At 38.3% G+C, this 71,079-nt stretch overlaps 9 protein-coding genes, 1 long non-coding RNA gene and 1 pseudogene across 10 annotated transcripts in view; 3 read left to right on the forward strand and 8 right to left on the reverse strand.

The window, feature by feature from the left end:
• Positions 1–1,552, reverse strand: part of LOC113680289 (uncharacterized) — a 3,048-nt gene extending 1,496 nt beyond the window's left edge. Inside the window, exon 1 of the mRNA XM_027197302.2 lies at positions 1–1,552. This exon is cut by the window's left edge and continues 1,496 nt beyond it. Coding sequence (XP_027053103.2) covers positions 211–1,239 — 1,029 coding nt within the window. The 5' untranslated portion in view covers positions 1,240–1,552 and the 3' untranslated portion in view covers positions 1–210.
• Positions 1,553–4,552: 3,000 nt separating this feature from the next.
• Positions 4,553–6,708, reverse strand: LOC149039079 (uncharacterized). Its single transcript, XM_089183625.1, has one exon. The coding sequence runs from the start codon at positions 6,608–6,610 to the stop codon at positions 5,582–5,584; it is 1,029 nt and encodes a 342-aa protein (XP_089039751.1). The 5' UTR covers positions 6,611–6,708; the 3' UTR covers positions 4,553–5,581.
• A 682-nt stretch (positions 6,709–7,390) lies between these two features.
• Positions 7,391–9,421, reverse strand: LOC149039080 (uncharacterized). Its single transcript, XM_089183626.1, has one exon. The coding sequence runs from the start codon at positions 9,303–9,305 to the stop codon at positions 8,298–8,300; it is 1,008 nt and encodes a 335-aa protein (XP_089039752.1). The 5' UTR covers positions 9,306–9,421; the 3' UTR covers positions 7,391–8,297.
• Positions 9,422–17,943: 8,522 nt separating this feature from the next.
• On the reverse strand, positions 17,944–20,072 carry LOC149039081 (uncharacterized). The gene has a single exon (XM_089184475.1). The coding sequence runs from the start codon at positions 19,401–19,403 to the stop codon at positions 18,375–18,377; it is 1,029 nt and encodes a 342-aa protein (XP_089040601.1). The 5' UTR covers positions 19,404–20,072; the 3' UTR covers positions 17,944–18,374.
• Positions 20,073–21,874: 1,802 nt separating this feature from the next.
• LOC149039082 (uncharacterized) lies at positions 21,875–22,856 on the reverse strand. Its single transcript, XM_089185745.1, has 3 exons — positions 22,813–22,856; positions 22,304–22,484; positions 21,875–22,222 (listed from the first exon to the last, which is right to left on the reverse strand). Exons 1-3 carry the CDS (start codon positions 22,854–22,856, stop codon positions 21,944–21,946), a joined length of 504 nt encoding a protein of 167 aa, XP_089041871.1. The 3' UTR covers positions 21,875–21,943.
• A 2,127-nt stretch (positions 22,857–24,983) lies between these two features.
• Positions 24,984–31,445, reverse strand: LOC149039083 (uncharacterized). Its single transcript, XM_089184476.1, has 6 exons — positions 31,140–31,445; positions 29,832–29,967; positions 29,044–29,234; positions 28,685–28,829; positions 28,414–28,473; positions 24,984–27,893 (listed from the first exon to the last, which is right to left on the reverse strand). Exons 1-6 carry the CDS (start codon positions 31,314–31,316, stop codon positions 27,130–27,132), a joined length of 1,473 nt encoding a protein of 490 aa, XP_089040602.1. The 5' UTR covers positions 31,317–31,445; the 3' UTR covers positions 24,984–27,129.
• A 12,747-nt stretch (positions 31,446–44,192) lies between these two features.
• On the reverse strand, positions 44,193–45,454 carry LOC149039084 (G2/M phase-specific E3 ubiquitin-protein ligase-like; annotated as a pseudogene).
• A 17,508-nt stretch (positions 45,455–62,962) lies between these two features.
• LOC149039085 (uncharacterized) lies at positions 62,963–67,601 on the forward strand. Its single transcript, XM_089184477.1, has 2 exons — positions 62,963–64,430; positions 66,153–67,601. The coding sequence occupies exon 1, from the start codon at positions 63,069–63,071 to the stop codon at positions 64,395–64,397; it is 1,329 nt and encodes a 442-aa protein (XP_089040603.1). The 5' UTR covers positions 62,963–63,068; the 3' UTR covers positions 64,398–64,430; positions 66,153–67,601.
• On the forward strand, positions 64,393–67,601 carry LOC149039086 (uncharacterized). Its single transcript, XM_089184481.1, is given in 2 exon segments — positions 64,393–66,151; positions 66,154–67,601. Coding segments are annotated over 2 exon segments (1,125 nt in total). The 5' UTR covers positions 64,393–66,057; the 3' UTR covers positions 67,185–67,601.
• Positions 67,602–70,296: 2,695 nt separating this feature from the next.
• The window catches only part of LOC149039087 (uncharacterized), a 1,302-nt gene continuing 519 nt past the window's right edge, over positions 70,297–71,079 (reverse strand). The window contains exon 2 of the long non-coding RNA XR_016180327.1: positions 70,297–70,965. This is a non-coding gene — a long non-coding RNA (uncharacterized LOC149039087). The remainder of the gene's footprint in view (positions 70,966–71,079) is intronic.
• Positions 70,959–71,079, forward strand: part of LOC149039088 (uncharacterized) — a 5,517-nt gene continuing 5,396 nt past the window's right edge. Inside the window, exon 1 of the transcript XR_016180326.1 lies at positions 70,959–71,079. This exon is cut by the window's right edge and continues 180 nt beyond it. The gene's annotated coding sequence lies outside the window, so the exon portion shown is untranslated.

Raw genomic sequence — 71,079 nt, forward strand, 5'->3', positions numbered from 1 at the left:
TAAAATAAAGAAACAAAACATCGTGACTTTGTAAATGTTCGTCTCCATATTTCACCGTGTGAAACATAGTTCCCTTTAGCTGTAGCTCAGTTCCATGGATAATAACTATAAATATAGTCACATCTTTCTATTATCCTTCCTTGGTAATAAAGCAGCTAAATTTGAGTTTTAAACTATTTCAGCGATACCAATAAAGCACAAACATATGACTCACTCCATTGTCTGAACGTTTTTCCACATAGTTATCAACTCATTCACTCGTTTCAAAGACAGCCAACCTTTCAGGTTACCTTTGGACTCCATGACTTCTGCGGCTCTTACAAGACCTTCCTCCGTTAAAGGGGTTGGATGGGCATCCACATTTCGGCTTTCCTGGAGTGCTTTCATGGCATCTTCGTAACATTCATCCCATTTCAACTTTTGCTTTACTTCGTCCCACTTTTTCCTTGATCGCTGCTTTTCCTCTTCCAGTTGAGGCAGTCTATCCAAATCGCGCCAAATATTCTTCATCTTGTAATTCCTGTTTGACAGAAACGAATTTGGGAATATTATCTTATACAACTTGTTCTGGAACTGTCGGCACAGCTCTCCCAAAGTAAGCGAGGCATGCAGTTCCCAATCGGCTCTCTGAAGGTGCCTTGGTAATGGAGGAGTAAGCATTTGACGTCCTCCTGCTCTTGGGGTTACTATTGCTGGCGGCAGCGCCTCTTTGTGTTGTGATTCTCGAATCTCTTTTATCTCTTTCTTCAATACTTGGTTTCTACTCTCTAACTTGCCTGTGACCTTGTCAAAATTTTCTTGTAGTTCCATGTTTTTCTCTTCTTGGGCGGTCTTTGCTTCGTTCAGTTCTCTGATATCCTTTTCCATTCGGCTAACCTTGACTATAACAGACTTCAGCTCGTCTTCCAAGTCCTTTTTATCAGTCTCGAGTCGACCGATTCTCGTCTTGAGGGCTTTAATCTCCTCGTTTCTAGACTTAAGCGCCACGCTTAACTCTTGATTCTGCTCCACCAGACTGTCCATTGATTTACGTAGCTCATCGATTTCTTTGTTCTTCTCATCAATCTGCTTTTTGAGAGACTCGATATCCTCAGTGTGCTGAACAACAACCATTTCGTTGATTCTTGCACGCTCTTGATACAGTTCCCTTCTTACAGTGACATTCATCCCGAGTAAAGCCGCCATTGGATCAAAGTCTTCGCTCGGTGCAATCTGCCGGAGTTGTTCATCCATGATCATGATTGTGGGCAGGATGTAAACGGCGATCTTCGTAGCCGAAACGGTACGAAAAATTCGGCTCGTCCCTTTCTTACCAAGTCAGAGTTATGGGCATCAACGTGACGGTGGGCAGGTAGTCGCTTTTCATAATTTATGACGCGGCATTTTCTCCGACCAATCAAATGTTTTGTAACAAGACCAACGAGACGAGGCTGATTTGTTTGCGTTAAAACTGCTTATATCCAAGGATGGAAATGTTTTATTTTTTACCTGTATTATAACCTTAGGTCGCCACAGTAAGTATTTTTTCTTACTTGGCATCATTAACCAAAAATATATTAAATGTAAGCGTTGGATCGACTTATCCGCAGTTATTTCTTGTGAGATATTCAACCATGCGGAAACGGAAGTTCATAATCGATTTCTAAGAAACTGATTGACTGATGGTGTTCGTGTTATTTTTCAATACTATATCCGTTTTGTTCTTTGAGTGGATGTGATCGATTTGTACATCGTACTGCGATTTAAAGACCTTGAAGTAAAATATTCCGTTCGAAGACTGAATGCTCTCTAAAGTTAGAATTGCTTGGCTGAGCGCATTCTTTAGCGCCTGCGTTATTTTGGGGTGTCACTGCCGGACTAATCAAAACAAATCGTGCATGTCACTATTTAAATAACAGGAAGTTGTGGAAAATACATTGGAAACGTTAAATTTCTGAGAAACGGGTGCTTTGAATGCCTTTATTCGGGAAGAGAGAAAACCATGACTATGTTGTTTGTGCCATCGACGAATGAATGTATTATTTTGCGATTATAGACTACAATACACATAAAGAAAATGTAATGGAAGAGGCATTAAAAAACCGACCAAATCAATACACTTTAAGCGCATAAGAGATCTATAGCGAAACCATGCATATACATCCATAGAATCTAACGATTGGCTTTCTTTATCGACCATTGCAAAACAGAGTCTGAGTAATAATAATTTTTAGACACCATAACAAATTGAGAGAAAAGTGAATCCAATTTCGTTTCAATACATCTCCATCTAATAGTTTCTTATTGCCAGAGAATCCCTCGCGAAGAGAATATAAACATACGAGAGTATATAAGGGTTACCCTATATCAAGTTTGCTCGAGACTATTTCTGTAAATTTCTCGTGATAAGTTTACCCTACAAATTTATATCAATTGCAACCTAATCAAACTAATTTTGAAAAAGGGAAAACTGTAACCTAAAGAGATTTAGTCAGCCTTTGTTTCAGTACTACATCACGCGTGCTAAGATGAACATAATCCTAACTGACTGTATAGTTACCAATCGAACTTAGAACCATTAAGTTGAATTGGTGAAATACAGTTTGTTGGCCCACAGATGTGTTAACCAATCCAACACTTCACTTCCCTTAAGAACTAACCCAAATTTGCATACAAAGTCTAAATATCTAAGAAATCGAAACAGGAGTTGGCTAAAGTTGAAGTGTGTTGCAACCATAGTTAGTAGAGGAGACTCTACCAACTATGTTGCAACGAAACATTAATTGCAAACAATAACATCGAGTTACAAAGCGAAAGCGTCCGTGTGTCGACATACTTTTGTGATTTTAATTCCGATTAGTATAGAGAAAAAAAATAAGAACAGTATTGATACAAGTCATCCTTATACTTAGCTCCAACATCGTAGTCGTAGCTATGAAACGACAAATTCTCACCTAATACAAACTACGAAATCAATTCAGTCTACTTTAGCTTGGAACATCACCTACATGACTTGTATAACTATCGAAGCCTGTACGCTCACTTCAAGAAGACGTAATCTCTTCCAATCACACCATTTCTTTTACATAAAGTAATGTTTTACTGAGACAGAACAGTCTCCCAGATATTATTTTCAAGTACTGGTGTAAATCGAGCTTATATCAGTCAGTCGGTCAAGCTTATATCATATCATGTAAGGTCTACGCATGAGCAGTGAACCTTCCTCCGTAGAATTCCGAGAAATTGCTCCACAGGGGGTTATTTTTAAATTTCTATATTTAGAATTAACATGGGAGTAACAGGTGGGGTTTTTCAAGCTCAAAATATTCGTTGATGGCGTTAAACGAAAATGAAACTTGGTCGCATCAGTCAATCTCCCAGGGAGCATTTTCATAATGCAATTGCTTGGAACTTTTGTTTTCACCCAACGATCAAGAATTTGGAAATAGATATTTCGGTTGTTGGTGTCGAAGAGAACCCCTCTTACCCATCGTACTCGAGAAATTGTTCCCAGATATATCTCTCGATAAAAAGAGATAAATTATTTGATTTCAATGGGAAAAAATTATTGCCATATGCACTCGCGTTGGTTTTTCTCAGTAAACATCATTTAGCAATTCTTTTGCTTCATTTTAGAATTATATTTGTCAATCCACCCCAAGTTTTAACTTATTGCAGTGGGCTGCTTTTTTTCAAAAAGCTGCGTAGGCAGATTGGGAATGGAAAAGAAAATGTGGGTACAAGTGACGTTACTAAATCTCCCACAGTTCAATACGAGTAGCTGAAGTCGCGCATGATCACTTCAACAGCTTTTCAGGAAAACTACTCAACGACCTTCTGTTTACGTAAGAGGTATATTTCTGAGAAAAAATGTAAATATATTCATAGTTATTGTGCTTATTTTAGCTCCAGCATGGGGGGATTATATTCTGAACGAGAAGAAACTTCGTGACTTCGTCGAATGATTTCATATTTATATGTCAAAGACAAAGACTTTAGGCGACTTAACACAGAGACTGGTCGGTTCGTAAACGATTGAAAAAGAACGTTAAAGAAGAACACATATATTGACCCAGTTGCGTGTTGTACTTGTTGATTTTTACTCCCTGTTATGTTGTTACAAGAAGTCTTTCCGTGTCTTCCCCTAGAATCACGTCAACACGGGGTCAGTCGGACTTGTAAATTGATTATTGCACAATTTAAAATGAAGTCGATTTCGCGGAGAGCGTTGTGTCCATTTCCGTTTACGGAAACAGGATCCGAAAGCAAACAACGTAGGTCACACTCTTGTAAGGTATAGACATGCACGTGTATTCATTGGGTTTTTTTCCGCAGCATTTAAAATGGAGGATTTCAACGAATAGGTGAGGAGTTGAATGAGGTCTCAAATTTTAACTTTTAGCAGCGGGTTGTTTCTGAGGAAGAAAGTATAGGGTTTTCATACTGGATGTTTAGTAATTAAAACAAGACTGGACAGAGCGCCGCTTGGTTGTCGGAAAAATGCAAAGAAAATACGGTAACGATTCCACTGCTTTGAACGCTTCCATTTACTTGAGAACATTCATAGCAAAAGTATACAAAACAGCATTTTTATTTCTTTTAAATAGGAGGGTATCGGGGTTACTGCAAATAATAAAGGAATGACAAACCTCGTATCATTTTCTTTAGATTCCACAATTCTGATGACTCGTATCAACGCGAGTGGCACCTACCTTTTATTTTGACTTAAAAATGCTTTTTTTGTTTTACTTTAACGGAAGATTATCAAGCTAAGCAGGCTTCAGTTTGCTGTAACATATAATTTTCTTTCTCTGTCTCCATTGACCAAAAATAGTTTTACATGTAAGTATTACCTCGAATATTTTATTAGATAACGACAAACGGAAGTTCATGGCAAATTTCTGAGAACCAGATATCCTTGTGATGATCCTATCGATTTCATAGAATTTCGTTGTTTATCAGCCGGATCTAAAAAAATTATGCCTCTACAATGGCATTTCAAAGCAACCGCAAATCTGTAGAAAATGGGCTTCGAATTTGTTATCAGTAAAGCAGCAGTGAGGCGTATATATTTAAAAGATTAGCTCTAGAAAAGGTTTAACTGGTGGAAACATTGGAAAGGAGCTGGTCATTCGAGCAAAACTTTTAATCATACTTATAGCACAACATTTATGTAAATGCTACGGCTTTCTTTCCTTTGATTTTATCAGATTATTTTTTTATCATTTAGGAGCTAATTTCCCCATGAATAGAAATGTAACTAGAAAACTTGCATTAAGTCTCGCTAAAAAATCAGTTTCTAACGGTTTTGTGGATATAAATTGGCAATTTTTCAAACCGCCTATTGTAGATAATTATCCGACAAGAAACTACTTACTCTCCAGGAGATTACAGTTCCATCAAAGATAAACACAAGTGCATACGCGAAACCTTAGAAAGGGTCTCCTGTATTATCGGCTGTGTGAGAATTACCCTGATGTTTTGGTCTCATATAAGCCAAACCCGTATAAGCTGAATATCTCTAATATTATAATAATAGCAACGTAATTATGTGGTAAGGTTATGCTCAAAATTGCTTGCTTTTGATTTAAGTTCCTTAGGTCTACTTCGATTGTGCCAGTTGCTTCCACATTGCTATCAGTTCATTGACAATTGGTAACGAGTGCCAGTCTTCCAGCTTTCCTGCCTCATTCATGATTCTCACCGAGGTATCCACGAGGACTTCATCAATCACGGGATGGGCCGTCACATTTCGGCCATCTTGGATAGACTTCATAGCTCTTATGTGTTGCCTTTTACATTTGACCTTTTCTTTTAACTCACTCCATATCTTCTTCGCTTCTTTTCTTTGCTGCTCGTCTTCAAGATCATCGATATCTTGCTCAATGTGTTTCATCTTGTAACTCTTCTTAGAGTCATAAGAGTTTGGAAACACATGTTGGTACATCATTCCTTGAATTTGCCAGCATAACTCACCCAGGACCAAAGACGCACTAATCAGTGGATCAGCCGAGGGGATGAATGGTAAAGCCATTCGCTCGGGAACCATTTCCAGACTCTCTCGTAGATCATCAACTTCCTTCTTTAGAGACCTATTTTCGCTTATGCTTTCTTCAAGATCTTCAGTCATGCCATCCACCTTTTTTGACAATTTCTCGACAGTTAACTCTAGTGTTGAATTTTTCTCTTCAAGATTCGACTTTTCTCTCATACTTTCGTCGAGATCTTTGGTGACTTCATCCACTCTTGTCGACAATTTGGCAACATCCGTCTTCAGTGTTGTATTTTTATCCTTCATCTCGGCGACCTCGTTTTTCACTGCATCCAGTTCGACTTGAACAGCTCTTAGATTCATTTCTAATGTCTTCTTCTCACTTTCCAGTTTCTGAATCTTCTCCCTCAGAGTTTTTATTTCTTTATCCTTCGACTTCACAGTAATCTGTAGGTTATCGTTTTGCTCTCTTAGATCTCGCAAATCTTTGTTTAGCTTCAGTATTGCTTCAACCTTTTTATCGATTTCTTTCTTGAGCGAGTCAATTTGCCTCAAAATTTCGGGATCGTGAGTCAGCCCTCTTCCTACAATGTTCAAATGTAAAGCAGAATTTGCCACTATTTCTCTTCTTCCCTCCATTCTTCCCGACTGAATTTCGATAACTTCGTTTAAACTAACAATGGCGGTGGCGATGTTACCGAGAGAACAGAAATACGAGCACCAAACAGGGAGACTCAATCACTGACGTCACAGTTCCATATATGGTGTAGGTGTACCAAAAAACTTGATTCATCTAATTACGTCTAGCTTTCTCCTTTGCTCATTGAATAACAAGGGGAAAAAAAGGAAAAGAAAGGAGAAAGGAATTCTAGAAATGGGAGGGTGACAATGAACAGGGAGGTTTCTGAAAATAGAATTTCCTTGACTAAGCTCTTTGTTTTGTGCGGCGTCATCATGGGATACGATTGCTGGATAAATCACAACCGTTGCTGGTGGTTACTGTTTTACCTAACAGGTGATATTTTCAAATGTGTTCGTGTCATCCAAATTTCTAGGAAACAACATCCAATATCTTAGAAGTAGAGAAAAACATAACTTCGTTGTTATACTGTAAAAATACAAATGAAACTTTCCTTTTGTGATAACAGGCTGAAATAAATGTAAGAACAAGCTTAAAGGAACTGTATTAGAAAAGACACCCACACGCAATAAATTCATACCCAAGCATAGCTAGAAGATCTGTCGCGAAACCATTAAGATTCCTAGAATTGCATATCAAGCATTCATAATCAAGTTCAGTAACACTAGTTTTTTAGTTATTAGGGCGAATTACAGAGAAATAAATACTGCCATTCTTACGCATCCACATACATCAGTCTGCTGTAGCCCAAAAAAATCATACAGAGAATCAAACTATAATTCCAGTTATTTATATCATTTATTCACCAGGAGTGCTGGTATTCACCAGGAGTGCTCGACTGAACACAACCCTGATATAATTCAAAGTTTTTCAAACGATGATGCTGCTGTAATAGTTTTTAGACACCATAACAAATCGACAGAAAAGTGAATCCAATTTCGTTTCAATACGTCTCCATTTATTAGTTTCCAGAGAATCCCTCTCACAGAGAATATAAACATGCGTGTGTAGTTTATTCTACACTCTGTTAATTTTTCTCGATAAGTCTACCCTAAGAATTTAAATCAATCGAAACCTAATTTTGAAGAAAATGATAATGATAAACTAAAGAGGATTAGTTCGCCTTTGTTTCAGTACTACATCACGCGTGTTAAGATGAACGTAATCTTAGCTGACTGTATAGTTCAATCAAACTTAGCACTATTAAGTTGAATTAGTGGAATGCAGTTTGTTGGCCCACTGATCAGTGTGCTAGCTAATCCAACACTTCACTTTCCTTAAGAACTGACCCAAATTAGCAGACAAAGTCTAAATTTCTAAGAAATCGAAACAGGAATTGGCCTAAGTTGAAGTTTTGCAACGAAACATTTATTCCAAACAATAGCATCGAAGTACAAAGCGAAAGCGTCCTTGTGTCGACAGACCTTTGTGATTTTAACTTCATTAAGTGTAAAGGAGAAAAATAAGTAAAGCATTGATAATAGTCATCCTGATGCTCAGCTCCATTATCGTAGACTTAACCATGAAACGACCAATTCCGACCTAATACAAACTACGAAATCAATTCAGTTTACATTAGCTTGGAAAATCACCTACATGACTTGCATAACTATCGAGGCCGGTGTGCTCATCTCAAGGAGACGTAATTTCTTCCGATCACACAATTCTTTTACATAAAGTAATGTTTTACTGGGACAGATCAGTCTCCCAGATTTTAAGCAGTTCGTGTAAGAGCTTCGTTGACAGCCAGTTGTCTTCCAAGTTGTTTGACTGAGCGGTTATGCTTATGGCACGTTGAAGCGAATCCTTGGAGATCTCAGGATGGGCTTCAATGTTTCTTGTCTCTTGTAGTAAGGTGATTGCCTCTTGGTGAGTCTCATCCCAGTGAAACCTCTCCTGAATCGACTCCCATTTCCTCTGAGCATTGGGGTTTGGGAACTTGCTTAAATGGCGGTGAATGGCATCAACTTTATAATTGACATCTTTAACACTTCTGGGAAATACAAACCGATAAAGCTTGGTTTGTATTTGACGACACATTTCGCCTAAGTGTAGCAATGCTTCTCCGCTGGTTTTCGCTATTGCTGGCAGGGGCTTATTTGGAAGCGCTCTGGCACCACTCATTAAAGGAAGAAGTCCTTTGAGTTGCGATTCTTTGATGTTCCTCAGTTCCTTCTTAAGTTCTTCGCTCTCCTTTCTCTTCTTCTCCCGATCTTCCTTCACTGTTTCCAAGGTTCTCCGGAACCCTTCGAGATCTTGCTTCAATTTCAAATTAGTTTGCTCCTGGCTTGACTTCGCCTTTCTCAACTTATCAACTTCCTTTTGCACAAGGCTGAGATCGGTTTTCACCGATCCTAACTCCCTTTGCAACTCCGTCTTCTCGTCCTCCAGCTCGTCGATTCTCGATTTTAGGGTACCAATCTCTTCGTCTTTTGTGTCAAGCGCGCTTTTAAGCTCGTCATTTTGCTCCTGAAGAGTCTGTAGAGCTTTCTGAAGGGCAACGATTTCATAATCCTTCTTTTTGATCTCCTTCTCTAGGCTATCGATCTTTTCGCCATGCTCGCGGATTGTTATGGCTTTTGGTGTGTTTCTCTCACCGACTAGCTGTCCTCTCATAACAGTTGCTATAGTTCCTATGTTGAGATCACTTGGAAGGAACTGCGGGAATTCATCATCAGTCCTACCTGACTCCATGATAGTCGAACTGCAATTGTCGTGGATCTTGTTATATATATTAACTGGCAAAAAGGGACGGTTATTCGAAGGTTATTCGAAGGAAGGTTATTCTGCTGTCAACACAATCCGTTTTCTCTTTCATGAAAGATTCTCTCTGCGCATGTGTCGTCATGGGATACCATTGCCGGACAAATCACAACCGTTCTTGGTGTTTAGAGTTTTATTTCACAGGTGGTATTTTTCAAATGTGTTCGCGTCATCCAAATTTCTAGGAAATGGGTAAACCACCATCCAATATCTTGGAAGTAGAGAAAACATAGATTCGTTGTTATGTTATAAAAATCCAAATGGAACTTCCGCTATGTCATAATAGGCAAAAATGAATTAAAGAAAAAGCTTAACAGAACTGTGTTAGAAAAGACACCCAAACATATACAATAGATTCGTACCCATGCAAAGAGCATGGGATCTGTCGAAAAACCATTGAGATTCCTAGAATTTGTTAATAAGCATTCGTAATCAATCGAGTCAAAGCAAAGTTTGAGTAGCACTAGCTTTTTGATATTAGAGCGAATTACAGAAAAATGAATTCTGTCATTCTGACACAACCACATGCATCAGTCCGCTGTGGCCAATAAAATCATAGCGAGAATAAAACTATATTTTCAGGTATTTATGCCATTTATGCCCCAAGCGTGCTCGATTGAACACAACCCTGACTTGCCACGCGTTTTCAAACGAACTCTGGACCACTAAGTTAAACTGCTGGAATACAGCTTATTAGAAAGAGGGCGCTTAATTTATTGAGCTGCTTATTATTCATCTGTACTGATATCGCTGTAGCTGAAGCTTAAAAATTTATGTATAAAGTGGAAATGGAAACAGGATTTTAATGCATCCCTGCTACTTAAGCAAGTTAGAGAGGAAGGGGCGCTTATGCTTATACGAGAAGGACGCTCATTTGAAATTATGGCCAATGATGCGGGGGGGGGGGAGGGGGGGGAGAAGGCGCTTATTCGGGGTAGGATGCCTTTTTAGAGAATAGGTGTTATTCGAGGAAATACTGTATATTGAAACGTTACATTGAAAGATTAATTCCAGACAATGGAATCGACTGAAAGAGAGGAATTGTCCTTTTATCGATTTACGTAAGAGATTCCAGTTTCGATACGTGGTAAACAACTGAGAAAGAGGGACATCATTCGTGATGGTTGGACTGCTTTGATTATTGGAAATAATTGTAACTTTTATTTCCTGAGTCTTGGTCAAAGCCATCACTCAACAAAGTTCCTTACCCAACTTAAAGGCTACGAACAAGAACTTGGTACATCAACCATAAATTTCGAAGTCTCTTGATACAGTTCTCTTCTTACAGTTACATTCACCTCGAGTAAAGCCGCCATTGGATCAAAGTCTTCGCTCGGTGCAATCTGCCGGAATTGTTCATCCATGATCATGATTGTGGGCAGGATGCAAACGGCGATCTTCGTTACTGAAACGGTACGAAAAAATCGGCTTGTCCCCTTCTTACTGAGTCAGAGTTATGGGCATCAGTGTGACGATAGGCAGCTACTCGCTCCTCATAATTAATGACGCGGCATTTTCTCCGACCAATTTATTGTTTTGCAACGAGATCAACGAGACGAGGCTGATTTGTTTGTGTTAAAACTACACATATCCAAGGATGAAAATGTTTTCTGTTTTACCCGCATTATGACCTTAGGTCGGCACAACAAGTATTTTTTTCTTTCTTGGCATCAGTAACCAAAGATTACTAAATGTAAGCATTAGATCGATTTTATCCGGAGTTATGTCTTGTGAGATGTTCAACCATGCGCAAACGGAAGTTTATAATCGATTTCTAAGAAACTGATGTCTGCCATTACTAGACCAATCAGAACCAATCTTTTTTTAATGAAGCATGGTGTTTCCATGGCGTGTTGGGTATGAACCAATCACAACCAAAGTCACCTCGTAATGCAAGCGTGGATCAATTATTGATGTTTCCGAGAATTAGAGGGCGACTTCCTGTCCATAATTCAATTCAACTGAGAAATATCATGTGTTAACTTCCAATCCTTCCATCACACACGTCGTAGATAGTACAAATAATTTGCTTTTCCAGTTGGAATTAAAAATAAATAACTGAGACAATTATGATGGATAGTTCGCGCCATTTCTCAATTCAAAGCGGTTGACCATCTTTATGAGTACCAGCAATTGGCGACCACTATCAATATTATGTGGCAATGAATTTAATTTGAGTGAAACGGCACGAATCGAGCAGTCTTTGACGATTTGCGGTCGTAACATTCCGATTTCATACCTATAGAATGAGGCGAAGTTTATATGTAGTAACAGAGAGGCGATACTTGTTTACAAATCAGTTGAGTTCTCACCCTGAAAAAAACAAGAGGGGAAGGTAGTTAACAGTATCTCGAGGTGTTGATAGAATTTCTACGTTTGAATAAACCTTCTTCTTGTGTGTTATTCTTATTGTCTTTTTTTCCATAATGCGTTACAAGAAGTCTTTCCATATCTTCCCCAGTATTATGTCAGCACGAAGTGAGTCAGTCGTCAATCAAAAAATTGATTATTGCGCAATTAAGGTTGAAGTCGATTTCGTGGAAAGCGTGGTGTACGTCCGTAGGGATCAGAAGAGCAAGATAATTGCGGCCGCGTGGTTAATTTTTTCCTCGAATTCTCATAAGTGTTTCCCATATTTTCCACCTTTGAATAAAATATGCTTCTTTACTCTGACACTGAAGCGCTTGATACAATAATCAAGTATCTTGCAAAAGTAATTCCTGATATTTTTGCATTAGGACGGAAATGAACAGGACGGTGATCTGTTGCGTTATGCAATTCAACAAGAGTTCAATTTCTCGGAAATCCACTTACTCTTAGAATTAACTCAGATGAAAGCATAATTTTCGAAGCTGAACAGATAAATAAGCTTCGTTTTGGGATGTACACAGAACCAATGAAGAAAAGCTGTTATTACTTTTATAGTCTTTAACTATGTATGGTTTTCTTTACCCATGTGAGTTATTTGTGCGCGATTCGAGGGAAATAAGATGGATAACAGCAATGAATATGGTTTCAGGTCAAGTTTGTCTTTTACTTCTGTGAATTCCCGTATATAGTGGATTAATTGGCCTTGCGGAATTTGTGATTTTGAGCTAACATGGTTTTATCTTTCTCAATCCTGAAACAGAAGAATACTTGAAAGAAAGTGAAAGTTGAAATACCCCTAGAGCAGAATTATTTCTGTCTACCGGAAAACAGAAGTCCAGCATTAGTATTTAAATCTGTACTAAATATTAAAACCAGAAGAAGTAGAATCGTCTACTTTACGACGAGGCTCAGCACTAAGTAAAAGCAGTGATATTTTATGGAATTTTCGATTTCCCCTATTTCTCCGCGAACACAACCTTGATTTGCTACACAGTTTTCAAACGAACTCCGGACCACTTAGTTAAACCACAGGAATACAGGTTATTGGAAAGAAGGCACTTATCATTCATCTATACTGATGCCGCTGTAGTTGAAGCTTGAAAATTTATAAATAAAGTGGAAATAGAAACAGATTTTTCTTGTATCCCTGCTGTTTTAAGCAAGTTAGAGGGGAAGGGGCGCTTATTTGATATTCGAGGGAGGATGCCCTTTAAGAGCGTGAGCACTTATTCGAGGAAATACTGTCTATTGAAACGTTGCATTGAAAGATTAATTTCAAACAATGGGATCGAGTGAAGGAGCGAAAGAGTCCATATGTCGACTTACGTCAATGATTCCAGTTTCGATATGTTCTAAACAAGTGCGCAGGAGGAATATCATTCGTGATGGTTGGACTGCTTTGATTATTGGAAATAATTGTAATGTTTATCTTCTTAATCCTGGTCAAAGCCATCACTCGGCAAAGTTCCTTACCCAATTAAACGGCTACGAAATAAATTAAGCCTACGTGAACTTGGTGCGTCAACTATAAACTTCGAAGCCTGTGTGCTTGGTTCAGCAAGAGGCTCTTTTCACTGAACTCACTTCAACATATACACAAAGTAAAACCGTCCGTGGGCACACTAGTCTCCAAGATATTCAATAGCTTCAATTACGGCAAGTTGTTTTAGAAATCAGAAAATGATCCAAAACGTAAATTTATCAGGGTCGGCCAGGGGGGGTAGTGGAATACCAATATACCCGAAAAAAAATCGACAAAATACCCCAAAATACCCCAAATTCCTCCAAATATACCCAAAAATAATCGAAGCTTTGAATACTTTATACCTGAAATTCAAAGAAAGTGATATACTGAATACCCATATTTAAGCTGCAATATACCGTATACCCGATTTAAAACACCCCTGAATACCGAATACCCAAAAACCCTGGCCGACCCTGATTTATGGATTACAAAGGAACTTAATCAAAAACTGTTACGATCCATGACCTTGGTACTTGAAAGCTCCTACGAACGATAGCAAACAATCCTCTTTTGTCCTTGCAAGTATTTCATAATTTAACTGTTCACGATCTTGCTAGACCTATGTATTAATCGAGAACTGCAACACAATAAAAAATATCGTAAAAAATGTATCACTTTTCCGGCCTCGGACATGACTTCCCTGACCCCTCTCTAGTCGTCTCTCACTTGGCCAGTCGCATCGCGGAAGGTCTGTGAATTGGAGTGAATTTTTTTGGAAAATTCACGATATGGAAATGATATCTTAGCCCAAAATTATCCAGAAACAACTAAAGATACTTTTAAGAAACGACTAAGGCGCGGTTTGGTTTTCAGCGCTCGCATTCTTAGCATTATTTCGACTCTGTTATACAATTGAAACAAATCTCCAAGGTCTCAGATCAATCTTATGTTATGTTTTAGAATGAGCCGTCCCTTACTTGGGTCATCAGAGCTATGCACATATGGTTGATGTGTTTATTTTTTTTTTTGATGAAGCATAGTGTTTTAATGACGTGTTGGGGTGTGAACCAATAACAACCAAGGTCACCTCGTGATGCAAGCGTGGACCAGTAATTGATGTTTCTGAGAATTGGGCGGATGACTTCCTTTCTATAATTTCTGAGAAATATCATGTGTTACCCTTCAATTCTTCCACAAAACACTTCGTAGGTCATACAAATAATTGTTCTTTTTGGTTAGAATTGAAAATAAATAACAGAGAAAAAAACTGTGACGAGTAGTTTCTGACCATTTCACATTTCAAAGCGGTTGACCATCCTTCTGAGTATCAGAAATTGCAATTGTTCAAAGGAATAGCAAATATTTTTCATCTATATGCTAATCAGCAGTCATACTCGGTTTACATGTGGGAAGGATAATTGCGGTCGTGCGGTTAATTTTTTACCTCGAATTACCATGAGTGTTTCCCATATTTTCCACCTTTGAATAAAATATGCCTCTTAACTCTGACAGAGAAGCGCTTGATAAAATAATCAAGTATCTTGCCATAGTAATTCCTGATATTTTTGCGTTATGACGGAAATGAACAAAACAGTGACCTGTTGCGTTATGCAATTCAACAAGAGTTCAATTTCTCGGAAATCCACTTACTCTTGGAATTAACTAGATAAAAGCATAATTTTCGAAGCTGTACAGATAAATAAGCTTCGTTTTGGAATGTACACAGAACCAATGAAGAAAAACTCGTTACTTTTATAGTCCTGAACTATTTATGGTTTTCTTTATCGATGTGACTTCTTTGCGCGCGATCCGAGGGAAATAAGATGGATAAAAGTAATGAATATTTTTGTTCAAGGTCACTTGCTACTCAGGGAGGGTTGGTCAAGACATAGCATGTCGCAACTGAGAGACTGACAAAGAGTGATGAAACCAAATGAAATTTGTGTGAATGGTCACGAATGAAACTTGTTTGAATTAAACTCATTCTGTGAAACTGAAAAAATCGCATCACCATCGCAAGCAAAAAAATCGCAGGTGTAACCGCGGCTTTAGAACAGGGTCTTGGTTTGCGTTTGTTGCGCACTGACATTGACGAAGTTTTTCATCCTCTGGAAAAAAGAACAAACAAAAAACAAAAACCGAGATGAACTTGAATCCTTTGAGAGATGAGTGACTGAACGCCGCTGAAGATTTTATGTACCGTGAAGATGGCATCTGATTTTCCAGACGGCAAGATTTGTGAGACAAGATAAGAAGTCTATTGTCTTTTCACTCTCTTGATCTCAAACGACATTTTCCACCGACGATCTTTATTACATTACGGCTTATTCTCGAATACATGTCGGAACATAAGGATGCTCGTTACTCACATTTATCCCCATCGATATCGACACACTGGTTTCAGCAATGAAGAATTTTGAAAGGAAACCCAAAAAGAAACCATCTAATGACAACGCAAATGCTTACAAAGTATTTAAACCGCGGGCGAATTAGTTATTTAATGGCATATGCTCTTAGCGCAAAAAAGCAGCAATATTCCTTGATATCGATCAATTCTCATGATACACGCGGCCGCTTCCTGAGAAACGATTAAAACAATAGGTGGTTATTTTCTCACCTTCCTGATAAAAATGATCCATTGTCAAGTTTCAAGCGATCTCAGTTCGCACTTGCCTCTCTAATTGCTTCAATTGCATTGTATTAAAAGCAATCGCTTTGTTTAAGTTATCCATGAATGAACACATGGCATAAAATGATGGTAACTAAAAACCTCCGGGTGTAATGAGGACTGATACTCGCTCAGTAATGTTGTCGAAATTTAAGGTTAAGTCCGTCGGCGGTGGGAGTTTTCAAACTCATTTTTATCACAATCGAGAACAGAGTTGCGCGCTGGTACAAACACAGCCATCTCTTATAGAAGTTTATGAGGCCGAGATCAGACGTCTTCGGGAAGAGAATCGCAATTTGAAAATTCAGCACAACACCATGGCAAATCAGCTGAATGAAGTCTTAGCTCAGCTTCAACAAGCAAATGCTGAAAAACTACTGCAAAAGCAGAGAATTATTGAGACTAAAAATGTTTTTTATAATACCAAAAAGGACTTCTGGCAATTAACTCCGGCAGCCAGAAATAACAAGAAAAGAAAAGTCGTAGTACTTCGACATTTTTTTCGCAATAACGAGATCTAACTTTGACAAAGCTCACTTAATGATCACTGAAAAATAGCTGTCTTTATGACCACGCACTGAAAGAACATAAAATTATCATACGGCAACAATAGTAACGTTAATTATGCGATGTTCCATTGTCGACAAAAAGGAAGGCAGAGCAGTTTAAAACTATCACCTCTTTGTTAAATGCCGCGCATGCCGCCAGAGTTTTCACTGGAGGACTAAAGTAGAACGACAACCCGCAAATATCACTGATTTTTTTAGTCCAGCGATTTAACTCGGCGTTATTCTTAATTCCTAAGAAGTATTTTCCCAAACGCCAATTCTTTCTTCTATTTTGTTTTACGTTACGACTAAAACTAGATAGTTTTAAAACTATCACCTCTTTGTTAAAAGCCGCGCGCGCCGCCAGTGTTTTCACTGCAAGACTAAATTAGAACATTAACCTTTAAAGATCATTTTAAATCCAATCACTTAAGTTGAGCGTATTTTAATTCCTAAGTGGTATTTTCCCCAACACAAAATTTTCTTCTCTTTTCTTTACGTTACGAGAGTGAAAGCGTGATAGTATGAAGACTAGCGCTTAAGTCAGCGCTTCTTTGATAAGAGAAGCAAAACTCTTGACCAAGTGAAACCATCGATAAAAGCTTCATCGTTTTGCGGCGTTGTGCTGCGCGCTATTATCAACTGATCCAAAGTACAGTATAAAGAATTTAGCATTTCCAGGTATCTTGTTTGGGGTTAATAACAATAGTGAATTGTTGCTTTTTTTCCTCTCGTCCTCTTGCCGAGTATAGTTCGTGAATGTTGTTAACAACAAAGCATCCTTATTGTGTTAATAAATTTATAATCAACTGGTTCGCTGATAAAAAAAATATACTGAGAGACCAAGCATAGTGAAGGGCATTTTCTCCCTTGGGTACCCCTGTGTGAACAGCACGCTTATGAGCAACTTTTCCAACCCCTCTCCCCAAGTGCCGCTAATTTGACACGCCGACAATTTTGCGACGATTTGAAATTCATCTTCGTCGAGTCTCGGCACAATTCCCTCAGCGCAACAAACAACAAAAGGCTTTTGTTTGAACTTGTGAAGTCGAATTTAACCCACAACAATGGCTCATTTCTTGATACGAGGTCAGGTTTGTTTTTACTTCAATGAATTCCTGTGTATAGTGGATTAATTGGCCTCGCGGAATTTGCGATTTTGAGCTGACGTTGTTTTTTCTTTCTCAATCCTGAAATAGAAGAATACTTGAAAGAAAGTGAAAGTTGAAATACCCCTAGAACAGAATTATGTCTGTCTACCGGCTTACAGAAGTCTAGCATGAGTATTTAAATCTGTACTAAGTATTAACATTAGAAGAAGAGGAATCGCCTAATTTACAGACGAGGCTCAGCACTGAGTAAAAGCAGTGATATTTTGTGGAATTTTCGGTGTTCGCATTAAAATTCGTCACCTATTTCTCCGCGCATCAGTTGTGACCGAGGTTCTGATGCTAGCCACGGTATAACTACAATCAGCCATTCTGTCAGCGCGCGAGGCAAACTGGTTTCGCATTTTAACCTCGATAAGGCGACAGTTTTATTCTGTTATGAGCATTTTGGTTCAACTTTTTTCACATTTCAATCCTTAGGCAAAAAGGATGTTTGCGACCACACAATTAGGCTAAATTTAAACTTCAAATCTGTTGATGATTTACATCGAGAATCGAAACGGTTTTTCTTACTCCCAAGTGAAACATTTGATATAATGTTCAAATAGTTATCCCTAATAGAATCTAGTTTAGAATAAAGAAACAAAACATCGTGACTTTGTAAATGTTCGTCTCCATATTTTAGCGTGTGAAACATAGTTCCCTTTAGCTGTAGCTCAATCGCATGGATAGTAACTTAGAATGAAGTCACAAGTTTCTATTATCCTTCCTTGGTAATAAAGCAGCTAAATTTGATTTTAAAACTATTTCAGCGATACCAATAAAGCACAAGCAAATGACTCACTCCATTGTCTGAACGTTTTTCCACATAGTTATCAACTCATTCACTCGTTTCAAAGACAGCCAACCTTTCAGGTTACCTTTGGAATCCATGAGTTCTGCGGCTCTTGCAAGACCTTCCTCCGTTAAAGGGGCTGGATGGGCATCCACATTTCGGCTTTCCTGGAGTGCTTTCATGGCATCTTCGTAACATTCATCCCATTTCAACTTTTGCTTTACTTCGTCCCACTTTTTCCTTGATCGCTGCTTTTCCTCTTCCAGTTGAGGCAGTCTATCCAAATCGCGCCAAATATTCTTCATCTTGTAATTCCTGTTTGACTGAAACGAATTCGGGAATATTATCTTATACAACTTGTTCTGGAACTGTCGGCACAGCTCTCTTAAAGTGAGCGAGGCATGCAGTTCCCAATCGGCTCTCTGAAGGTGCCTTGGTAATGGAGGAGTAAGCATTTGACGTCCTCCTGCTCTTGGGGTTACTATTGATGGCGGCAGCGCCTCTTTGTGTTGTGATTCTCGAATCTCCTTTATCTCTTTCTTCAATACTTGGTTTCTACTCTCTAACTTGCCCGTGACCTTGTCAAAATTTTCTTGTAGTTCCATGTTTTTCTCTTCTTGGGCGATCTTTGCTTCGTTCAGTTCTCTGATATCCTTTTCCATTCGGCTAACCTTGACTGTAACAGACTTCAGCTCGTCTTCCAAGTCCTTTTTATCAGTCTCGAGTCGACCGATTCTCGTCTTGAGGGCTTTAATCTCCTCGTTTCTAGACTTAAGCGCCACGCTTAACTCTTGATTCTGCTCCACCAGACTGTCCATTGATTTACGTAGCTCATCGATTTCTTTGTTCTTCTCATCAATCTGCTTTTTGAGAGACTCGATATCCTCAGTGTGCTGAACAACAACCATTTCGTTGATTCTTGCACGCTCTTGATACAGTTCCCTTCTTACAGTGACATTCATCCCGAGTAAAGCCGCCATTGGATCAAAGTCTTCGCTCGGTGCAATCTGCCGGAGTTGTTCATCCATGATCATGATTGTGGGCAGGATGTAAACGGCGATCTTCGTAGCCGAAACGGTACGAAAAATTCGGCTCGTCCCTTTCTTACCAAGTCAGAGTTATGGGCATCAACGTGACGGTGGGCAGGTAGTCGCTCGTCATAATTTATGACGCGGCATTTTCTCCGACCAATCAAATGTTTTGCAACACATTACAGAATCGCGCCCATTGAAAAACGTCGCACGGGAAAATGCAAATAAGCTAGAAAAGAGAAAGAGAGCATGCGTAACTTCACGCAGGCCTGTCAATCCGACTGTCAATCATGTAATCCCCCGTGTACGCAGTGTTCGAAAGTATTGTTTCTTGTGCAGACAACCGAAACGTAGCGCTTTTCATCGAAGAAGAATAGACGTAATTAGTGGCGTTATCTTGATTAGGTTATATTGTTTAAAAATCGGTCAGATGTAAAATTAAATTACCTTTCAAATGCCGGGTTTTTAATTTGTGTGAAGACTCAAATGCGGCAGATTTGCGAGGTTCGACCATCAATTTCGCCAAGAAAGCAAAACATCACAGAAATATTCCTTTTAGTAAAATTTCCGTACTGCCCCATACTATCGTAAAACAAATCTGTTTTCCCAATGGTAAAGTATTGTTTTTGTCACTCTATCCAAGAACTGAACGTATAATGTAGTGTGGGGCAGTGTGGAATTTTACCTTCCTTTTTGGCCCGTTATTGCCGTCAGTTTCAGACAACACGTCGGTAGTCTAATTACTTTTCGAAAAGCTTAAGTATACGTTGTAGATTCCCGCTCCACGTAGGTGCACGCTCACTTCCAACTCAGCTTTACCATAGTAACACTTCGTTTGCACACGTGACCAAAACAAGCCAATGAGCAACCTCGTTCCGGGATCCTTTACAATCGTTGTTTGGTAGCCATAGCGACAGATAAACAAGTAGAAATCTTGGTTCGTTTATTTATCTCGCTCATTAATCGCGTGTACACGACGACGTAAACTATGGCTTATGAAATCGGAAAAAAATACGAAGGTCTTCATGACGGTCGATGGTATATATGCACCATCTTAAGTCAAAAAGGCGACAGGTACAAGGTTACCTTCGATGGTTGGAGCCGACAGTTTGACACAGTTCTCAGCAACGACTGTCTTCGCCCCTGTACACTGATTGACGTTCGCTCCAGAAAGCGTTGGAGACCCAGCGTGAATTTCAACAAGTTGCTGCCAGGCGACGAAGTTTTCATCAGCATCGAGGGCATCAGAAAACCGGCCACGGTCAGAGTGGTGGATCCTTTTCTAGAACTCGTTACAGTGGAGTGCGGGAACGAAGAAATCATTGCTTCTTTCCGCGATGTACTACCACCGCCAGAACCCACTCCTGATACTGTCAAGAGGAGAAGACCAGCAGCCTTGCCCCAAGCAGCACCAGCAACATCACCACCACCTCCCGTATCGGCGCCTGTCAGTGTCCAGTCAGCCATAGCCCCGCAGTTCGCGACGATCGTTCGCCTTGATGGTATCAAAATTAGCTGCGGAGATCTCGTGAGCCTCACCCCGAACAGTGCAGACGTCGTCTTCATTGTCCTGGAGCTCTACCAAGACGAGTCCGGCTTAGAGGTTCTTATTAATGCTCAGAAGTGCCAGCTGTCAGATGGTGTCGCCGTTCGCCCGCTAGCAAACTTCAGGTTGACCTGCCCGGCATCCGCGGTACACACACTTCAGGACACTAAACTTTCGTCTCAGTTAAAGAAAGTGGTCTTAGAAGTCCGACAAGGAGCCATCCTGCGGCTGTCCCAGTCCCTGCAGCTACACATGGCCAACCGCGCCTATCAGCTTCAAGTTCGGCGGTACGACTTGGCAGCCAAGCTTCGCTGCGAGATCTACAGAGGAATGTCTTCAAAGGCAGCTCGCACCTTCGTCATCAAAATGGGCCCAGCTGATCTCCGCCACGATCTTGAATTACTTGGGTTAGCGGTTGAAAACAATTTCAAGGTGGAGAAATCGAATAATCGACTCGACGATCTCGATCCCCTGCTTGGTGAAAAATGGGACGTTAAGCTTAAACAAGACGACCGCTACTTCTACGCAACCTTCGCAGAGTTTGCCCTGGACCTGCCGTCGCGATCCCTCCTCGTGAAGATTAAGTTCGCAGAGTCCACCAGTTCGTTTCGCCAACACAGCTACCGCCAAGACACTGCTGCTGACTGTTGCTGATTGATGAGCAATTGGTAAATTATCTTAGTTTGCCTCACAAACGGCTTTTTTAAAAGCCACCAAATGCAATAAAAGTCATGACCAACCGAACAAAACATTTACCCTCTCCCTAAAATGCCAACATCATCGCCAATCAAAAAAGCAAAACAGAACACGCTTGATAATTTCCATTTCTCCAAAGTCCGTGACTGACTGTACGAAGCATATTAGTTTGTTCGTATTACGAGGAATTGCAATCAATGTCCGCAATGTTGTTTAACTTATTGACACAACCTTTGAACAAAAAAAAAATGTTTATTATTTTTCTTACATCTCCAACCATCGTTTTGCTTTTTGTGACGATTTAAGCTGTCCTATTTACAGTTCGGTTATCATTAATTCTCATACTAGCGAAAGTTTTATATGCCTTTTCCCTGAGCTGTTCTCTCTGGCGATTCTCTTTTGTTTCCTCGCGAATTTGATGCCTCGCTTCTTTCCTTGACAAATGGAGGTCAATGGCTTTCTGTTTATAGTCTCTCTTCTCCAGGTCAGAAAGTTGTCTCCAGTCCTCTGCCATACTTTGAATCGATTTGAGGAACGTCATCCTTTCTGTTCGTCTAGGACTCTGATTATTTTGCACTCTCTACAAGCAATTAAAGTAAAAGCATCAGACATTATTTCAGCTTATCAGTCGAAATTTACATAAAAAGTTAATTCAACTAACCTCTTTTAATTTCTCATTGAGAAATGCTGTCCAACCATTTGGTGGCTTTTTGGGGGAAAACATTACGTCTTTTTTCTTCTTGTGAACTCTAATCTGAGATTTGTTACCACTCTCATCAACTGGGCCCTTTTCCACTTCTCTTATTGTTCTCTTCAGGGCAGCAAAACCAGAAATCTCTTTACTGAAACAGTGCAATCAAATGTCAGAAATTTTTTCTCTGTTCTCAAGATATATATGACATTAGACATTAGACTGTGATCATGACCTGTATGCTATGAACAGATGTCGGACCATGAGTCACCGTTATCAATTTTGAGAGGTCCACCATTGTCGAACAAAAACATTAGTCATCTTTGTCCATCTGTACCAAAAGGAATGATAGATAAATAGATATTAGCAAGTATGGGGTGGGTGCCTCGAATATCTTTATAAACTCCGTATTATAATTATCGCACATATAAGGCACTTTATAACTTAGGTTTGAATACTCTAATTGATAAGCCAAATACTGAATTTGGTCGTTGTTCTTCTGTACATTGTCAATTCGGACCATCCTTACTGAACTGAGGTGACGCTTTTTGAGCGTTGCATGCTTAACCATCACCCGTCCAACAAAAATGGCCATGCAGATATACCCATGTACCACCTTTCATTCTTAGATGGCAATGGATCTCATTGTGTAACCTTACTATACAGTGCCTCTTATGAACGCAGTCACATTAACTGAGCATATATATATATACATGTTCCTAACAAATCTGTCTTGAAAGTGTTTAGGCAATACATATCTTGCTGGCATCCATGAAATAGTGAATATGAGCCACATAATTTCAAATTTCTGTTTTGTATGATATCAAGTAAAAAATATATCAGTATACGTCCTTCGTGAGGCCATAACGAAATTGACACACCCGTAACGGAATTAGCACGTGCTGGAATTACTGAGAAAAAGTTATAAGTTGTAATTATTTCAGGCGATTTAACGGATTGTGTTGTTGAAATGGTAAACAGGCAGTCAGTGCTACTCTGCAAAAGTGTCCTGCATATTGCGCAGTGGTTTAACGCATTTAATTGCTAACTCTAGATCTTCGCTTTATTCGTTAAGTTGTGTTGTACTGTCACTGTACGTCAAGTAGCAAATGAACCACAAGTCACACACGCGACGTCGATCGTCGTCCAACCTCGATGATACTAAAATATTTCTTAAAATATCATTATCCTGACGAAATTAATGTTAAGTAATAGTTTTATCGACCAGTTTCTTCCTAAAATTGTTCTAAAGGTCTTTTTTTTGTCCTTTTCTAGATAGTTCAGTAGTCAGGTTTAGCACATGATTTCGTTATAGCATTAAGCTACCGTATTCCTCATCAGTGTTTACAATTGTGTGTACGGACGGATATTTTTAAAGATTATTTTTGAAGGTGAATTCATGTTTCTGCCAAAAGATATTATAACAGCCAAAAGATATCATAACAGCTATTTACTGTGGGTTGGCTAACCATGTGAAGTTTTTCTAAATTCTTTTAACGAAATTAGCACAGTCAGTGCTGATGTCCTTGCGCCATGATAATATGAAACTTCTCCATTACATCGAGGAGAAGCCATGTTTTTCCGTCGATCAAAGTACCAAACGTAGAAACATTTTGTCTAGGTAGGGTCGGGGGGGGGGGGAAGTTAAGGTGTGAGACGTGGGAGGCGGGAGAAGGGGGAGGCGAGGAAAAAGAGACGGGATGGTGACGCACTGAGACACTGAGACACTGCGATTTTTAATCCATTGCAACTGGAAAAAAAAACGCAAAACGTGTTGTGCGTGGCATATCTGTAAACTGCATTTCCGAACTGAAAGATTCGGATCGAAGGCTGAGGAATGCTAGAGCAGTTTACCTCTAACATCAATGGACTGGGAACCAGACCCCCAGACAAGCCACACGGAGCGAGGTCACGAACTGAAGCTGCTCTTTACGCCCTTTGAAATGTATTTCCATTTTGAAAACGGATACGACCCAAGTGATCTTGTTGTTCAAATTCGTCAAGAAAAGAAAGTGGCAAAGGATATTGGATTAACGCAAAGAAGCCACTTTCTCGGTTTAATGGAAAACCTTGTTTTCCATTTCCATGAGATCCGAAACGTGGAGTCGACAACCTCAATTCGTACAGGAATGTCAATGGAATTGATAAAGATGAAGATGTCCAACGAGGCCGAAAGCATTTTAAGTCATTTGAATGATCATAACCCGCCAAAGCCACCACAGCGGAAGAAACGACTGAGGAAAAAACTTTATAAATATCCCTGCAGTGTGAGTATGCAGCTTTCAATGTTATGCACTAGACGGGGTCAGGAGGAGGGGTTAAGCAAGGTTTGGGGATTTTGATATTTTCTGTCCAAATAATTTTCAAATATGCCACCCCAGTCTGGACACCGAAATTGGTAAAAAATATCAAAATCCCTACACTGGGGTAAGTGAGTGTGGTCATTTATAACGAAGTGCCAAAATTCCCTATGCACCCCGGGGACATTACAAAAAATCAAAATACCTACTTTGGGGACTGCCCTCATAGTCAAATTTCCATGGCTAGCCAGACACCCCTCTTCTTCTTGGGCTTTATGTTGAAAGGTGCATTGAGAAAATGCCAATTAACTGAGAGAGGATGAGCTAAGCTTGCCATTGTATGAAGCATGAAATATCAAATTTTAGGTCAACTCCACTATCTGGTTCATAAAGTAATAGGCTCCTACATATAATCTACACCTATATAGAATGAATGTAGCACTATGATTTATAAATGTAAACAAAAGACACCCATCTTGGTACTCAAAAGGATTCAAACCCTGGAGGTGGTGGAGTCTGTACAGTGGTGTGAGAATGACATCTAGAACTACCTTTAAGATGTTGATATTGGCCCATTTGTTCATACGATAAGAAAATACTTTTTAAAATTATTGGACAAAGGTGAGCAAAACAATGTGCAGATCAATTTACCAAAGCGAAAGGCAGACTAGCATGGGTAAGGCATGAGTAACTGATCTGCAAGACACTAATATATCATGATATTTTGTGATAAATTAGTCCTATCATTATTTTATCCTGGTGCATTCTTGCATGTGTTTTATGATTGCATAACTGTTTCTCCTTCTTTTGGATCATTGGCCCCTTTGCAGCTAGTTAGCCTTCACATGACCCCCTTCTTAATGTTAAGAAACATAAAAGGCCTAATGTAAAGTCACTGAGTGGAGAGTGTGCCATTTTCTCCAGCACCATGACTTCACATTTCCAAACAAATAATTTTAAATCTCTGAAGTTTAGAAACCTAATTAGTGATCATATAAAAGGACCTCTTGTTGCAGCGTTTAGATCACCCCTGATGAAGGCACTAGACAGGAGTGTAGAAACGTTGGGTCTATGAATCGTAACTTCTTCAGTTAAATTCATTAAATCTGCAAACCAGAGTAGCGTCAAACTATGTCCGTTTAGAAACCTGTTAAGCATTATTCCTATATTCCAACCCAGCCTATTTTAATTTTCTTTTGACTAATTTTCACCTGCTCTTTCAGCCTAAGACGGTTTTTTAGAATTGTATCCCATAATATCTCACCACCCTTATCCTACCACCATCCAGTACAGTTGGCGCAGTTGGTGGAGTATAGGCTAGACTACAGTGCATGTGGGAAATTTCATGTTGGAAACCCAGGCTAAAAAACTCACCAGGGTATTAAAATAACTGAAAAACATGTTCGACTTCTGCATATACTGGTTAGATGTTCTATTCTTTTCTGATAAGGGTGGGTCAAATGACTCTGAAAACTCTGGGAAACAATCTGCAGCATTGCTGGAATATTTATGAGCACAGCTGTGTATGGGCATCTGGAATGTTATTTGCACAAAACAATGTTACATATGAATAGATCATTCTTTGTAGAGAGATATTTGCAGGTCATATGCTGATGCTTGGCCTATCTAAATGATGATCTCAACTAGCTGTCATTTTGCAATAACAAGCTAAGCAGTCGTGATGATCCAAAATGAAATATTCACATATGTATTTTTCTATCATTTTATTTCCAGATTTGCCAGAAAGAATACAATAATCTTTCCAACCATTTGAAACATGCACATATTAGCTGAGTAAGAGTGAAGTTGAGGAGCTAAAGAGTGAAAAGAATCAGGGAAAGGCCAAAGGAAATCAGGAAAATACTAGGTAATTTATTACATTTCTTATTGTTCAGTTCTGTTTTTTAGAGGATTGTGTTCATTGTAGTTACATAGATGAGTGTTTTCTCTACTGTACACAGCATTCTTGACTTTTTTCAATTCATGCTCATTTTGACACATTGCATTTTTCCTATATTTTCAGCAACACCAAGAGGCCCATTAGATGTTGTCCACTACAGGGATGTACCTGGGTTGGACGACGCTTTGATTACCACCTACCAAAAGTACACAATATTGGCAGATATTCTGAAAAGTACTTATCATTAGTACACAAAAATGGCAAAATGTAATGTTTCTGGTTTTCTTTGTACAATCAAGCTTCTACAAGTGGTCTTTGTTAGAAAGTATGACATGCATGTAGCCTATTGTAATAGGTAATAAAAGTGCTTTATACTGGATTTTGTATTCATTTTTAGACACACCACTTGGACCACTGAAAATGATCAACAAATTAGCAAACAAACTTCTAGGCTAATCATTATCTATAGTTTAATAATAGTAACAATTTAAGAACTACAATTTAGGATTCTCTGTATGTCAGCTGGCAATAAAATTGGCTTTCCAATAGGTTCTTAGAAAAGGTATATTAAATTGAAAAGTACATATTGTTAAATTTTAAATAAATGTGCTACTTCTTAAGGCAGCAAATATTGCATTGTTAAATACTTCAGGTATATTAAAATACTGGTCATCTGAAATTTCCATCCCCTGCAAAAAATATAATGGTCCATAGGGTCCATTTTTGATCAAGTTGGCAATAGTAACATAATCCTGATGATTGTTCAGTAATTTGTAGTTGGATTGGCCTTGTAAGTCAAGCCAATACCCTTTTATCTTGTAAGTAAATGAAGCTTTGACTAGTTTTGATGGATTCTGGATAGTGTAGAAAAGCCAGAATTTCTCATCTTCTGACTCAGTAAACACTGGGACAATAAGCCCTTGTGCTTCTGTGGAGTGTTGAATATTAGCACCAACAGCAAGCCATGCATCATCTTCAAAATAAAAACTATATTCATTTAATCTTAGTCTCTCTTCCTGGTCAAGTCTCAACTCCACAACCTCCACATCTTGTTCTTTAATCTTGTCAGACAGTCTAACTACCCTTTCTGCACATTGTCTGTCCACTATCCTGGACAGAAGAGTGACTACTGTTTCAGGCTGAGTTGGAGAGGGAATAAAATCCCTGTTGCTTTGCAAGTTTACATTTGCATTACTGGTAATCACGAATTTAATTTCGCTTTTTTTCTCCATTATGGCCTGGAGTTGTTTAGTGCCATAATGGAAGGGTTTCTTAAAGAAAATGCCATCTGGGAGATTTTCTACTGTAAAACCCCCACGTAGATACGGCACCCTGCTGCCTGGTTTCTTTATTGCTTCGCCTATTGTGCAAGAGAAAGAGAAACATTGATTGGTAATGATAATAGCACTGAGTGGAGTATAATTCAGGAAGTAATTGGGCAAGTAATGAGCCTGATTACCCCTGAAATGTATGACAGTAAGTCTTATTGACCATTTCCACATGTCACATATGACACTTTCTTTGCCAAAATGTGAGACACAAGGTAAGAATAAGTAATTCAATTTCATTAGCTAGTGGCATTTTCTACTGGATTTTTATTGGCTGCACAATTGTCAGATTTGACCTGTCCAGTTAAAAGCAGCTGTAATCACACAGGCCAAATTGGACAGTTTTCTTATTACAGTATTCAGATTAAGGATCAAATATTCGCTGTTCAGAACCAATCAGGTTTGAGGATTTTGTTATAGACATCATCAGCTTTGTTGTTATTATCATAGCTAATAATAATGATGATGATGATGATGATGACGATGATGATGACAACAATTACATGTTAACATCTGTACTATAGTGAATAATATGTATATTCTTAAACTTACTGTATTTGGAATTGAATAGCCGTTGTACATCTTTGTATGTGTACCTCTCATTGGTGCAAGCTAAATAAATAAATACAGAGGTACTATGTAGTTTCAGGTCTATTTTGATGATGTATTCACCTTATTTACAATCATGAATAATCTCGTCAATTGGATGACACACTTTATAGTATAAGCTATATAAACATCTGCTAATACAGTTGCATGCCAACAAATCAATAGAACACTTTCAATGTTTATAATATTACTAATTCAAAGTAATAATATATACCAAAGTGGTCTCGGAATTTGATGTTGATGTCAGGATTCAGGCATAAGAAAGAGAAACCTGCACTTGATCCAAAGTTGTACACTTGGCCTGAAGTGTCTTGAAAAATCAGAGAAGATTCACAGCCCAAGTCTTCTAGAAACATGATCTGAAGCAGATGAAAAAGTAAATGTGGCACAAGGATTACTCAAAAGGACACAAACATCTGCATGTTGCATTAATTCCCACAGAGTACGATAATTAGAAATTACTCATCCACTTTTAATAAAGTTATAAGTTATTCTGAATTTGCATGGTTTATGCTACCTAATTGGAATTGAGCTTGGCTGGAGATTATTTCATAAAGTGATTGAAACCTTTACCTCATTTAGAAGATTTTTTCTGTGAACTGATATCAATTTAGATTTTTGAGCCTCACTAAGCTCTGAAACATCAGGGGCCTTTAAACTTTCTGCTTTTCCTTTGAACGTATCTTTTTCTGCAGATGTCATGTCACGCCATTTTTTGGCAGCTTCTTCATTCTTTTGAGCCAAGGACAATTTCTTGCACTCATCTAGCAAAAAAAAATTAAAGCTTTCATTTCCACTAAATATCAATTCAATTGGTTTGATTATTACAATGTCACTGCATGATTTTCAGTTTCCTCGGCAATCAAAGATATTGCATCAACTAAAAATGAAAATAAATTAATCAACAACTCTATTATGGTGTCAAAGGTTAAAAGTAGCTGAGGATGAAAACCCTTTTTGGTCGCAATATAGAGCTCTGTCAGACCCCCACCCCTGCAAGTACCCCACCTGGGGTTTAGACACAGTTTAACAAGGCCACTGTCCATTATTGATTTAAATCTGGTATCCTGGCACCAAAATAAAATAAAAGTCCAGCAGGCACAGTTAGCAGAGAAAACCACAATATTCATTTCTTAGAAATAATAGACTAGTAGAGGTTTATTAATGATACCCATAGGCGTATGGGCACCTTTGGACTTTGAAAATTTTTTAAACTGGGGGGGGGGGGGGGGATTTGCACACCCATGCCCCAGGACTGTACACCTCTAATGTTACCCTATATTTTAGCCATGGTCTATAATAGTTATAATGCATGCAAATAATCTGTCCTTAGTGTTTGAAAACATTATCAGGGTTCTCACCTGACTTGAAATACTCTGAACAGAACATGTTGTAGGAGTGTGAGCCACGTGAACCAGTTGGGATCTTAATTGGCTTTGGAGCTGCTTGTACTCCAGAATTTATCTTTTTCTTTTGTCTGGCATTTCCAATCCATTTCTACATAAATGTACCACATTAAAATAAAGTATTTCAAAATGCCTTAAGCTACAATAGAAACCCTTCCCTTTTTGCTCTCTTTCACTGGCTGGCCCTATAGAGGCCCAGCCAGGGTAAATTCCTACAGGGGACATGGTCCAAAAAGTAGCTGTGGCATATATATGAAAGTATGAAAAAATTAAGATCTTGTTCACCAAAATTCTGACAACAACAACAAGGTGGAGAAATAAAGACAAAATAATAATAACCGTAGGTTTTTAAATTCAGACAAGCAACACAGGGAACCCACAGAAACTCACAGGGAACTCACAGAAACTCTGAGCTTGTATACAGAGCAAATTTTCAATCCAGTACAGAATGATTGGCTGGCAACAAATCAATAAAGGTAGATCTTCTTGGTATGTACATGTATGTCAAATGGATGATGTGATTATAACATTCAACAGCTCTAGATTGAGGATACCTAAACTTCGAACCTGGATTCGATCGTTAGCTATGGGTTACCTATTATTAACACTTTGGTTAGCCTACTTTTCAGCTCCAATTAGCCAAACTTGTACTCTGGTTAGCCTCAGAGTACTCAGGTTGGCCTAACTAGCTCCTCTGTTGGCCTACAGAGCACTCGGAAGAGCCCACTTTTAACTAAGGTTGCTTGCGGTTAGCTCTCAATATTTGTAATGGTAACACAATATATATTCTTAAATTTATAATAACGGATGAGTAAACACATATCTTCTTTTACCGGCATATTCTTGATCATTGGTTATACTGCACACTGCAAGCGTATTTTCGAGCATAAAACTGCATAAAGCAATTATTTTCCAAAAAAAAAGTAAGCCTACTTTAATTAACGAGGGAAATAATTACCACAAGGCCTCATTATGAATAGTACAATCGTACAGTTAACTTCCTTGACCTCGGTATATGACGGATGAAATTCTGTTTAAGAATCAATCCTTTAAAAAGATTCGTTTATGCAGCACACAGAGTAAGGGAATTAATTCTATAGGACAATATACCGCTACATCATTTACATATGTCGGTGAGCTTTGAAGAAAGAAGCACTCACCATAATGATCGCTATTATTATTCAACGAGATGCAAATAAGTGGCGGGGTATTCCACATACATGAAACATGGTAGTGTTTCAGTCCAACTAAAAAATATCTTACCTTTACTTGATCAATAGTCAGCCCAGTTTCCTCGGCTGCCACTCCAATTTTTTCCGTATTATCAGAACCGCATGTTTTCATGCCGCCGTCATAATATTCTTGTAGTTTTGACCTTTGTACATCGCTTATTTTATTGTATGTTCTTTTGCGAGCTCTACTTGTATCCTTGTCGGTCATAGTAACGAAGAAGCGCCAAAAGTGCACGACAAAGCCGATAATACCTGAACTTCCAAACCAAGAAAAGCTAGCGAGTTCGTAACTATTCCAATCGGTAAAGGTTTCCCCCCTACGAATCCGAAGTGAAGGGAGTTGATGGGTCGAAATGTTTATGCATATTTAATGAGCTACTGGGAAGACTTAGATGATCATTTGAGACAGCTTGAACTCAATGATCTAAATTTAGATTATATGGGTGTTAGCCATTTAGATTGTGTAAGTAGGGTGCCTAAGAAGTATTTTCCCAAACGCCAATTCTTGTGAATTGTTGCTTTTTTACCTCTCGTCCTCTTGCCGAGTATAGTTCGTGAATGTTGTTAACAACAAAGCATCCTTATTGTGTTAATAAATTTATAATCAACTGGTTCGCTGATAAAAAAAATATACTGAGAGACCAAGCATAGTGAAGGGCATTTTCTCCCTTGGGTACCCCTGTGTGAACAGCACGCTTATGAGCAACTTTTCCAACCCCTCTCCCCAAGTGCCGCTAATTTGACACGCCGACAATTTTGCGACGATTTGAAATTCATCTTCGTCGAGTCTCGGCACAATTCCCTCAGCGCAACAAACAACAAAAGGCTTTTGTTTGAACTTGTGAAGTCGAATTTAACCCACAACAATGGCTCATTTCTTGATACAAGCACACACTAAGCTGGGTTGTACTTTGTTCGATCGCAATGACGTGTTCTTCTGTAATAACATTTGATGTGCGCATGTTTATGACGCAGTTACCACTGACAAGGAGTTGTAAAGTGGTTGTTGTTAATTCTACCCCAGGTCTCTGCCCTGAAACGTGGTATCTCAAAAAAAATAGATTTTCCTTAAGGTGGCTTAGTTTGCTGCCCTGAAACAACACTACAAAAGTATGGATGTTTATAGATGTAGCCCAGGTTTCTACTCTAAGACATGATATTTCGTCTGGTTTCGAAAGGATGATCATGTGTCTGAAAATAATTTTAAAGATTCAAAATATTAGCTACTATATTTAAGGCTTCAATTTATTGTGTGCATGCTCCTTGGCAGAACCCATGGAGAGCAGCCGGTCAGATTGTACTTAAAAAGCGTGTTAGGGCTCTTTGTCAAAACGCGGTTATTGATTATATTAGGCCTTGTGCGCAGTCTGCGTGTGTGCGTTTTGTTTTGCTTTGTTTTGTTTTGTTTTGTTTTTTCTCGAAGCTGAGAGGGCTGATCAACCATTCGAAAAGACACTTGAAATTTAACAGTGTTTTTAAAGAGTTCCTTTAGCCATGATACGGCTAAAAGTGAGAGAGGAGATATGGGAACTCGGAGGTAGTAACCCACAACACAGCAATAGGAGTAAACCACCCGTAGGCTTTTGGTAAGTGTACATATTTTGACGAAAGTGGGTTGAATGATGTGTAATTCTTTCTCTGGAGGAAATCTCGGACTTCTTGTTCACTCCGTTCCCAACCGCAACCTCAGCCGGCTCTTTTACTGGCCATTTTCCTGGCACGCCCGCTTTTTCTTTTTCTACTCTGAATTTAGACATTCATCATTGATCCCAAGCTTTGTGCTCTTAAACACAATATTTTGAAAGTGTAATTTCTTAGTTGTCCCAAAGTTTTTCTCTAAACAAATATTTCCGAAGTATAATCATAGACGCGTTCGGAACTTTCGAGACCTATCATTTAAAAAAATGTCTTGAAATTGTAAATGCCCCTTTGCAGGACTCAAAAGATTGACTTCTTTCCCCGCATCTTTCGGCCTTTTCTCTTTATTTTTTTGTGTTTGCGTGTTTGTTTGTTTATTAACCGCTCCGACGAAGGGGTAATGCTCGAAACGTCAGCCTTTAAAGTCTTTACGGTGGCTAATTTACGTTTTCAACTCAGTTGTTAGCTCCAAATCACCTGTTTGTTTATTTGTTCATTTTCATATAATGTGGTCTTTAATTATATCAAACCTTAAGCTGACGGTTTATTATTTTAAATTGAAAGGAATGAGAAACATTTAATTAAAACATCTTCAAATTCAAGCGACAATAACGTGCGCCATGAAAGTGGTAATATTGGGGTCACATGAGGGGCTCTTCTTGTAATTTTCTCCTCAGTTTTAAGTTGCGAGTGAGGAACTGGGGCAGAAACTTCACAACCTGGCACGAACAAAGTCCAAGTTGCGCATAATCTCAAGGAAATCGGCCGTTTATTTGGCGAATATATATCTAAAATCTGGTAAAAATTATATCATTTATTCTTTTCCCACATTTCAAGCGCACGCTTTTTCGCTCTTCTCCACTAAGAGCCTAGCAGAGTCAACAAATATCATATTTACTAATCTAAAATAAAAAGTTCTGCAAAACGCTTCACGTTGAAGTCAAACATGATGTAAACACTTAACAGCGACTCTAGGTTAATAGGCGAGTACTTTGTTTTGAAAACACGATTGTGAAATGAACATAGGCAGGAAACAGCTGAGGCGAAACGAGTTATAATCATTCCTTAGTCCGTGTTATGATTTTACTTCACTCTTGAAATGTTGCAATTAACAAAACTCTCAAGCCAAAGGGAAAATTTCACTCTACTTAATTGTTCAAATGAGTGTAATTTTGATTAGTTTTGAAAGAGCTCCCCAGAAAGAAGTGGTTTTAAATGACTAAGTAGCTTAGGTCCCTCGTCGCCATAATAGTGCTGACTCAACAAATCCATATCTTATACGTTAAAACTGCCAACACAGCAAGTGTTGGGTAAACTTGGTGCATCGCCCACGGATCTGGAGGTTTCTGTTTTTGTTTTTGCAAACGAACATCTCTTCTTCTCACAGAATTGGACCTACATTAAGTAACGTTAACTCAGACAGATCAATGTCAATCTTATTAAGATATTACGAAATTCAGCAAAATGCGTCTGAATGATCTTCCAGCTCTGATGCCAAAATTTGGAAACTTCTTCTTATAGGGTCTTCATGGCATCAACCTCACAATTCATATTTTTCACACTTTTAGAGATACAAAAACCTATATGTACTGGCTTGTAGTTGATGCTAAATATTTCCTTATTGTAGCATTGCATCATGGCTGGTTTTGGCACAGACCCTAGCAACAGGCATTAGACTCGGTAGTAAGGCTTTCCAAACTACTTTGTGTTTCCAAAATAACACATTTTTCGTTAAATATAGGGTTTTCTACTGCATGTTTTGGTAGTCACTTAAAAAAATGATCAAATTTTGCAAATAAAATTTAAAATGAATTCAAAACTTATATTTCCCTCTGCAAGATTTAGCATGTCTGTAAGAAAGTAAGTGTTAATGGTCAACCATGAAAAGATGCAAAGGTAATCCGTTTAATCTGCAAACAGCCAGTTACTAAATGTTGCAGAAATTCTGCAACCACTCATACACTGGATGTCGCGGAGATTCTGTGACCACTAATACACTAGGTGTTACAGAAATTCTGCAACCACTCATACACTGGGTGTCGCAGAAGTTCTGCAACCACTCGTACACTGGGTGTCGCAGTAATTCTGCAACCACTCAAAGACTGGATGTCACAGAAATTCTGAGACTACTCATGCACTAGATGTTGCAGAAATTCTGTATCCTCTCATTCACTAGATGTTGCAGAAATTCACTCACGGCGTGGCATGATGGATACAGGAGTATAACTGTCTTTCTTTAACCAGACAATAACAGATGCCACAAATATTCTGTCAATTAACTTTCAATAGAAATTATGAACCTAAAATAGCTCAAGGCTTAATGCCCCATGATAAAATTTAGAATATTAAAATGTCAAGAAAGTAAGCAATACAAAATACAATTCAAGTCACATCACTTTATGATATAATCAGATACAAAACTGAAGAATATTATCAATTCAATAGAATTGAATTTTGTTATCTAGGAAATAAGAAATCTATTTTAGCCGAAATATATTGACAAGTCTCAATTTCAGTCTTTTGAACTATTTTAAAGATTTACATATGTGATGAATACTGTACAAATATATCATTTAAATCTTGCATTGACTTGGAAAAGATCAAAAGGAAAATTAACGGTCAAACTTCTAATGAGAGCCTTAAACTCTTCACTGTTCAGGGGAAGAAAGCTAAATTGACAGTATCACACATTTTCATCATTAGTAAAATTGTATTTATATCGGTGATATCGTAAACGTGCTCCTGGCAAACAAAGTTTTGCTTAGACCATTTATCGTTACTATACGTTACGATTTAAGTTCGCGCTACCTGTCAGAGTAACTTTTTAAATCGCGTGGAAAACTATAAGGTAGGTGCCTTAAAATGAATATATATTGCACACTTCCGTTCTCTTGTTAATCCTGAAATTTGAAAAGTTACCGAGACTGAATTGACTGCGTGTGATACTTTGTATTTACGGGTTCTTAATTTTACCTTGTATTTCTAACTGACTTTCTAAATCTGGAATTATTTCTCCTTAGATGAAAAATCTTGCTTTCAAAGAATAGTTTGAGTCATCGGAGTCAACCTAGCGATCTTCATTAGGAAGTCTTCACCTTGGTCGTGATTCCAGAATCGTAAATATTAACATGGTTAGTACAACTGGGAGATGTTTTCCGGTGTAACCGCCATCATCGGTTGAAATATTTTTGTATGACGGATACATGTTAACTCCACTCAGAGTCTGACAAGAGCGCTTGGCAAACAAATTAGACGAAAGGCCAATTCTACGATTAATAAGATATCCTGAGCGGATGTCGGCGGTTTGTAAAACAATAGGTTGAAAGGACTTTTGTCCCTCAGTAGTGAAATTACACAGTGCACAGCTTACGAGTTTTGCTCGAAATACTAAACCTTTTTTCGCCGATTAAGCATATAGTGCACATGAATGGAGACTTCATATCTTTGACTGGGCCAACTGAGCGTGCTAAGCCTGAGAAAGGCAGCATCGATTAAGAGAAATGGGAGCTTTTTAAAACAGCCGGCGTCACGACTCTTTAGTTTTATAATTAGTGCATGCCCAATGTGCTGCCAGTGATAATTATAGCCTACCGGGACGAGGAAAAAATACATCAGTTTCCCAGAAAGGTAAATATAAACGCAAGTTTCAAATTCAAAAGGTATAGTGTAAACAAGGCCTTACAATTACAAGGTATTTCGAAGAGGTAACGAGGAGGAGAAAGAGTCAAGGAAGCTTTGATTAGTACTCACGTGAAACTGTCAACTCCTCAATTGATTTCGCCGCTCTTAATTGCTCCCTAAATTTTATCATATGAACGGCAGTGTTGAGAATTCATTAGGTCTGTCAGGTTTAACAAAAGGTACCCTTTGAATTAACTCACATCTGATTTGCGCTCGTTCTATACTTCGTGCGTAAGATGCCTCCAGAGATAGATAAGAGGAACGGGAGTATTGAAAGAATGGTGCATTAAAATAATTAAGTCAGGAGCTGCGTATCTTTACTGAACAGGGAGAAGAGTTGACCATTTCTCGAGAATAATCGGTGCAGAATCTTTGCAAGAGCTGTCATATTTGTAACTCGACTCTTCCTCTTCGATGGGCGAAAAGGGCATAAAGCAGAAACTAACTACTGAACTACGGTGGCCCATATCTGCAAACACAACAAAGACAAGAAACAATTCTTGAAACACAACAAACACTTTTCCAAACACAACACAGTATTATTGAAGCACAATATTATCGAAACACAACATAGTATTATCGAAATGCAACATAGTATTATCGAAACACAACACAGTATTATCGAAACACAACACGGTGTCATCGAAACACAACATAGTATTATCGAAACACAACACAATGCATCGAAACACAACCCAGTATTTGCAAAACACAACACAATTTTTGCAAAACACAACACTATTTTACCAAAACACAACACGAACTAGAAAACACAATACAATATTGGGAAACGCAACTCAAATCTTCCCGATTACGTAATGCATGATTTGTTATTATACAAATCAAAAAGCCATCGTTACTCAACCGCTGGCATGATATGCGCCTGAATCATTCCCGCCATTTTGTTCGCTATCTTCGCATGTGGCGAATGGATGTGTTTTTTAGATGCTTGAACTGCTCAGAAGAGCTCGAGGAAACTTGTCAATACTGCTCTAGATGTGGAGCAGCCGTGGACGAAGAGGAGGTTCTCATTCGTTATTAATTCAGCGTGGGTTTGACTCCTAGGTTATATTACTTTTTGTAGAAAAGTAACATGCAACAAAAATGTCCGTATGCATACTTTGCACGATAGACTTCGCGAGTACGGATTAATAAGAAGGAATGCAAACAGTGACAATGCCCAAATTTACCAGGCCATTCAACAAGAATTGGACGGGTCAGGCTGCATGAGGAGTTATCGAGCTGTGTGGCACACACTTCGTTTGGATTACGAAATACAGGCACCAAGAAGAAAGGTGGAAGGGATTTTACAACAAGTTGACGATAAAGGAACAGCCTTGCCAAAGGCTCACGCACTAAGGAGAAGGTCGCACACTAACCCAGGCCCGAAAGGGTAACTGACGCCAAATTTTTCTCCTTTTCTCTTTTTTTTGTCCTAATACATTCCTCTTAGGGTTAAAGAATCCTAAATGAGCAAATAAACGATATATTGTGCAAAAACTAAAATCTTCTAGGAATTTTTTTTGACGCTTAATCAACGGCCGTTTTGAAAACGTTCTAATCCAGGGCAGGTGATGTGATACGTCACACTTGGGCACGGCAGTGAAAAGCGTCATGTCAAGACCTGAAAGTAACAAGTTCGCCCTCGCCGTCCAACTGCTGCCGAAATTTACGAGCGTGTCTGTATTCAGAGCCGTAGGTTAATCCAAACAGCTGTAAAATATATATTCCTACCATTTTTACCTCTCGACTATTATCAAGCCCTATACTTAAAGAAATATTTTTTGGTCCAAGCCGAAAAGCATTTGACTAGAGATTTTGTCCGGTGTATATCACTGTGACCTTAGGCCCATCGGTTTTGGAGTGAGTGTGAATAAGCGAAGAGTGTTGTCGAGTATTATGGGAGGTCGCCATCTGGCTTCGTGAACAAAACTGTTCTTCCAAGTTGCGGAAATGTACAAGATTTATCCTTTTTTATTTATTTTAACGGAGACTAGTGAGAAGCACAAAGGAAGACTTCTTACTGTTGTAACTTTTTGTTTATTTCTTTCGACGCGTTTCGTCTCTAGCTGAGAGTTCTCCAGTAATGATTACATTGAGCAGCATATATAGCACATTCATGTGCCTAAGTTTAATTAACTTCCAGTGGAAGTGAATTATAATAGAAACGTGCTGTAAACGGATGCTACATAGTGCTGTGGACGGTTTCAGTCGTCGAGTCGAGGTTGAAAATTTGCCCCTCGAATAGTAACCCATGCCACGTAGCTTCATTGTTTTCCGATTGTGTTAAATCAAACAGAGGTTGCGCAAGAGTTCTTCAAACAAACTGTGGAACTGAAAATGTGACCATGGCGGCCATGCAGTGTTATTTTCGAGGACGTTTTTAACGACGACTAAGCTGGATTAAATGCACATAGGTACGGATCGTCCGCAGGAAACCGGCGCATAGAAGAATGGTGGTCATTTTATTGCCATAACAGATCAAAGTTGTGGATTAATTCCTTTTAAAGACTTAGTTGAAACAAAAATTGTCGATACTGCTAATGAATTAAGTATGTCCTGTTTGTGGTTCTGTTTTAAAGATATCTTACGGGCGGACCTAGATCATGTGAGGGATCACTGGAACACCTATTACATTCGAAAATCACGTCACGATACAGTCCCTGGTAGGCCTGATGAGCTTTCTACCTTCCAGAGAACAGTGGGTTTGAAGATTCAGATGTTCCATTACAGAACAACGACTTGATGATATGACTGTGTACTGTACAACAGACGAAAAAGAAAACATTTTTCCGGAGTATTTTAATTATGCGCTGGAGTCCGACAAGCTGGAGGGAGGCATTAACACTTTTCCAACGTTTAAGTGCAAGTATCACAATAGGTCATTCTAAGACATTTTTGTACAATCCAATGGTACTATGGTAAATTAAAGCAGCAGATTGAATTAGCTTCCACCAATCTTTCGGATGAAATGTAATGCATTCTACTTAGTACTTAAAGTGCAAACGAGATTGCAAAATTGGTTGTACACAAAAGGACAAGTTGTGATTACTTTGATGGGGCATTTGTTTCTCTCAACAGATGCTCTACTCTTTAACATTTAGAAAGGAGATACAATATGGTAAAGTGAAACTTTATTCACATCCAATTACTTCCCTTAAACATGAACAAGAACGATATCGCAACCTTAGTTTCTAAAGGACAAAGGAAATTGTTCTAAAATATCATTTTCTATCCCCTTTTTTTTTTTTTTTTAATTGCAACACGAAGAACACTACTTTACAAAACAAGACGAACACTACTTACAATACCACCTACAAGACGTTACTTATTCTACTTACTATATAATACTTCCTTAGACTGCAATTCTTACCCTACTTTTTACAGTTTTTTTTTTCGCTTACACACCTATGTATCTATTAAATTATAATTCAAAATAGGTTTCCATTTAGCCTCTAGCATCTTCCTATCGTTAAACTTAGCCGCAATGTGACATTCAGTTTCATATTTTCTTTTAACTAGTTCCTTATACGAAGGGAAAAAAGGAAGACTATTATTCCTACGGCAATTCCATAAATGTCGCTTACCTAAAACGATTAAGTAATTAAATAAAGAACAATTAGTATCTGTGACGCCAATTAAAATAGTCTTTAACTCAAGTTTCCTTTGTTCTTTGGCTATAGCGATCCAATAAGATTCAAATTCTTCCCAAAATGCATGTGAGTAAACACAGTAAAAGAATAAGTGATCAATAGTTTCCGTACTAGTATTGCAAAAAGTGCAAAGATCGCTTTGTATTAAACCTATCTTAGCTAAGCGGGAATTTGTGAATAAAATGTCATTTAGTATTTTAAATTGAAAGCATTGCACATATGTCTCGCAGATACAGGACCTTATTAATGAGAAGGCCTTTTTTGTTTCCACATCATCAATAGAAAATTTAGATTTCAACTTTGTGAAGCCTCTGGACTCTGTCGCCTTACTGGATATAAGCAAACCGTAGAAATCCCTAGACTTGCTAAGTGCTGGATCAAAGATTTTATCACCGATTTTAAATTGCAGTGATCTGACATGATCTTTCTTAATTTCGTGGCATCGAATTCTTAGATGACTTGGTACTGCGCAACGAACACCAGTCCAGGTCAGAAAGTTGGAATCTTTTAAACCATTACGTTTTGCAAGGTTAAAGGACTCTGTGTTACTCAAATCAAATTTTAAGTCGCTTAAAAGAATAATATTTGCGCTATTATAATTATAATAGAATAAAGGTTTGCCGTTTACTCTAATGTTATGATTGTTCCAGATGATTGTTTCACGTAGACTTACAAGATCAAATTTAGAACGAAAATCTGACCACCAGTGTAACATCTCCTTATAAAATATTGGGGAAATGTTATAGTCATTAATATTATAATCACAATGAAGAAAAAATTCTCCACCAAAAGGTTTTAGTAAATGTAATAGATACGCTTTCCAGGGATAAAAATTATCGCTTAGAAATCTTCCAATCCATGAAAGTCGGAGTGACATAATTGACGTTGTAAAATCAGTTACCTTTAGGCCACCAAATTCAACATCATTTATTACTGCTGTCCTGGCGATTTTATCAGGACCCTTCCAAAGAAAATTATATATAATTGATTGAAGGGCCTTTATGAACTCCAAAGGAGAAGGAAGAATTGACGAGATGTATAAAACTTTAGGAAGTAGTAAACTCTTAATAATTGTAACTTTACCAAACAGAGAGAGGCCTCTCCAACTCCACAAGCGTATCTGAGATTTAATTCCTTTGAGCTTATCGTAGAAATTCTTTTGCACTGATTCTTCGTTATTGTAACCAAAGTGAACCCCTAAAGCTTTTACAGTTTTACGCCATTTCAATGCTAGAGGTGTTTCGATGTTATTACGGGAAGAGCCAATCCACATTGCTTCGGTTTTTGTATAATTCACCTTTAGGCCAGAACATTTTTCGAATTGATCAAGTAACTTAAAAAGGTATTGAGCAGATCTGATATCCGACACAAAAGCTGTTAAATCATCTGCATACTGTACCATTTTGAATTCTTTTTCATCTATTTTGATTCCATCTATTTCTGAACATGAGCGAATAGCGACTGCTAGTAGTTCCATAGCAATGATAAACAAGTAAGGAGAAAGGGGGTCTCCCTGCCTTACACCTCGATTTATTTCAAAGCTAGCTGAGAGCGTTCCATTGTTGATAATACAACTTGTTATGTTACTGTAAAAGGTTTCTATCCATCTTGTAAGACTGGATCCAAATCCAAAGACTTCTAAGCATTTGAACATAAAATTCCACTCCAGACTATCAAAAGCTTTCTCAAAATCTATAAAAAGTAGCAATCCAGGGGTTTCATAAGTTTTCGTGTAATTCATTATATCTAGAATTGATCTTGCGGCTTCCCCTATGTAGCGACCTGAAACGTACCCAGTTTGATTGCTATGAATGATTTCGGGTAAAACTTTGACAATACGGGTCGCTATAACTTTGGACGCAATTTTGGCGTCGACGTTAGTCAAGGATATTGGCCTCCAATTTTCTAAGTAAGTCCTATCCTTGTCCTGTTTCTCAATAAGAGTAATCACTGCCTGTCTCTGAGATGGGGACATTTCCTTCTTCATAAAAGCTTCATTAAATGAATTAATCAAAGTATCACTAAGTAATGGCCAGAAGGTGTTATAAAATTCAATGGGTAACCCGTCGTTGCCTGGCGTTTTTGCAGTTGGAAAAGTTTTGAGAACGTTCTGGCATTCTTCCGCAGTTATTCTACCCTCACATATTATTCTTGAATCATGTGAAATACTGGGTAAATTTGGACTATCGAAAAAAATCGATGATTCTGCATTATCTAGATTAACATTTCTGCTACGATATAAGTTCTTATAAAATTTGCGTTGTGAATCCATAATCATAAAGGGGTCAGTAGAAATTACACCGCTAATGTGCAGCTTTCTTACATGCTTTTTAACATGGTTGCGTTTCTCGAGATTTAAAAAATATTTGTTATTCTTTTCACCGTGTTCGTGCCATCGAGCTCTTGCGCGTAGTATAATCCCTTCTACTTTGTCCTCGTACAGTGCTTCAAGATCCTGCTTAGATTTTTCTAGTGCCAGACGCGTATTGTCACAAGGATTTGTGTGAAACATTAGGACTGCCTCCTGATAACGTTTATTTAATTCCTCTTCTTGTTTCCGTCGAATGGAAGCTATTTGTTTGGAGAATATGATGGAGTTTGACCTTATATTAAACTTGATCCAATCCCACAAAAGTCTGGGATCATGTATATCTTTACCTGCATCCAGCCAGGTCGGTAAATTGTTTGTTATCATATGTTTATAATTTTCATTTGCCAATAGAGAAGTGTTTAGTTTCCAGAAGCCAGCTCCTCTTCCACTTGATTCGATTTCTTCAAGTTCTAAAAAAATAGCGGAATGGTCTGTTTTGATCGAGGGTATGATATCGACCTTAGTTACCAAATCATGTAATTTATCGGATATTAGCCAGTAATCTAGTCGGCAAAATATAAAAGGTGAACAACGCCCCCAGGTAAAGCTTTGCAATGTTGGGTTTTTTAGGCGCCAAATGTCGTGCAGACTGAATTCATTTTGCAATTCATCTATAGAGTTGATTACATATTTTCGAGGAATCGGTAAACCACCTTTTTTGTCAAGTGTGATGTCGAGAGGACAATTAAAATCTCCACCTATAATAATGTTTTCTTCATTACCAAATTCGTCATTTCTTAATAATTTTGATAAATTACGATAAAACTTGACAGCATCGGCGTCTTTGTTTGGGCCATATATGTTTGCAATTATGTATATCTCATTGTTAATAGCAGCTTTTAGAACAATAAACCTGCCATCCGAACTTATTTCACTTTGTTGAATAATAATGTTCAAACTATTCTTTACGAGAATTGCAACACCTCTAGCATTTGTACTGCCGTGTGAAAATAAAATAGAAGCGCCCCACTCTTTTCGCCACTGATCCTGTCGTTCTGTTGTGGAATGAGTTTCTTGTAAAAATATTAAATCGGCTTTTTGCTTTCTACACCAGGAAAAAATTGCCCTACGTTTATGAAAGTTGCTTAGGCCTCTAACATTCAAGGAAAGAAATTTGATGCTTTCAGGCTTAGCTTTCGAATTATGCATTCTTAATGCAAGAATAATTAAGTGTTATCACATTTATAATAGGTGCTATTTGCTCGGAAAATGAATAGAATAGCAAAACAAACGTAAAAGTAGTAAGAGAATAATTTAAGTTTTGAACAAGAAGTACAGCACAGACACAAAACAACAACACACAAAATATACAAACAAACGAAAGCGCACTTACCATCTCGGTTGCTGCACACTTTCGCCGAGATCTCCATGGCAAATGGTTGTATTATACTATGGTATTAAAAGTGACAAGCAGTTTTGCCTGCGCCGAAATTGTAAACAAAACTATAAATCATACAGTTCATTTAGCTATAAATACAATTACGCAGTATATAATGACAACAAAACAGCAACATAAGGATTACTCATGTCTGATTTTAAAGGACTTGAGACCTTCAGAATCGATTTCTTTATACAGTATCTGCGCGGGAACTGACCATTTTCTATCCCCTAGTATTTGTAAAATAATGCAAAGGTGACATTCTTATTCATTTGAATTTACCCTTTCGGTTAAACATGAACAAGAACGATATTAGGACCTCAGTTGACTTAAAAAAAAAACTGGGGGAAGAGTTTTAAAACATTATGCACATCCATATCCCCTGGTATTTGTTAATTCAAAGGTGTTATCTCTTTTAAAGTCATCATATGTGTCATGTACCACTGGTAAAAGCAACTGACAGGAACTTGCATTTGCTTTTGGGAACTTGAATTTTTCACCACATTGCTCACGTGCATGAAGGAAGCCAATGTGCAATTCTATACCACCTAGGGAACTTCCCTTACTCTACTGACATAAAAAGAATATCTCTAAAAGTCAATTCTGCTGTGTTTTCCTCAGCATCTTGTAAAAAATCATTCCACCGTGACAACAAGTGCCCTTCAAGTTTGCGGTTATTTGAACCAGTTTCAATATAACGAACAGAAAAAAGACAGCCCAATAATTATGCAGTTAGTGTCACTTCAGAATAATAAACCACTTCTTTAAATTTCTCGTAATTTTCTGGTACAGTTTCAAGGACACCAAGTTGGGATAGCCCTCCTTAAAATCGCTCAAATGCTGCATGGACCCTCTCAGTTACAAACCAATGAGCAGTCTTGTCAAAACGATTTAAAATGTCTTTCTGTTTTCTTAAGATCTGAAGGGTACCTGCAAGCTCTAGGACTGTTTCTAGATTATGATATGAGATTAGCTTTTGAGCCTCTTGAACAAATGTAGTATTTTTTAGAGCCTGCAGAGAATTTCTGAGGTCAAAATTGTAAACATCCTCAAGACAGACATTTGCTTGTGTAACTCCTTTTGTCTATGCATCATACAAGGGAGGACCAGAGCATCTTGGTCCAGAACCACCCTGAACTATGGGCATTGTAATGAACTCACCAGCATAGAAAAATTAATTATTTCCCAAGTAATTAGCATTTTATGACAAAAATTTGCCTTTTTTCAGGACGACAAAATAACAGTGAGTTAACAATCCAATCCAGAACCAGGGTAAAAATTCTCTTTTTGGTCCCCCTAAGTCAATTGCACCCTCAGAGGTTCCAGAATAATCAGTAATTAACTGAAACCTTGTTATCCTGAGAAAAAGATTTTCTTTTAACACCTTCCAAAAGATGACAACGACTTACATGAAATTTTGATGTCCTATCTTTATTAATCTTAAGAGGTAATTGTTCTAGTATCTCATGTAATGACCAGCTCGTCTTTTTTTGAAACACTTGAGGATCATCGACTGCCACAGGGACATTTTCTCCCTCAGAATCACTACTGTATAGCAAAGTGCCAATGATTAAGGAGGCATAAAGCAGATCTGCATCATTAGTGGAACTAGGACTATCATCACGTTACAGAATGTGATTATTACCATTATGCTGTTGGCTGCCGTCAAAATGAGTCAGCTGGACCAAAACCGTTAAACGGGACCCGACTGCTTGCACGGGACCGCAAGTAGTCGACACCCCACAAGTGCTCCATCGATGTAACTGTTACGCCAAGGTGAAAAGTAAACTTCCGTTTCGGCGCTGCTCCCAGTGCCAGGTGGTATGGTACTGCTCTCGACGATGTCAAAAGGAACAGTGGCCTGATCACACGAATTATCAAGCAATAAAAGAGCTATCACAAAGGGTACCTACCCCAAAAACAGCATTCAGTAGCCACTTGACACCACACAGTATGCAAAAGTTGTGAAACTTGTTGGAAAAAAAAGTACTGTTACGTGTCTTTGGAATGATAATGAAATTAATGCTCTTTGGGACACTAGTGCAAAGTATCAATAATGACGAAGATGATTTTGGAGGAAAAAACTCTCAGGGAAAGCAGTAAGAGACGTATCAGAACTGATCAATGTAGGACTTGACTTAATGGCGGCTAATTAATGGGGAAAAGACTCGTTTCATTAAATAGGCAGATATAAGGGTGCAGCTCCTCTCTTCCACAAAGGAGAAGCAAGAAGTACATGTTCCGTTCTTGATTTCACTTGATCGTTTGGAAATGCCCAGATCAGGCTACAATGTTATTGAAGAATTAGTTAGATGGATAGGTGGAAGGAAGACTCTTCCCTAGAACCCAGTCTTCTGCAGTCCTTCAAGGCAGGATATGTAGACAGTGACGAGAGTCAGCCAGAGGCATTGATTAATCTGATTAAAGCTCCAGATAAAGACTGTGTTTGTACTTTGAGAACATCAGAGAAAGTAACTATCATTTACACGAGGTCAATCGAGAAAGGTGCCTTGTAAGACAGATACTGGGCCTGTGACAGCCAATATTCCAGTGCTATTCGAACCTTATGAACTGTCACCATGGCCAGTAGGCCTGGAAATTAATGAAACACTTTAGACCGTGAAGAAGGGGTCTGTGTCACGAGTTGAGATCGAGGCTCACAACACAAGCCAACAAGACATTCTACTCCCAGGCCGCACCCAACCAGGAAGATAGCAACTGGTTAAGTCTGTTACGTCCATGGAGGTCAAATGGCAGAACTAGACAGTAACAACATAGCTTTAAGACCTGAGCGTACCACTGGCGAGCATACGGTTGCTGAAATAGAGAAAGGAGGAGAACTGCTGCAGGAGTCAGATGATGTCTTCCCTAAAGTTGATTTGTCTGGTCTTACAATTGAACAGCGAGGAGTAGTTAGAAACATGCTTAAAGAGGGGACAGCATCTTTTGCAAAGAATGAGGATGATATAGGGTGCACGGAAAATCTGCAAATGGATATTGACTTCTCGGACAGAACACCTGTCCTATTAAACAAACAGTTCATTACGAGGTCACGGTCGTCCTACTCCTCTCTAATGGTGTATGATCGAAAGAAAGTCGGGACACTGCGCTTGTGTGTGGGTTATAGACAATTAAATCGTCGCACTGTTCCTGATCGTCACCCCATTCCACGCACTCAGGAAGGTCTTGATAGTTTAGGCGGTAATTCGTGGTTCAGCCTACTAGACCAAGGGAAAGCGTATCACCAGGGTTTCATTGCACCAAAAAGTCGCCCCCACACAGCATTCATAACACCAAGGGGATTATACGAGTGGGTACGCATACCATTGTGCTTGACTAAGGCACCTGAAAATTTTCAAAGGTATATCGAACATTGCTTGGGTGAATCGCGAGTTCCCTATTTGGATATAATTGTATTCAGCCAGTCCTTTGGGGAGCATGTGGAACATGTGTGGACGGTTCTCCGTCGCCTTCGACAACACAGTATTAAATTGAAGCCAGCCAAATATAAACTTTTCCGGAGAAAATTTTGTTTCCTCGGAAGGATTGTTTCAGAAGAAGGATACAGAATCTATCCTAGTGGAATAACGGCAGTTACGAGTCATGCACAAGAAACCTCGAAAACTTTTGACGAGGTGAGACAACTTATTGGCTTTCTTGGTTACTATCGTCGCTATATTCCAGGCTTCTCCCAAACTACTAAGCCTATATATGAACTGTTAAGCAAGTCAAAATTGGGAGGATCATGCAAAGTTTACACTAAATGAACTACACACTTGAAAGCTCAGTTATCATCTGCGACACCAATAAAATGGACGGACGCTCATCAGCAGTCACTACAAATGCTTATTGAACATCTCACCAATCCTCCAATCACGGCCTACCCAGATTATGAAAAACCGTTCATTTTTCGCACCGAGGCGTCCAAGGACGGGTTAGGTGAAGTACTCTACCAGCGACAAAGCGGTAAAACCCGAGTCATCGCTTATACATCGCGTTCTCTTACACCCGCAGAGAAGAACTATAATTTACACGCTGGAAAACTGGAATTACTTCCTCTGAAATGAGCGGTTATTGAGAAATTTTGAGACTATCTTTATTATGCTCCTAAGTCTACGGTGTATACCGACAACAATCCGCTGATGTACAAACTAACCTCCGAAAAGTTAAATGCAACCACCTTGCGTTGGGTTGGAGAACTAGCAGGCTTTAGGTTTCAAGTGAAGTACCGGCCAGGGAAATCCAATTTTGATGCGGACACATTGTCGCGTATGCTCTTCAACATTGAAGACTATATCAAAACATGTTGTGAAGAAAGTAGGTCAGAGGTAGTACAGGCGTCTATATGTTTTGTGCAGTTTCAAAGTGAAGAGGGATTTCCATGGTTAACAGCACTGACAGGCTCCCTTACAGCTCTTGATGACTATAACAGTGTTACTGTTGTAAAACATCGTGCTGACCTGATAAAAGTCCAAGGAAGTGACCCAGTTATTGGCAGAATTGTGTACTTCATGAAGATTGGGACACGACCTTCAGTGAAAGAGATTAAATCTGAACTAAGAGGCATCCAAAGGCTTCTGCGTGAGGGGAACAAACTTTATTTAGGGGCGACAAGATCCTGTATCGCAAAACTTGTCAAAGTAAACAAGTGGTACTACCCTTGAACCTGCGACAGACCATTTTTAAAGAATTATGTGAAGAAATGGGCCATCTTGGAGCTCAAAGAGTGCGCGATCTGGCTAGTGCCCGTTTCTACTGTCCAAACATGAAGAATAGCATTACGCCACCAAGGTGTGCCGATGCCTAAAGCAGAAACAACCAGCAGTCAAACAAAGGGAACTACTACATCCTATCATTACCACAACACCTTTCCAAATGGTATCAGTGGACTTTCTTCACCTCGAAACAAGCGCAGGAGGTTACCAATACATCTTAGTAGTAATGGATTACTTGACCCGTTACGCCCAACCATATGCAACAAAAGAGAAATCTGCAAAGACAGCAGCAGAAAAACTACAATGACTTCATCCTGCGGTTCGGGCTTCCTGGGACAATTCACCACGACCAGGGAGGTGAATTCGAGAATAAATTGTTTTAAAAATAAACCTATAAACTTATTGGAACCTACCACTCGAGAACAACTCCATATCACCTCCAAGGAAACAGACAAGTTGAAAGGTTTAATGGAACGCTGTTGTCGATGCTTAGAACTCTGTCTGAAAAACAGAAATCCAGGTGGCGTGATCACCTCAACCAAATGACCTACGCCTACAACTGTACAAGAAACGACTCTACTGGTTATGCGCCTTTCTTCCTCTTATTTAGCAGAAACCCGCGTCTTTCGATCGACCTAATGTTTAACCTCAAGCCTCCCCGTGGGTTTAGCTCTTACCCCAAGTGTGTCAAGAAATGGCGAAGTGCAATATCAGAAGCATACAAAGCAGCCTCAGAAACTACCCAGAGAAATAATACTCAGCGAGGGAAAAAGCCATATGACAAGAAAGAGCGGAACATTGTTCTTATGCATCATGATCGAGTGCTTGTCCGAAACATGAGCGACCGGGGTGGTCCAGGAAAGTTGAGGGTGTACTGGGAAGATAAAGTCCACGTTGTAGTCAAGCAGAAGGATAAACATATTCCGGTGTACGAAGTCAGACCAGAGTCAGGATCAAAGAAATCTCGAGTGTTACACTGAAACGCGTTGTTGCCCTGTACCTACTTACCTGTTACTGAATCTAATCTTAAAGAGCCACGTTCGGTTGGGGAAGATAGTCGACTACATAAGCGAACAAGTACTCCGTGGAAGCAGCAAGTGACTAGCCCCGAATCTACTGGTGAACCGGAAGATCACGAGGAAGAGGTACCATCAGTTGCAGCAGACCAGTTACATAAATGTGCTCAGGCCCACCCCCATGAACACACCCACACACGAAACGATGCTGTTGGAGATTTTCTTCTTGACATTGTAGAGAAGGTCGCTACGCAGTGCTGTGATGCCTTAGTAAGCAGCGGAGATTTATCTCTCCGAGAAAAAAAAACAAAAACAAAGACAGGCATTATTTCAGTCCTAGTTCATTAAGGAGTACAGAAATAGCTTAATCATTGTGGGCCTGCGCAACCAACAGTTGTGGACAGTAGTGTAAGGGGTTTATAAATCCAGTATGTTAAGCGTAAAAGTATAAGTGAACTCTTGGCCAAACAATGATTTATTTTTTATGGGGGGAGGGGAGAATATTTGAGACTGGAACGAGTTTGTAAATCCATGATAAGCCCGCTCAGCCCAATAAAAAAAAGAGAGAACATGTTCAAGGATTATATTTTGTGTTTTGTTCGCGTCCGTTCAGAACGGTGGCCCATATCTACAGACACAACGAAGACAACAAACAATTCTTGAAACACAATAACACTTTTCAAAACACAACACAGTAATAAAGGGGTAATTTTTTGTCATAAAATGCTAATTACCTGGGAAATGATTAATTTTTCTATGCTGGTGAGTTCATTACAATGTTCATTGTTCAAGGTGGTTCTGGACCAAGATGCTCTGGTCCTCCCTTGTATGATGCATAGATAAAAGGAGTTACACAAGCAAATGTCTGTCTTGAGGATGCTTATAATTTTGACCTCAGAAATTCTCTGCAGGCTCTAAAGAATACTACATTTGCTCAAGAGGCTCAAAAGCTAATCTCAGATCATAATCTAGAAACAGTCCTAGAGCTTGCAGGTACCCTTCAGATCTTAAGAAAACAGAAAGACATTTTAAATCGTTTTGACAACACTGCTCATTGGTTTATAACTGAGAGGGTCCATGCAGCATTTGAGCGATTTTAAGGAGGGCTATCCCAACTTGGTGAAGCTTGAAGTTTGAAGCTGTAACAGAAAATTACGAGAAATTTAAAGAAGTGTTTTGTTATTCTGAAGTAACACTAACTGCATAATTATTTGGCTGTCTTTTTTCTTTTCGTTATATTGAAACTGGTTCAAATAACCGCCAACTTGAAGGGCACGTGTTGTCACGGTGGAATGATTTTTTACAAAATGCTGAGGAAAACACACAAGAATTGACTTTTAGAGATATTCCTTTTATGTCAGTGGAGTAAGGGAAGTTCCCTAGGTGGTATAGAATTGCACATTGGCTTCCTTTATGCACGTGAGCAATGTGGTGAAAAATCCAAGTTCCTAAAAGCAAATGCAAGGTCCTGCCAGTTGCTATTACCAGTGGTACATGACACATAAATGTTAAAGAGTAGAGCATCTGTTGAGAAAAACAAATGCCTTATCAAAGTAATCACAACTTGTCCTTTTGTGTGCAACCAATTTTGCAATCTTGTTTGCACTTTAAGTACTAAATAGAATACATTACATTTCATCCGAAAAATTGGTGGAAGCCAATTCAATCTACTGCTTTAATTTACCGTAGTACCATTGGATTGTACAAAAATGTCTTAGAATGACCTATTGTGATACTTGCACTTAAACGTTGGAAAAGTGTTAATGCCTCCCTCCAGCTTGTCGGACTCCAGCGCATAATTAAAATACTCCGGAAAATGTTTTCTTTTTCGTCTGTTGTACAGTACACAGCCATATCATCAAGTCGTTGTTCTGTAATGGAACATCTGAAATCTTCAAACCCACTGTTCTTTGGAAGGTAGAAAAGCTCATCAGGCCTACCAGGGACTGTATCTTGACGTGATTTTCGAATGTAATAGGTGTTCCAGTGATCCCTCACATGATCTAGGTCCGCCCGTAAGATATCTTTAAAACAGAACCACAAACAGGACATACTTAATTCACTAGCAGTATCGACAGTGTTTGTTTCAACTAAGTCTTTAAAAGAAATTAATCCACAACGTTGATCTGTTATGCCGATAAAATGACCACCATTCTTCTATGCGCCGGTTTGCTGCGGAAGATCCGTACCCATGTGCATTTAATCCAGCTTAGTCGTCGTTAAAAACGTCCTCGAAAATAACACTGCATGGCCTCCATGGACACATTTTCAGTTCCACAGTTTGTTTGAAGAACTCTTGCGCAACCTCGGTTTGATTTAACACAATCGGAAAACAATTAAGCTACGTGGCATGGGTTACTATTCGAGTGGCCAATTTTCAACCTCAACTCGACGACTGAAACTGTCCACAGCACTATGTAACATCCGTTTACAGCATGTTTCTGTTCTAATTCACTTCCACTGGAAGTTAATTAAACTAAGGCACACAAATGTGCTATATATGCTGCTCAATGTTATTTGTAATCATCACTAGAGAACTCTCAGCTAGAGACGAAACCCGTCGAAAGAAATAAACAAAAAGTTACAACAGTAAGAAGTCTTCCTTTGTGCTTCTCTTTAGTCTCCGTTAAAATAAATAAAAAAGGATAAATCTTGTACGTTTCCGCAACGTGGAAGAAGAGTTTCGTTCACGAAACCAGATAACAACCTCCCATAATACGCAACAACACTCTGCGCTAATTCACGCTAACTCCAGAACCGATGGGCCTAAGGTCACAGTGATATACACCGGACAAAATTTCTAGTCAAATGCTTTTCGGCTTGGACCAAAAAATATTTCTTTAAGTATAGGGCTTGATAATAGTCGAGAGGTAAAAATGGTAGGAATATATATTTTACAGCTGTTTGGATTAACCTACGGCTCTGAATACAGACACGCTCGTAAATTTCGGCAGCAGTTGGATAGCGAGTACGAACTTGTAACTTTCAGGTCTTGGCATGACGCTTTTCATTGCCGTGCCCACGTGTGACGTATCACATCACCTGCCCTGGATTAGAACGTTTTCAAAACGGCCGTTGATTAAGCGTCAAAAAAAAAATTCCTAGAAGATTTTAGTTTTTGCACAATATATCGTTTATTTGCTCATTTAGGATTCTTTAACCCTAAGAGGAATGTATTAGGACAAAAAAAAGAGAAAAGGAGAAAAATTTGGCGTCAGTTACCCTTTCGGGCCTGGGTTAGTGTGCGACCTTCTCCTTAGTGCGTGAGCCTTTGGCAAGGCTGTTCCTTTATCGTCAACTTGTTGTAAAATCCCTTCCACCTTTCTTCTTGGTTTCCTGTATTTCGTAATCCAAACGAAGTGTGTGCCACATAGCTCGATAACTCCTCATGCAGCCAAACCCGTCCAATTCTTGTTGAATGGCCTGGTAAATTTGGGCATTGCCACTGTTTGCATTCCTTCTTATTAATCCGTACTCGCGAAGTCTATCGTGCAAAGTATGCATAGACATTTCTGTGGCATGTTACTTTTCTACAAAAAGTAATGTAACCTAGGAGTCAAACCCACGCTGAATTAATAACGAATGAGAACCTCCTCTTCGTCCACGGCTGCTCCACATCTAGAGCAGTATTGACAAGTTTCCGCGAGCTCTTCTGAGCAGTTCAAGCATCTAAAAAACACATCCATTCTCGCGACAGATCGCCACACGCGAAGATAGCGAACAAAATGGCGGGAATGATTCAAGCGCATATCACGTAAGCGGTTGAGTAACGATGGCTTTTTGATTTGTATAATAACAAATCATGCATTACGTAATCGGGAAAATTTTGGGTCGCATTTCGCAAATATTGTGTTGTGTTTTCTAATTCGTGTTGTGTTTTGGTAAAATTGTGTTGTGTTTTGCAAATACTGGGTTGTGTTTCGATATATTGTGTTGTGTTTCGATATATTGTGTTGTGTTTCGATATATTGTGTTGTGTTTCGATGACGATGTGTTGTGTTTCGATAATGCTGTGTTATGTTTCGATAATACTGTGTTGTGTTTCGATAATACTGTGTTGTGTTTCGATAATACTGTGTTGTGTTTCGATAATACTATGTTGTGTTTCGATAATACTGTGTTGTGTTTCGATAATACTGTGTTGTGTTTCGATAATACTGTGTTGTTTCGATGACACTGTGTTGTGTTTTGATAATACTGTGTTGTGTTTCGATAATATTGTGCTTCGATAATACTGTTTTGTTTCGATAGTAGTTTGTCGTGTTCAGATAATACTGTGTTGTGTTTGGAAAAGTGTTTGTTGTGTTTCAAGAATTGTTTTGTTGTCTTTGTTGTGTTTGCAGATATGGGCCACCGTAGTTCAGAAGTAAGTTTCTGCTTTATGCCCTTTTTGCCCATCGAAGAGGAAGAGTCGAGTTACAAATATGACAGCTCTTGCAAAGATTCTGCACCGATTAATTTCGAGAAATGGTCAACTTTTGTCCCTGTTCAGTAAAGATACGCAGCTCCTGACTTAATTATTTTAATGCACCATTCTTTCAATACTCCCGTTCCTCTTATCTCTGGAGGCATCTTACGCACGAAGTATGGAACGAACGCAAATCAGATGTGAGTTAATTTAAAGGGTACCTTTTGTCAAACCCGACAGACCTAATGAATGACGATCTCGTGTCTTCTCAACATTGCCGCTCTTATGATAAAATTTAAGGAGCAATTAAGAGCGGCGAAATTAATTGAGAAGTTGACAGTTTCACGCGAGTACTAATCAAAGCTTCCTTGACTCTTTCTCCTCCTTGTTACCTCTTCGAAATACCTTGTAATTGTAAGGCCTTGTAGACACTATACCTTTTGAATTTGAAACTTGCGTTTGTTTTATCATTCTGGGAAACCGAGGTATTTTTTCCTCGTCCCGGTAGGCTATAACGATCACTGGCAGCACACAAACTAAAGAGTCGTGACGCCGGCTGTTTTAAAAAGCTCCCATTTCTCTTAATCGATGCTGAGTTTTTCAGGCTAAGCATGCTCACTAGGCCCAGTCAAAGATATGAAGTCTCCATTCAAGTGCACTATATGCCTAATTGGCGTAGAAAGGTTTAGTATTTCGAGCAAAACTCGTAAGCTGTGAACTGTGTAATTTCACTAATGATGGACAAAAGTCCTCTCAACCTACTGTTTTACAAACCGCCAACATCCGCTCAGGATATCTTATTAATCGTAGAATTGGCCTTTCGTCTAATTTGTTTACTAAGCGCTCGTCAGACTCTGAGTGGAGTTAACATGTATCCGTCATACGAAAATACACCGGAAAACATCTCCCAGTTGTATTGCCCATGTTGATATTTACGATTCTGGAATCACCACCAAAGTGAAGACTTCCCAATGAAGATCGGTGGGTTGACTTCGATGATTTAAACTATTCTTTGAAAGCAGGATCTTTCATCTATGGAAACTATGGAAACAACTTTCGGCAACTTAAAGCGATTTTATTTGACTGAAGCGATAAAACCAAAGTTATCAAAGTTATCAACAGTCGCTCCATACACTTTAAAAATGGCTACAGAATCCCTTACAATAAATACAACAGTCATTTTGGTTACTTTGGTAAGCTAATAAGTCACCATAGTCTACAATATCCAGATTTCCGAAAAATTTCCTTTACTTTACCTCGAATTGTGTTACTGGTAGGATTTTCTTTCCGCGATACAAGCAGGTAACCAGTCAATAGACACAAGGCGGACTTTTTCTGTGGCTGTGTGGAATGGAAAGAATGCAGGCCGGAATGATAATCTACTCCACGAGGAAAAAGCACGTGCGTGCATGGTGTTCTCATCGAAGCGATCGCTCACAGTTCCTTCAAATCTCTGAACTTTGTCAGGCTTTTTGGTAATGAAATAAAATTCCAGGCCATCGAGAAAGTTGGATGACTTGGACGCAATCATAAGCAGATACCAAAACACTCAATACACGAATGGAACCAACGCGTTATAGTTAGCGCAGATGATTCAAGCGATTTATTGTCCCAGGTCAATGAATGAGTTGCCAGTAATCGGATCCTTGCGTTTGCGCAAAGAGTTCTGGGATTGCCACGGGGCGAACATTGTAACTCGCTATAAAGTAACGTACGGCACAAGGTTCTATCGAACTCCAAATAAGTGATTTTTGCGAGAGATTATGGCTTTTTCGCCGCAGTTTTATTATACATGGATAAAGATATGTTAACACGAGGGAAGTGTAAGTTTTTGTAGGAACTACCAAGAAACGTCGTAAAAAAATATCGAAAAACTTCTCTCCTTGCCTAAGGTCTGTTGTGAAATCGTCATCGCGTAATGTCTCGAAATATTGCAAAGGTAGCTAGGGATCGCTAGGAAATAACTCATTTAAGTCTTTTCAGTTGTATTTATATATATGCAGCCTGTTTTCATGCTTTTTAACGTATTTAATGAACAAATTACGACGTTTGAAAATATACCTTCTTTAAGGAGAGAAGTCGTTGTCCTCGGAGATGGAAATTATTTTTACCGAGCTGTTGCTCACTGAAAGGATGAATAACATGAGGAAATCCCTCGTTCAAGTGATAGTTTGTTTGAGAAAAATCCTAAGGTCTCTGAGCTGCAACTTTTTCTCTCGAATTCTTCGAAGGATCTTGTCAGGAAAAACAATTAAAGATCACGGGGTAATTCCGGCAGAAACTGTGTACATATCATCGGTTGTGCATCGCTCCTTAAGCGACTAATTTTTATCACTCATCGTCACAGCAGAAAGGGTTCAGTTTTGCGCCGAGAATTAACGCCGATTCGTTCGCATTCATCACAACAAAGAAGCAGTGTAAGTGATTCGGCACTTAAACCGCAATATTTAATGATCAAGCACGCCATTTCAATCTCCTGCTGCCTCAAGTTAGCGCTTCTAGCGCTCTTTTGTATTACCAAGCCACGAAAAACGCTAGAAATAGACTTAACACACGTACAAAAACCGGAACGGCTTAGTTGAGTTATTCCTTGGCGATTTGAAGTTATGTTTTCAAAATGTCGAGACCATTACGCGACGTCAAATTCATAATAAACCTTGCGCATGGGGACGAGTTAATAGGTAGATTTTATTACATTAGATGGTTTTTCAAACAAAAACCTATGCCTTCTTAGTATCACCATTAGTCAAATCCATTTCTGATAAAAGAGCGGCGAAAAAGCGAAAAATTTCAACAACCGTTCGCCATACATTTCCTTCTAGTGAGTGGCGATGTTTGCCCCGTGGCGATCCCAAAAATCTGTAGGTAAACACAAGGATTCGATCACTGGCAACTCATTCATTGTAGCTCAAACTGTTATTAAATTGATAAACAGTACTGAAATGCGAGAACCATCTAACTTTTTCCATTAGCCGCAATCTGCTGCATCGCGTGGGTAAATGACATCCGTTTTGTTATCACAACTTTAGCGATCAATAACGACATGCAAGAGCTTGTAAGTTTATTTCTATGTTTTTATTATTTTTTAAATTATCTCATTTGCAGCCAAGTTATGTTAAACTTGTGGGAAGAAGTGTCGAGAAAAAAAGAATGAGTATACAGAAACATAAATAATTGACAATAATTGTTACCATCATTTTATTATGACTTCAGTAAGTGAATTTGACATTTACCTGGTACCTTAACTTACATGCAGCAAACAAAGCTCATCTTTTCAGTTAATGTCTTATAATTTAGCTTGATGAGGAGGATTAGAGAAAAATTAAGACATGAATAGCAGATTTTACAGGAACTAGTACATTTGATTACTGCGGAGTGTGCATGCAGACATAATTAGAGAGCAGTTGGTAAACTTGGTAACACAATTAATTTGAAGATATTTAATTACAAAATAGTAGATCTTGAAGATTTTGACAACTGCTGTGCCATTATACCATCTGACTTACACAGGTATTTACTAATGTTTTATTTGACAATGCCCAAGTATGAAGACATGATCAGTCAGTCAAATGTACATGTTGGGATGCAGTGTTATGCTTTTTCACAGGTTTAATATTTCTTGTTTATGTCTATATTCCTATACTATAATATAGGTTTTTAAGTCAAATTTGCAAATGTATCACTGTAGACATTAATTATTCTGAGTTAGGTAACCAGTAACTGTTAAGTTCACATTTAGAATTAATTCTTCCTAGTTGTGATGGGCATTTTAAGATGACTGAAGTTTCATTAGCATTAAACTTCTCAATATTGAGTGCTGATTCAGAATGACATTCTTTTGGTTATTAAGAATTTTCTCTTTTTTGTGGATGCTGATACATTGTAGCTTCATTCAGTCAGTTCAAAAGAAACTAACGTTTTCTAGATCATACATAAATTTTAGATCGCCCAGTTAAACTTTCAGAGTGAATTATTTTGAAGCTTCTTGATGATTTTTTTTTTGGGACAGATAAATTAGTTATTTCTCTGTACACTTGTCAGCAGGCTCACCTGCATGTTGTTCTTGTGTGCACTTTAGTGGACAAAACTAAGTTAAGTTATCAAATCTGACTGGTGGCCATGTTTGCTGTGTAAGATTTTCCTCAGCTCAGGAAGGGCTCATGTATGTTGATCATCAAACTGACGAGGATGAAATGTACAAAAAGACTATCAAAGTCTCAAGATAGAGGAATATTTACACCTTTAGTAGGTTTGTTAAGCCACAAAGTTCAAATGTTTTCAGTTGGTCGAATATGATGGTGGAAGTACCGGTAGCTAGTACTGACTAATGGGTTTATACAAGACAAATGGCCCACTTTTGTCACTCTTTAACTATAGGTAACTTAAGTGGCTAAACTTTAGCTTCAGTTAAGTTCAATTGACTTTTGATAATATTATTTTTGCTGCTCAATGTATAAGTGAGTGGCAAGAATTGAGCCTTTCCCCAGAATACCTTTCTTTTTTGTTTTATCTTGATGATTCAGAACTGTAGGCTTGATTTGATTCAATATTTATTGTTTCCTGATGATAATACACAGTGTCAACCTTTTGATCAACTTTTTCATCATGAAATACAAGAGAGAAATTTAGTTGAAACAGATAGCTGCTTGATTTAGAAAATGGAAGATTGTCATATTTCCTACAACAGCATTGTCTGCATGTTGCAATTACCCATGCCAGCACAGGGGCTAGACAGGTGTATGATTATTTTCACAAGGGGTTTCTATGTATATGGAAGCCATTGCTTTCCTCACAATAATTCATATGCAGGGTTACCTCTTCCCCCCCCCCCCCCCCCCACACCAGTATCCTTATTTACATCCAGAATAGGTGAGACACTTTGAAGCTTACAGTATCTTGCCTAAGAAAAATATGCAATGCTCCAACGCTAGAGACCAAAACACTGGACTGCTTAATGTTGAATCCAATGCACAACCATTTAGCCACCATGCCTCCTCCTCTGATCCTTATGATTGGATTGGAGTGGACAGGGTCAATTGGGAAGGGTGGAACCCTTACAACAATGCATAACCAATAGCAACCTAGGGAAACTTAAGGAGACTTAAGGTGACTTTAGGCGACTTTAGGTGACTTAAGGCGACTGAAGGTCTCAGATAAGCCTTGATCTAAGCGAAACTTTGTTTGCCAAGAGCACGTTTGCGATATCACCGATATAAATACAATTTTACTAAATGCTTACCGAATCGCATTGTCTGAGTCTACAGTATCACTTTTCAGCCCTCGATGGAGGCACAGAACTCATAAACTGTTGATAAGAGCACGTTTTAGGCCCCTTTTATTGTTGCGAAACTAATACAATGCATAATCCCTTTTGGTTGAAATGCACTTGGCAAAAAATTGGTGAATTACTTGAAATTTTTTTGGATTCCATTGTTGTTTTCAGTGTAAAACCTGGCAAAAACCAGAAGGCACCCTCAAAATGGCTTTTTAAAGTGGTTCTTCAGTACATTTTCCCTTTCATTATTTTGTGACTCTTAGGCAACATTGCACGGTTTGAAATTTCTTATTCTGGAAACAGTTGCAGCTTGCAGAGAAAGAAGTTTGTTTTTTCTAGAAACTTATTTTTTTCTCTTTTAATTGAGATATATCGTATAATTCCCTACTGAAAACAATGGTGGAGATATTGATGAAAATGTGTGATACTGTCAATTTAGCTTTCTTCCCCTGAATAGTAAAGAGTTTAAGGCTTTCATTAGAAGTTTGACTATTAATTTTCCTTGTGATCTTTTCCAAGTTAATGCAAGATTTAAATGATACATTTGCATTGTATTCATCACATATGTAAATCTTTGAAATAGTTCAAAAGACTGAAATTGTGACTTGTCAATATATTTTGGCTAAAATAGATTGCTTATTTCCAAGATAACAAAATTCAATTTTAATGAATTGATAATATTTTTCAGTTTTGTATCTGATTATATCATAAAGTGATGTAACTTGAATTGTATTTTGTATTTCTTACTTTCTTGACATTTTAATATTCTAAATTTTATCATGGGGCATTAAGCCTTGAGCTATTTTAGGTTCATAATTCCTATTGAAAGTTAATTGACAGAATATTTGTGGCATATGTTATTGACTGGTTTAAGAAAGACAGTTATACTCCTGTATCCACCATGCCACGCCATGGGTAAATTTCTGCAGCATCTAGTGAATGAGAGGATATAGAATTTCTGCAACATCCAGTGCATGAGTGGTCTCAGAATTTCTGTGACATCCAGTCTTTTAGTGGTTGTAGAATTACTGCGGCACCCAGTGTGTGAGAGGTTGCAGAATTTCTGCAACATCCAGTAACTGGCTGTTTGCAGATTAAACGGATTACCTTTGCATCTTTTCATGGTAACACTTACTTTCTTACAGACATGCTAAATCTTGCAGAGGGAAATATAAGTTTTAAAATTCATTTTAATTTTTATCTGCAAAATTTGATTATTTTTTTTAGTGATTACCAAAACATGCAGAGGAAAACCCTTTATTTAACGAAAAATGTGCTATTTTGGAAACACAAAATAGTTTGGAAAGCGTTACTGCCGAGTCCAATGCCTGTTGCTAGGGTCGCTGCCAAAACCCGCTATGATGCAATGCTACAATAAGGAAATATTTAGCTTCAACTACTGGCCAATACGTATAGGTTTTTGCATCTCTAAAAGTGTCAAAAAGATGAATTGTGAGGTTGATGCCATGAAGACCCTATAAGAAGAAGTTTCCAAAGTTTGGCACCAAAGCTGGAAGATCATTCAGACGCATTTTGCTGAATTTCGTAATATCTTAGTGAGATTGAAATTGATCTGTCTGAGTTAAAGTTACTTAATGTAGGTCCAATTTTGTGAGAAGAAGAGATGTTCGTTTGCAGCAACAAAAACAGAAACCTCCAGATTCGTGGGCGATGCACCAAGTTTACCTAAAACTTTCTGTGTTGGCAGTTTTAACTACGTATAAGACATGGATTTGCTGAGTCAGCACTATTGTGGCGACGAGGGACTTAAGCTACTTAGTCATTTAAAACCACTTCTTTCTGGGGAGCTCTTTCAAAACTAATCAAAATTACACTCATTTGTACAATTAAGTAGGGTGAAATTTTCCCTTTGGCTTGAGAGTTTTGTTAATTGCAACATTTCAAGAGTGAAGTAAAATCATAACGCGGACTGTGGGATGATTACAATTCGTTTCGCCTCCACTGTTTCCTGCCTATGTTCATTTCACAATCGTTATTTTAATACAAAGTACTCGCCTATTAGCCTAAAGTCGCTGTAAAGTGTTTACATCGTGTTTGACTTCAACGTGAAGCGTTTTGCGGAACTTTTTATTTTGGATTAGTAAATAGGATATTTTTTAACTCTGCTAGGCTCTTGGAGGAGAAGAGCGAAAAGCGTGCGCACGAAATGTGGGAAAAGAATAAATGATAGAATTTTTACCAGATTCTAGATATATATTCGCCAACTCAACGGCCGATCTCCTTGAGATTATGCGCAACTTAAACTTTGTTCGTGCCGGGTTGTGAAGTTTCTGCCCCAGTTCCTCACTCGCAATTTCAAACTAAGGCGAAAACTACAAGAAGAGCCCTTCATGTGACCTCAATACTTTCATGGCGCAGGTTATTGTCGCTTGAATTTGAAGATGTTCCATTGAAATGTTTATCATTCCTTTCAATTTAAAATAATAAACCGTCTGCCCAAGGGTTGATATAATTAAAGACTACATTACATGAAAACGAACAAATAAACAAACAGGTGATTTGGGTTTAACAACTGAGTTGAAAACGTAAATTGGCCACCGTAAAGACTTTAAAGGCTGACGTTTCGAGCATTAGCCTTTCGTCAGAGCGGTTAATAAACAAACAAACACGCAAACACAAAAATAATAAAGAGAAAAAGCCGAAAGATGCAGGCGAAAGAAGTCAATCGTTTGAGTCCTGCAAAGGGCATTTACAATTTCAAGACTTCACCTTTTTTTTTTTTTTTTTTTTTAAATGATAGGTCTCGAAAGTTCCGAACGCGTCTATGGTTATACTTCGGAAATATTTGTTTAGAGAAAAAAGTTTGGGACAACTAAGAAATCACACTTTCAAAATATTGTGTTTAAGAGCACAAAGCTTGGGATCAATAATGGTATCTAAACTCAGAGCAGAAAAAGAAAAAGCGGGCGTGCCAGAAAAATGGCGAGTAAAAGAGCCGGCTGAGGTTGCGGTTCGGAACGGAGTGAACAAGAAGTCCGAGATTTCCTCCAAAGAAAAAATTACACATCATTCAACCGACTTTGGTCAAAATATGTACACTTACCAAAAGCCTACGGGTGGTTTTCTCCTCGTGTTGTGTTGTAGGTTACTACCTCCGAGTTCCCAAATCTCCTCTCCCACTTTTAGACGTATCATATCGAATGTGGCCAGTACAGGAAACCTTTCAGAACACTGTTAAATTTCAAGTGTCTTTTCGAATGGTTAATCAGCCCTCCCAGCTTCAAGAAAAAACAAAACAAAACAAAACAAAGACACGCAGACTCCACACAACGCCTAATATAATCAATAACCGCGTTTTGACAAAGAGCCCTAACACGCTTTTTAAGCACAATCTGACCGGGCCCCCCATGGGTTCTGCCAAGGAGCATACACACAAATTGAAGCCTCAAATATAGTAGCTCATATTTTGAATCTTTAAAATTATTTTCAGACACATGATCATCCTTTCAAAACCAGACGAAATATCATGTCTTAGAGTAGAAACTCGGGCTACATCTATAAATATCCTTACTTTTGTAGTGTTATGTTTCAGGGCAGCAAACTAAGCCACCTTAGGGAAAATCTATTTTTTTGAGATACCACGTTTCAGGGCAGAGACCTGGGGTAGAATTAACAACAACCACTTTACAACTCCTTGTCAGTGGTAACTGCGTCATAAACATGCGCACATCAAATGTTATTACAGAAGAACACGTCATTGCGATCGAACAAAGTACAACCCAGCTTAGTGTGTGCTTCACAGATATACCATTGCCGAAGATTTTGAGATAGTTGTGTCGAGTAAACGACATCAAAGCTGGCAACATGATGAGCGTAAACCGAGGAAAACGGGAGGATCCTACCGAAATAACGACAAATTCAGCTCTGTTTAGTTTCATAGGGGGAGCCCTGAACCACGACTCAGAAACGGTAGAGAAACACACCTTGCAAATCGAGTCTCTAAGGAAGGAAATAGAAGAGAGGGAGAAGACTCTGTCAAGGCTAAAGCAGGATTTTAACGATTTACGGGCTCAAAATGATGACTTACAGATTACCTTGGAGTCTAAGAAACATGAGATCGATGCTCTTAAGGAGAAAGTTGCTAAACTAGAAACCGAGAAGAAAACTTTGGAAACGAAGCTTCAAAATGTCGAACTCGAATATGAGGATTTGAAATCCCAAAACGACCAAAAGAACAAAGAAATCGCTGATTTGAAGATCTCATTGGAAATGAAGGATAAAGAAATTACAGCCATTAAAAGGGAAGTTAAAGATTTGAAAGACCAAAACAATGAGAGGTACAAAGAAATTCAGTGTTCGAAGAAAGAAATCAACGATTTGACGATTTCATTGAAGCTGAAGGATAAAGAAATCATTGCCCTCAAAAGGGAAGTCACAGATCTGAAAGACCACAACGAGAAGTTAAAGATTTCTTTGGAAGCTAGTAATAAAGAAAGGGATGACCTGAAAAATGCGATCAGAGGGCTTCAAAATGCGCTGAAATCTTTAAAGCTTTCTACGGAAACCTTGAAGAAGGAATCGGAGGATGCGAAGGAAGAACGCAAGAAAAGCGAGGAAGACAACAATAAATTGAAACAAAAGGTACAGAAACAGTCGAAGTTAATTGAGAGAATTACGAAGGAACGCGACCTAAAAGACGAAGAAAACAACAAATGGAAAAAGGAATTGGAAGAAAAAGTGCAAGTATTGCAGTCTTATGGAAGACGAGGAGGCCTCTCTTTGCCTGATCCAGTTGATAAAGCTTGCATTGTTCTTGGTCAGATGTGCTCGCGAGTGCAAGCGATGATGTACCAGAAAGTATTTCCAGACAGTTACGTAGAAGATTTTTCTTATACTGTCAAATTCATCGAAGAAGACATTGGAAGAATAGAGGGAGACACTCAACGTCAGGCGATTGAGAGATATAAGAAATTGAAGAAGGAACTAAGCTGGGATGAAATCAATCATCCCAGGACACTGAAAGAGATCAAGAAAAAAAGAAATAATGTGGCCCATCCAAGTCGGCTTACAAAGGAAATACTTCTCGAATCAGCAAAGGTGATGCAAGAGGCAAGAGAACTGCGCGGCAGGATGTCTTTGGATCGGGTTCATGAAATGATAAACATATGGGACCATCTAACAAAGATGGGGTAGTGGAAACTTCAAGCTTGTGCTCAACACATACACGTATGTACAATTAAAATAACTGACTGTTTTAATATTTGGTCCAGCCTAAGTGTTGGACTGGCCGAAATATCTTGTTTACAACAACTGTGAGAGTAATCTAATTTCACAGTGTTGTCACGGCGTTTGAATCTCATCGGTGAAATTCGTCAGTCAAACGACAGTGTTAAAAATGGTTTCAAAACACATTTACGACAAATATCTGTAGAATATAGCATGAAATAGTATAATGCTGGCGTGTTAGTCAAGATTCTACAGCAATTGGAGCAAGGTAAGCATCGCGCAAAATGTGAGCAACTAACAGACGATCTCCTCCAAAAGTAATCACCAAGAATCAACAGATCATGTTGTAGCTAAACCGAACTCAAACGCAAGACGCTCGAAATTTCACCGAAAGCTTAAAGTAGAACGGTTAATGATGCTGTAGAAACTGTCACAAACATACTTTATTGCTTTTTGTTACAAATTTGGATCTTGTCGCTTTATAGCTTTTGACTGCGAACATTATTCAAATCACCTTCATTTTACAACTGTTGAAGTTACGGTCTCACCTCCATTTTCTTCAGGCTGTTAATAACATATTGCAAAATTTGTCTGGCTTTAGCACGATACAAAAGAGGACATAAGGTTATACTTTCAGTTAGTTCACCAGAATTTATAGGAATAATTTTGGCCAGAACAAAGGAGTTACATGCAGTATAGTGTCCCCTTTAGGCCGCTATCTCGGTAGTCCTTCTTTCGCTTTATACGTACATGTATATTCTACTTAATGGCGCTTAGAAGCTGTTTATAGTGATAGATACACTCGCCGAAAGCTGCGAAATGATAGCTCTGAAGCCTTATATTCAGTGTTCCTGATGAATGATAGCGTGCAAAACATATTTTTGCAACATGCTCGAAAAAAGGTTCATTCAGAGCAGCAAAATTCTGAGAAACTATAAAGGATGTTTAGTGATTTTTCCGAGAATTCGGTCGAGTGGAACGTCGCCTTTTTATGAGATTAATTTCATGAATGCATAAGTAAAATCTGCATAATTATTGCTCTAAATGTATTGCGTGAACTTACTAAGACTTCAATCGACGTTTTCGGCTGGAAAGTTAGTTCTTTATCATTACACTGAGAAACATTTCGTGAATACTGTTTTTCAAATCATGAATATCATTTCTTGGGGTAATTTGGATAGAGTCCACGGGTATACCATACATGGTAATGGTGATTACGAGATTGTATTGGCATGATTGGTTGGGACATACCCGCTAGCTCCATATTGCCATGACAATCAATTACCCACTTGTAAAGTAGGTGGGGAGGGAGATTGAATGAGCAAGAAGTGCTGAAAGGAAACAACCCCTTGTAATTTTTGTTACAAAATCTTCGTCTGGCCTCGCCATACTATATTACATCTACACAAAAAATATATTGCCATTTCTAAAATTCAAACCTTACTGACAAACGCAATTTCACTACCGTCACTGAAATCTTTGGTGGCTCCTCCCAACTTCAGCTGTCTGAACTGTGCTGAATGATTTGATTTGATTTGATTACTGCACAATTGACAGTAGTCACGAGCTGCAAAGAGCTGCAGAACATTTGATTGACAGTACCAAAAAAACATTTGTTAGTTGAGTTATGAATTTTACAGTCCACATGTTATTTAAAGGTGCAGTAACTTATTGTGATCAACATTTCATGTCTAACTTCAGTTTTTATTTCCTCTTTCTTAGATAATCACAAAATGCTCATGAAATCAAAATCAGTGGTATGATTTTGATTTACAAACCAGCCCATCAAAATTGAGACGAGTTGTAGGATTTAATATTGCAAACCACTCCATGCTACAAGAACATGAAGCATCAAAAACAGCTGTAACCCTCAAAAACTCTAAGCAAAACAGCAACAATGACATCATATTCAACCAGCAATCAACAGTAAGGGTAACACCAACCTTTGATATTGATTTTGATTACAAACCCATCAACAAATCCCAAAAGACTGAGCCCTCAACTCAGCCTGCCAAGAAGATTATGCTTGAGGAGCTTCCCACACTCCAAGTCAATCAGAAAGTAAATGTCACTGCTTCCACTTCACTGGGAAATGAAAACCCTAAACCTGTTCAATTGAAATCTTCAAGTGAAATGACAACTGTAAAGGAAGACTGTGTCCTGGAGGATGAAACTGGAACTGCTACTATTCATATATGGGATCCACTTTTCAAGAACATCAAAACTGGCACCACATATGAGTTTGAAAACCTTACTGTAAAGCACTTCCAAGGGATCACTCATCTGGGAACAACCCCTACAACAACGTTTAAACAAGCCAATCAACAGCTGAAACCTATCAATGGCCCTGCATTACTTGAAAATCCAGAAAAAGAAGCAAAAGTAGAGAGCTTCAAAATGATCAACAAACTAAGCATTTTCATCACCTGCCAAGCATGCAAACGTAAAATTAATGAAATCTCCCAACAGAACACACTCAAATGTAAAAACTGTGGAGTCCGAAAGAAAGATGCAATGCAAACGAGATGCATCTGTTCTGTTCAACTACTTGTACATTTGGATGAAAAAGACATTTGGTTAACAGCATTTACAGATGTCTTGGAGTCCCTCTTCGCCACCCACCCGACAATCTCATTACTTAGTGACTCTGACACAATTGAAGAACTACTTATGGATCTTCAAGACATAGAATTCAAATATAATGTCAACAGAAAAGTGATCACTGAAATATCATCATCTTCACTGTCAAGTTAAACTGTCTTACAGTACAGAATTAACAAAGCCAGACCACCGACTAAAATATTTATTTACAAAACTTAAGTATCAAGACTTCAACAAACTTTCATTACCATGTTCTGATTCAATGTTACGTTACCTGTTATTTGAAAGCATACATACGAAACAAGTTAATCTTATTTCTTACCATTCTATTGATGTTCAAGATGTTACATTAATAGCAGAAAACCATTCACATTGGTTTTCAAGTTCAAGTTCATATGCTTTTTTTAAGATTACTAAGTTCGCAAAGACTAGTGCATGTATGTTCTGTTCACAAACATTGTACTAACCAAAACCCCTTCTATATGCTTCAATCAACATATTGTAACTGAAACATTCAGTGTTGTTTTTTATGCTCTTTCAAAGCAACAGTTATACAATACAACACAATTCATATTCTTTGTTATGTTATTGTTTATAATGTTACATTAATAACAAGAACTATTCACATCCTTTCACATGTTCAAGTTATTAAATGACTTGGTTAATATTACCAGGCCCTTAAAACCTTACTACAGTTTCCATGTTACTCTTATCAAAAACCCTTTTATCAATTTAAAAAAACTATGCCTCAGCATAAACCCCCTTATCAAACTACAAATTGATCGTTCGTTGGCACTCTATCGATAGGTATACTTAGTCTAAGAATAAAGCAATTAAGAGGTAGGTAAGATCTCATATCGTGAATAGTGTGCCACATTCATCAGCGTTGAAAAAGATTCATCTTTTGATTATTGCAATTATATTAAAACCAGAATGTGTACAAGTAAACCAGTTGGAATCACTCGTGCAAAAGGTTCAAGGTTTTATTTTGCTATTGATTGTTTATGTTTTCAAAACAAGAACTGCAAGGCATAAAAAGACATCTCAAATATGAATTGTCTTCCATGATGAATTTGTCCATGTTTTTCAGTGTTATTCAATAAAGTGTAAGAAACGAAATCAAAAGTATTGTGTTTCAAGGGCAAAGTTATTTACTTCAGGTGATATTGAGTTAAACTGGGGACCTGTTGTTACTCAGGGAAATAATCCAAACAATCTTATTGAATTGTCACAATCTCAATTAGCACAACATGGCTTGAGAATATTAGATGTTGGTGGTGCTGGTGCTTGTTTCTTTAGAAAAGTGTCCCATCAGTTGTATGGTGAACCTAGCTATCACATGAATATCCGTAGTATTGGTGTTCAATATATGAGAGAAAATCCAGAAAGATTTATTGAAAGTGATACAGACCATTCATGCTTAAGGTATTTAGTTTATATGTCACACCAGGGTACATGGGCTGATGAAATTGTTATACAAGCAGTTGCTGATGCATTAAACTTGACAATTCACACTCTAGAATCTAATCCAGGATTTGCATTGGTTACTATCCATCCATGATGTCTGGGTTGAACCCAAGTGACTATGACCCACTTCAGCCAGCTACTAAACGACCAAGTTGTACAGCAGTTAATGAAATACATGAATTTGAATTTAAAGATTCTATACAAGAGATGCAATCAATGGCAAAAGTCATTCAAACTTTCCATGATAACATTAAGTGTGGTCCTGAATATGTATGTATTTGCTGTGATCAATTATGGTATCAGTCATCTGTCAGAAAGTGTGAAGCAAGCAAATATTCTAAATGTTCCAAAATGTTGCTTGAAGTCAGTATAACTAGTACTTCTAGTATAGATAACACAAAATGGATTTGCTCTACTTGCCACTCAAACCTAAGTAATGGAAGCTACCCATCTGTTCTAGAGCGAACAAAATGGAATTTCCTGTGAAACCACAATGGTTAAACTTGACACCTTTAGAAGAATTTAATTTCTCTACGTATTCCATTTAAGCAAATACATGAAATCCCAAGAGGTGAACAATTCAACTGTAAGCACTTTACCAAAGTCAATCAATGAATCACAAACAATTCCCATCAAACTTAAACAAAAGTTGAGTTACAAGCATCATTATCAATTTCAGAATGTTAGACCAAGAAAAGTGTTGGAAGCAGCAAAACATTGTGTGAATTGTTTAAAAACTAGCACATAGAAGTTCAGGAAAATTGGCTTGATAATCTTGATACTAATGATGCTAATTGAAAATTAAAGTAATGAATGGAAAGAATCCCTCAGTATTTCATGCTCAAGCACTGGTAATGCTGAAATACATTCAACTGATCCTGAAATTACTATTTCTGAAGCTACTCAAAGACACATGATAATTACACTGAACAATTACTCATTGACTGTAATGGTGATGATGGATGGTGTGAAGATTAGGAGAGAACTTCAGGTGTCCCAGATACTCTATTACAAGAACCAGATATGACTTAAAATGTTGAAAAGATAATAACTTTTGCACCAGGAGAAGTAAACAAACCTTTAGGTATATTTATAGACAAAGAGTCTGAATTCCTATCATTTCCCACAATTTACTGTGGTAAAACTCCAGCTTATAATAAGGACAGAACAACACCTGTTCATTACAATACAATATGTAAGTGGGAACTCAGAAGTCAAGATAGAAGAGTCCCTTGCAAAAACAATCCTATTTTATTTCTATTTTATGTCTATTTTAATGCTATTGTATCTATTTTATACTATTTTATTCTCTCAGACTTATGTTTTATTCCTATTTTACCTGATAGGGAAAATAGAGCCACTATTTTAATTGTAGTTTACTTCTATTTTAAAGCTTGATTAAACTTAAAGATTGAACAAGCTGGTGTATTTTATTTCTATTTTCTCTAAACAAGTGGAAAAATAACCAGCACAACAGACTATTTTAATCCTATTTTATTTCCTACATCTTCAGTAAAATAGTGATAAAATAGTCTGTTTTATATATATTTTCTGCTGATAGGACATGCTATGGCCATTTCCTTTGGAAAATATGAAAAAAAATAGGCTATCACAATCCTATTTTATCAAAGAAAATTTTGAGTAATTACAAAATAGGTTTGAAACAGACTCTTTTATTTCTATTTTTTGAGGTGGATTCCATTCCATTGAAAAATATGTATTAAATAGTCTATTTTAATTCTATTTTCTCTAAAGTATCCCAGACCCACAATATTTAAAACAGCAACTAGACGTGTAGTGTAATGACCAGTCATATTTTTTTTCTTATTTTATTCGTGAATTCATTTAGCTTAACTAACAATGTATTGTTGTTCTTTATTACAAAATATAATTTTAAGGCAACTGTTTGGTACTTGCACCAATCATATCTTCACTACATACACTGGAATTCAAAAGTCACACTTACTGTGTTAACGAGATAAAGACGGCTTCAAAATTGAAAACGTCAGGCCGACGTTTTTCATCTGCGTTGTTGCAGCTTTCAAGTTTTCGTTTAAGTTTCTTTCTTTGTCAAAGAGGTGAACGCGAAGGCTTGCCTTTAGCATCGAATCCGGCTCCACTTTTTATTGCCCGGACCGTCGTTTAGGTCATTTTTAACTGAAACTGATCAACAAATCGATCAGCACAGCAACCAAGCTTGCTCAGAGTGGGTTTTGAGACTTTGTTTCCTCCACAACTTCCGGCCACAAATCGTGCATTTGTAATACGATCGATTCTTGTCGATTATTTCTACATGGAGTGAGCCCACATCATTATTTATATCATCGTCAGAAGATGGATCCAAGGGACGAGCGGTCAGAGAAATCAGTGTGGAGTTGTTGCGCTTCTCTTGAAACTGCAATCGGGAAAGCCAGTGGATTCTCTTTGCTAGCTGATGACAATTCCCAAAAGACCCAAGTGATCATGTCTGTAATCGGAAACAAAGAAGACAGCATTTCGTGCTCATCTTTGAATGTACTTTTCAACGGTTGATCCCTCGTGCGTCATGTTATTTCTTTCTCGACTGTTTCGCTTACTACAA

The sequence above is a fragment of the Pocillopora damicornis genome, chromosome 10 (genome assembly GCF_964200805.1).
Source record: "Pocillopora damicornis chromosome 10, jaPocDami1.2, whole genome shotgun sequence".
NCBI lineage: Eukaryota > Metazoa > Cnidaria > Anthozoa > Scleractinia > Pocilloporidae > Pocillopora > Pocillopora damicornis.

What these genes read in the sequence shown, in the direction of transcription:
- LOC149039079 (XM_089183625.1), bottom strand. Translation starts at nt 6,610, where the DNA reads ATGGAGGGAAGAAGAGAAATAGTGGCAAATTCTGCTTTACATTTGAAC.
- LOC149039080 (XM_089183626.1), bottom strand. Translation starts at nt 9,305, where the DNA reads ATGGAGTCAGGTAGGACTGATGATGAATTCCCGCAGTTCCTTCCAAGT.
- LOC149039081 (XM_089184475.1), bottom strand. Translation starts at nt 19,403, where the DNA reads ATGATCATGGATGAACAACTCCGGCAGATTGCACCGAGCGAAGACTTT.
- LOC149039082 (XM_089185745.1), bottom strand. Translation starts at nt 22,856, where the DNA reads ATGGTCCGAATTGACAATGTACAGAAGAACAACGACCAAATTCA. An exon ending in AAGAACAACGACCAAATTCA is followed by an intron (nt 22,485 to 22,812) that starts GTATTTGGCTTA and finishes GCACTGTTTCAG; the next exon opens with TAAAGAGATTTCTGGTTTTG. An exon ending in TCAATGAGAAATTAAAAGAG is followed by an intron (nt 22,223 to 22,303) that starts GTTAGTTGAATT and finishes AATTGCTTGTAG; the next exon opens with AGAGTGCAAAATAATCAGAG.
- LOC149039083 (XM_089184476.1), bottom strand. Translation starts at nt 31,316, where the DNA reads ATGACCGACAAGGATACAAGTAGAGCTCGCAAAAGAACATACAATAAA. An exon ending in TGACTATTGATCAAGTAAAG is followed by an intron (nt 29,968 to 31,139) that starts GTAAGATATTTT and finishes ACATTTATGTAG; the next exon opens with AAATGGATTGGAAATGCCAG. An exon ending in TTCAGAGTATTTCAAGTCAG is followed by an intron (nt 29,235 to 29,831) that starts GTGAGAACCCTG and finishes TTTTTTTGCTAG; the next exon opens with ATGAGTGCAAGAAATTGTCC.
- LOC149039085 (XM_089184477.1), top strand. Translation starts at nt 63,069, where the DNA reads ATGATGAGCGTAAACCGAGGAAAACGGGAGGATCCTACCGAAATAACG.